The sequence below is a fragment of the Rousettus aegyptiacus genome, unplaced genomic scaffold (genome assembly GCF_014176215.1).
Source record: "Rousettus aegyptiacus isolate mRouAeg1 unplaced genomic scaffold, mRouAeg1.p scaffold_m13_p_8, whole genome shotgun sequence".
Lineage (NCBI taxonomy): Eukaryota > Metazoa > Chordata > Mammalia > Chiroptera > Pteropodidae > Rousettus > Rousettus aegyptiacus.
The window spans coordinates 28777776-28838144 of record NW_023416311.1 but is presented as its reverse complement, the minus strand read 5'-3'; the positions used below and the strand labels follow the sequence as shown (position 1 = coordinate 28838144).

Here is a 60369-nt window from a genome sequence, read left to right as displayed (position 1 = left end):
GATCAGATTACCATACCCTGGTTAACAGAATCAGAAGTAAATCCTTAATGCTGGCTAACTGGAAACAAAAGGTCACCCACTTAGGTAGAGGCCAAACCAGACTCCTGGTATACTAACCCTAAACTAATATGCAGCCCAGACTTAACTACATTTCTAAAGGTTAGGTATTGTTATAGGTGGACAATTTTCCAGTAAGACAGCATTAAGTATTTGCTTCTGATTCTGTTAACCAGGGTGTGGTAATCTGATCAAGGATATGCTAACGGCCAACTGTTAACCAGGGTGTGGTGATCTGCTCAGGGATGTGCTGGTAGCTATATAAACTGTCTCTTCTGGGAGCTCGGGGCTGATCTCTTCTAACCCTGCATGGTAGAGAGTCAGTCGCTGGCCAGCTAATAAAGGCTCACAATTCATCTCAATTGGCTCCGTGGGTCTTGGATTTGATTGCACCACAACAGTATGACTACTGTGCTTAAAATACCTGAAATTTCATATCTTCTCTCCTCCAATCAACAGGTTCCTCTCTCCAATCCACATAAACCAACACTGAATGTAATGTCCATTTATTTATTCGGCAAACATTAGTGTCATCTTCCATGGGCCCATTTTATTCCACGTCTGCTCTCAATTTAGCTGGCCATAAAAACAAGACACTTTTATTCTGGAGAATATCTAACAAACACAAAAATAGAGAGAACAGTACAGTATAAGGAGGCCCCATTAGTCTATCATCAGCTTCAACACTTATCCATTCATAACTAATGTTGTTCTATACCACAAGCTACTTCTCACCTCTCCTAATAATTTGAAACAAAATTTTTAAACAAATTTTAGACATCATATTATTTCACTAGTATTTCAGTAAGTCATTTAAATATCATTATTAAATTGATATAAACATAACTGTACCTTTCTCCCAGTTCAACTGTTGAAGCTGTAACCCCTAATATGACTGTATTTGGAGATAGGGCCTTTAGGAAGGTAATTAAAGTTAAATGAGTTTATAAGGTGGGACCCAAATCCAATAGGATTAGTGTCCTTATAGGAGGAGAGACACAAGATATCTCTTTCTCTCCATACACAGAGGAAAGAGACTTTGTGTGAGGAGGCAGAGAGAAGGCTGCTGTCTACAAGCCAGGACAATTCTCACCAGAAACTGTTGGCACTTTGATCATGGACTTCTGGCCTTTAGAAATGGGATTTTGTCAGCCCGAGCAGACTAAAACACATACGTAAAATAACCTTTTTCTCTATCTCTGTCTCTGTCTCTGTCTCCTCTTCCCCTCACCGCTGCTTCCCTCCATCTCTCTCTCTCTCTCTCTCTCTCTCTCTCTCTCTCTCTCTCTCTCTCTCTCTCTCTCTCTCTCTCTCCTCACTTGCTGTAGGTCAAGCCAGCTGCCTTGTCTTGAGAAACTCAGATAGCCCTGTGGAGAGACCCACCTGACAAAGAACTGAGGCCTCAATCCAACCATAAGGAATGGAGGACTGTCAACAACCACATCAGTAAACTTGGAAGTAGATCTTTTAACCCCATTGGAGCCTTCAGATACTGCAGTCCTAGTCAACAGCTTGACTGCAATCTAATAATCATAGGCCAGAATCTCCTAGCTAAGCCTCTCAGAAACTATGTCTTAATAAATGTTTGTTGTTGTAAGCAGATAGATTTTGGGGTAATTTGCAATACATGAAGTAATAGATAACTGATATACTTCATACGTATTTTAGGTTTCTTTTAATCTATAGGTTTCCCTTCCATCTCTCTCTTTTGCAACTTATTTGTTGAAAAGAGTGAATGTTTGTCCTGTAAATGTTCCACCATCTGTCTTCTGCTGATTACACCTCCATGATATTGTTTACCATATTCCTCTCTCCTCTGTCCTGTAGGTATAGATCTATCCTCCTTGTCCCATATGGTAGCCATTAGCTATGTATAGCTATTGGTCACCTGAAATGTGGTGGTACAACTGAGGAACTGAGCTTTTTATCTCATTTAGTTTGAATTACAGTAATTTAAATTTCAAAATGAATAATTGACCAGTTATCGGAAAACTTTTAAGTAAGTTCAGAACAACTTTTTAAATTATAAATCTATTTTTTCACTTGTGAATTTTATAAACTCCAAATACAGATCAAGCATTTCCAATGGATGTTTAGTGTCTAAACTGAAATGTATTTTACCAGATTTCAAAGATTTATAGAAAGAAAGCCTGTAATATATCTACTTACTATGTATATATTGATTACATATTGAAATAATATTTTGGACACATTGGGCTAAATAAACATTAAAATTAATTCCACCTTATTTTTTTTACCTCTTAAAAGTGGTTACTACTAGACAAGTTTAAATTATAATGTGGCTCACGTTAAATTTCTTGTTACGGGTCAGGTTGCCCTTTTTAAAAAAGATTATTTCATAGGTGATGTTGCATTCTTCCATCAAAGGCTCAAATCTGGTTGTCTTGTTGAAATCTTATCAGATATTGATGCTCAAGACTTAAAACTAATCAGTTACCAGAATTTGCAAAATGTTGATATTCTTATTCTGTAATTCAGCGTTGTTTTTTTTTTTGTTTTTCACTAGCCAGAATAAAAGGAACCCTGTTCTCCTCTACTAAGATTACCCCGAGGCATAGTTTGTGAAGGAAAGATAAGATAAATACCTAAAAAATTTCCTGTTATTTGTTAATTTTCAAAATAGTGAGTTGGTTCCTCAGCATCGTTCAATGGAGATCAATTATTATTTTTAGAGCCATTAGGAAATCATGGATTTTAAACCTGTTTAATGTGGTACAATTTAATGTAATTTCTATCTTTATGAATACTCAGGTTATTCAGCTTTTGGGGTAAATTGATGTTTTTAAATGACATGGAAGGATCACGATAGATCTTTAGGAAGAGCAATGGGGATGCAGAAAAAAGGATGCCCTGAACCAACCTGGCAGGTGGGCAGGTGAAGAAAGGTGTCTTAGACTGAGATTTAAAAATTCCCCTCCAGATGATAAAGAAAAGCAGAATCTTTCCAGTGAGAGGAGACAGCCTGAGCAAAGCCCAGAGTTGAGCACAAGCAAGAACAAGCAATTCTGGGTTGCATCCATCCTTTAGGCAGGGGCTGGCCAGGGGCGGGTTTTAACCAGAAGAGATTTGCCTTGTGAGTGGAGATCGCTCTCTGGTGGCCACATGGAGGATGGCAAGGAGGGAAGAAACCCAGGGAAGAGGGGACAAGCTGAGCTCATAAAGCTTCTTTAGTTTATTACATATACATAAGTTAGACTCTTCCAGATCAAGAGCAGAAATCACAGTGTTGGGGATTATTATGGAGCTATTTGGGAAGAGAAATGCTAGAGGGAAGCTCCTTAATGGCTCTTTACTCTGAGGCCTAGGCCTCTTGAAAATAAAATGGACCTTTCAGGACAGTGCAGTAATCCATCTTACCTCTGTGCACCTGGCATGTGCACTTTTCCAAAGTGAAGATCCCATGGTAAATGCTTGCCACTACCCAACATGGAACATTCCTTGTCTAATTTGCACAAAAACCACCTCTTGGTAGCTGTAGCCCCCAGGCATAAGCAGATAGTACTTTTGTGTGAATTTTTTAAAAAACACCTGTTGTAGGTTGAATTGCGTCCCCCCAAAAGATATGTTGAAGTCCTAACCCCTAGTACCTGTGAAAGTGACCTTATTTCAAAATAAGTTCTTTGCAGATGTAATCAAGTTGAGATTAGGTCAGACTGAATAAGAGTGGGCCCTAATCAAATATGACAGGTATCCTATATGAAAAGGAAAATTTGGACACAGGTACAGAGGGAGAACAAAAGCAGAGATTGGGATGATGCAGCTGCAAGTCAGGGATTGATGGAAGGAAGGATTTTTCTCCTACAGATTTCGGCAGGAACATATCTCTGCCAACACCTTGATTTTGACCTTCAGAATTGTGATACAATAAATTTTTGTTGTTTTAAATCTCCACGTGAGTGGTACTTCATTATGGCAGCTTTAGGAAACTAATTTAGCATCTTTTCTTACCATGATGGGTGCAGCCCCATTTCCAGCTTTGCAATGAAAACCCCTATTTACTCCCACTCCCACCTGGGCATTTGCTGCAGGTCATGAACTACAAACTATGTGGCTGATTTCCCCTTGGATTTGCTTCATTTGTTCAGCACTCACCATGTACCAGGTATCATGACAAAATGCAAAAATGAACAAGACATACTCCCCACCCTTAACATTGGCATTTAATAATATGGGAAAGATGATAATAAACAAGCCATATGTTGGTGTAGCAAAACAATGGTTTGCATAACTTGATGTTCACAAGATGTCATCTTGTGATGTGGTTGTGGTTAGGAAAAGATTTTGTGGGGAAAAGATGAGCAACATAATAGAGACAATAGTTAACATTTATTGAGCATCCTATCAGACACTGTGTTAAGCACTGTACATACACATCTCATTTAAAGCTCATAATGGTGACTTTGGTGTAAGTGACTAAGGCTTAGAGAAGTCATGTGAGTCCACCAAGGTCTATATCTATTAAGTGCTAGATACTGGAGCTGAGCTACAACTCGATGGTAGGGGTTCCAAGGATGGTGGGAAGAACTCCAATTAAGAAGAAAAGCAAGTTAAAGATGGATGAGAAACTGAGCTAGGCTCTGGTTGTGGGCTTCCTCAAATGCTGTGCTGAGGAGTTCACACCTTCTAACAATGAGGATCCAGTGAGTAGGGAAAATGAAATGATGAAAACAGTTTTAAGGAAGAGCATTTTGACAGCATGAGAAGACATTTGATGGAAGATGAGAGGCAGGACCTCTGATCACTGAGAAGTGGTCCCAGAGGGACGCCATGGGAGGAATGAGGATATGGAGTAAGGGAAGAAGCTAACAAACACTTAGAAGGAAAATAGAAGAGGCCAGGGAGTCTGACTGGGGTTCTGGAAGGTGGGCAGAGAGGAAGGAAGCAAAGGTGATTCTGGCATCTCCAGTGTGCAACTGGGCAATAACATCTGGTGGAAGCGGGCAGTTCAGGATATAAACAGAGCTCACTGGATACACAGATGCCATGTTCTGCCTGTAAGTAGGTTGACTTTTCAGAGCCAGAGGGATGAGCAGGTGGAGAGGACCCACAGGGGTAGAGCTCAGGAGGAAGGCCCAACAGAAGGATTAGAGAGGAGCCTACCTCTGAGAGGTGACAGCAGTGGTCCCAAAGCACATTAGGGTCCACATAGGTGGCAGATGAATGGGATGGTACAGAGCTCAAGTCTGACCCTAACAGGATTCTCGCTACCTGGTCTAGAGCTTCCAAAAACAGTTGCAACAATGCCTAACTTGCCCTAACCTCCTCTGACTTATTGGGCAGTATCTTCTGCTAGTTCTGAGGGCTCCTCCCTGCCCCGGCCTTCTGCAATGATGGCTTTTCTCCTATTTTCCCCCAAAAAGTCTTCTGAATGTTTCCTCTAGGCTGCATTGTTGGCGAGTGAGCACTCACACAGGAGAAAAATTCAAAAGTAGAGTGGCGGGAAGCCAGTGGATGACAATTTTCTTAAACCTAAACACACAGACATCTGTGCCGCTGGCCCATGAGGTTGTGTGCATCTCATTCAGTTCTCAAAATAACCCTATGTATGTTCAGTTCGTGAAAATTTGAGCTGTATCTTGTGATTTGTGCACTTTTCTGTATTGTATTTCAATAAAAAGTTAGAAAAAAAATCCCACAACTCTGAAGTAGGTAGCCCCATGTTACCAGGAGGAAACTGAGGCCCGGAAAGGTTAAGCAACTTGTCAAGGTTGGCGTTGGTAGCTGAGATTCAAAGCCAGGTCTGTGGGACTCAGAGATGGGTGCCCTTTCCCCTGTGAAAACTCAGTGGAGCCTTTTCCCTTCTGCTTCCCCACAGGGCTAAGATGGCCATAGACCATTTTGGGTCCTCAAACCTAGGTTTTGTGTCAAGCTTTCCCTCGAAATATATGCCTTCTAACTCTGTCCTATTTCTGTTCCAAAAAAGTGGCCATTATTATAGCACCAGGACATCCGTGTGGCACATTTCTAGGTCTTAGGACCTAGGTCCTAAGGGCTGGGACTGGAAGGGACAGTCCCCTATCTCTGGGGCCTGAGGCCAAGCTCATTCTGTCTAGAGTCTTGATTCATACTAAGGGCTCCAGCATTGATCAGGGGCTGAGCCTGATCCCCATCAGCCCAATGGCCAAGCTGACAGTTGAATTTGGGGGATTTAGTTCAAGTATGGGATTTAGTTCAAATATGGGATTTAGTTGGAATCTGTATGACAGCAGCTGCCGGGAAATAGTTGACTGATGTGCAAAAGGCCATTTCGAGTTTCTCTTCTGGTATCTCAGTCTAGTAGGCTGTACCCCTTGTCTGGACATTGTGGTCTTGGGTCTGCACAGATTGGTGGGAAGTATGTGACATGGACCTAGCAACTAGACTCTCCACTCTTCTCCATACAAGGCTCCAGACTCTTAGACCAAGTTCCATCCAAGACTATGCTTGATGAGGGAGGGCTAGAAAGCCAGATGATGAGGAAAATGGGGACCAGAGGACCTTTGCCTCAGTGAGGCTAGGATCAGAGCATGACAGCAGAGGCTCAGAAAAGAGTAGGAGTCATGGCAGGGACCCCTGAACCCTATGGCTTCCTCCTAGTCTTGGCTGGCTTCCTGGAGAAGACTGCACACTTGGGAGAAGGTGGGTGGCGGTGAAGGGAAACTCTCTATGGCCTGTCACAGTGGACAGGAAGGATGTCAAGCTGGCATGATGAACAGGGAAGTAGCACTCATCTCACTCAAGTAGGTCCTGGAGGGACAATACCCGCCATTGTCCAAGGGTGTCATCTATCTCCCTCTGCCCAGTACAGTCTTCCCATGATCCTCAGCAGTAACAACACATTCTAATTGCCACACCCCATCCCAGACACTCACACATAGATGCCAAGTCTCTCCTTCTAGAGATGGAAGCCTGATCTTGACCTTCCTGTACCTTTCTGGCTTGTGCTGTGGCCTCCCCTCAGTCCAGATGTTTCCACCTGGAGGATAATGTTCCCTTTTGATTCCTCCTCTCTCCAAAGTCAGACCTGACACCTTTTCTGAAAACCTTGCCCTACTGACTTTGCAGGTACTCAGAGCATTTTGTCCTTTTGATTGTATCTCTGCCTCTTGGGCCAACCATATTTCTTAACTGAATTTCTGGCTGCTCCTATTTCTCTCCAGCCTCAGGCTGATCTGCTCCCAACCATCATCCTCTCCATGACAACGGTCTTGGATTTCAGACAGGGGCATTATGGGAATAAAGTCCCCTCCTCCCTGTCCCCAAGTCCCACATAAAGGTCTCATTCTTCACATACAACCCAGCTCAACCCCATGTCCCTAGAGAGAGGCAAACACCACTCACAGGGAAGCAGAGGAGCAGGGAGATTCTTGGAGGAAGACCCTAAGTGGTATAATCTCTATAACCCCAGCTCTTGGCAGCCACTTGGTGCATTTGTCCCTCAGGAAAAGAACACAGAGAAAAATGTACATGATACTAACACTGAAGTTTGGGCTGAGGTATGAAGATATAATAAATAGGTCTTCCACTCCAAAAGTGGCCAGACCAAACCACACACCACATTTTCCAAGCAAATGGTTAAAAAGTGACTCTTGAGCCTCTCACTCATGACAATGATCAGAGTTTGGAGATGAAGGAGCGGGGGTTGGGGAGGACTTTTAACGTGCTAGAAGCCCTACTCCCAGAAGGCAAGCTTTACTTGACAAGATTAGTGACAAAAGATTTTAAGACACAAAGAGCTTGGCATGTCCCAGCATTTGGTGGATGTGATCACCAGAGGAATCCAGTGGCCAGATTGTGGCTGACTGGACATTCTACTTAAGATAGAAGGAAGGACAAGTGGCTGCATCGAGGACAGCCTTCACTCCAAGGGTATCTGGACCAAGGATGCTCAGAGCTGGAGCTGTTTTTTTCCATCCCTCTCCTTAACTCCCAAACTAGAAGAGTAAAGGGACTCCTACAGAGCAACCTTTGTTGAGCGCATGGGCGGAAAACCAGGGACAGATGATAAGGCAGAGAAAAGTACAGAAGCAACCAAAGGGAACTTAAAGGGAAAACTGAAGGATCCATGACTATACCCAGGAGGAAAAGGTTTTGAAGATCTGGAGGCCCAGAGAACACATTGTATCTTAATGGCAGTGTAGTAAAGATTGTTTGGGCTGCTTTCCCTCTCCTCTGTCCCACACTTCAACCCCAAAAAGATCAGTATCAACAGCTAGCATGGGAGGAGGAGGAGGAAAAAGGTCATCCCCACCCCTTCCCACTTCACCTTCCACAGCTGCTGCTTCTGGGTAAGCAGGCAGCATCTCACCCTTGCTGGAGAGGGGAAAGTTCCTACCCCTGGATGAAGATCTAAGTGTTGATTATCACACAAACTAAACATTTCTATATACTGACATAAAATGGATGTAGAACTCATTACTTGAGAATGGCCCAGATAAGTCATGGGATTGCTCGGAATTTCATCCAGAAATGAGAGAAAATTCTTCCACTGAATAAATTTTATAGGAAAGTGGAAGACAAATATAGTTGCATTCCAATTACATTTCAACAAATAATTCTTGTTTAAGTCCTGGATACAGACACAAAGTCAGTCAGCAAATAGGATCGACAAAATCAGATGATGCTATGACCAGATAAAGACCCTTACACTGTTTAATCTGACCCTCTTGTTTGACCAATGCCATGCCTGTAACAATGATGATGATGATGATGATGATGATAGCAAACTCTCATTGGCTCATATTTTGTCAATCTCTGTTCTAAGCCCCTAAGTCTTAATTCTTTAATCTTTACAATAGTCCTGTGCTTATTGAGCAAGTGAGTCATTAATGCTGGGTTTGCAGTAGGACTTGATGTTGGTAAAACAAATCTTTGGTTCATCTGATCTCCCAGACCCAAGGAAACTTAAAGGATGGGGATGGGGTGCAAAGGAAAGCTATGCACTTAACTGTCTTTTCTACCACTGGGGATCATTCCATTCTCTATATTGTCAGGTACCCTTGATCACGCTCAGCCTTTGCTCATTGTATTCCACCATCCACCTTATCCTCCCCAACCACCTAAATCCTTCTCACCCTTCTAAGCCTAGCTCTCCTTGCAGCTACCCTTCCCCAACTCAGTCAGAATACTGTACAGCTCTTAGCTAAGCAGATGCCTTCATTTACAGAGGGAGAAAGCGCCCAGCAAAGGAAAGAGATTCATGCAGCAGAATTAAGTTTTACTGGAAGGAGAATTCAGGAGATACCCAATCTAATGCAGCAACTCGATAGTGTATTAAGATGGGAAAGATTATGCCCCAGCATGCTCGTGCACAAAGGGAGAGTATGAGTGTTGCAGGCATCCAATTCCACAAAGTGGGAAAGTAGGAGAGAACTAGATTTTATTGGAAGACTAGAACACAAAAGTAGGTAGGAGTGTCAGTGCACTGGGATAAGGGGCTCCAGGGCTGGGGAGCAGGGGCAAGGCCAGGGCTGCATGAAGGTGAGGTGAGCGGAAGCAGGGACACAACAGCTTTCCATGTGCTCCTCAAACAGCTGCTCCAGAGCCTTCATGTAGAGCATGTGGTAGTGGTCTACACTACCACATGTGGAGACACTGAGGCACCAGGCTGGAGCAGCCCACTGTAGGGAGAGGGGTGACAAGTGAGGTGAGAGGCCTCTGCTACATAGCTGGTGGTAGCTTTCTTCCCAGGAGATGAGAACTCACCTACAGTGGTGATGGGAACAGGGAAGGGCAGCAGGCCCCAGAAGTTAGCCAAGAATAGACCGTGACCCCAGAAGACGCAAGGAGCAAAGTCTGTGAGTTTCTTGCAGGTGGTTTGGTACAGATGCTGCCAGGATCCTTTGACAAAAACCTTAAGTCTGAAGATATCATTCTCCTCAAAGGAGTATACAGGCTCAATGGAGGCCCTAGGAGGGGGAAGCAATAGAGAAGAGTGTGGTCAGACCAGTGGCTCTTGAAGTACCCCAAAATAGAAGACCCAGAGAGCAGAAAATCCCTCCCCACACCTCATGATTCTACTTCTCAAGGCCTTTAAAGCAAACAGTGATGGCTATAAAGAAAGATCTGGAAGAAAGGGTACTTACTGAGAAATGACTATGTACTAGGCATTTATATATACATTTCCTCACTCAGTCTTTACAACTATATCATTGCAAGGAAAGTATTAACTACTTCACAGGTTAAGAAACATGTCCAAGGTCTTGCCTTTGAGACAGTGTCAGAGAGGAATTTGAACTCCACACTTCTGAACCAAAGGGTCCTGCTATTTGCATTATGAACTTGCTTCTCTTGGAGTGGGAGGAAACCTGAAAAGTTATCACAGTGCTTGGCACAGAGTAAGCAGTGCTCTCTAGGTTTAGGGCACAGTGGGCTCTGGGAATACACAGTCCCACCTATAGGAACTTGGATATGTAGAGATGGAGAGTGTACACGCTCCGGCACATTGTGAAGTTTGACCATTAAGAGCATCCCTGGAGTGGGCACCTGCACCTCACTCACCCATACCTTAGTGCCAGGTATACAAAGCCTTTGTGCTTCTGGAGAATGAGATTATGTTCCCCTGGGATTGCATACAGGGACTCACGGGCACCCCCAACCACAATGACCACAATCTGCCCCAGCCGGGGCTGTGACAGAATAAAGTCCAAGCCCTGGTGGTTAATGGAACATACTCCTGCAAGTATGAGGAGGTGAGGAGCAGTCAGCACCCCCTCCTCAGCTCCCTAGCCTCACACTCCACCCTTTAGTACCTGAAGGGTGAGCCCCACATCCCATTCCTTCTAAACCCCCCTACGCACCATGTCTATGTCTGTGTGCCCTATGGTGCTTGTCCCAGCAAGGACACTAGAGAACACTTGCTCCAAAGCTATTCACTGATGTCCACTGGGAGCCTGGCCAGTATTAGGGCCAGGTCTCCGAGCTGGGAGTCACCTTGGCCAGAGGGCACCTTCTCCCACTCAGCTAGAAACTCACCACAGGACATGATGTAGTCTCGATAGATTGGGATGTGGTAGAGTTTGGCTGACTGGAGTGGGCTGAAGACCAAGGAACTGCTGAGAGAAGCCACTGTTCTCGGTGGAAAAATTACAGAAGGTTCCAATGCACATGATTTCATATGTGTGAAAATCAAACATATAGTTCCTGTCTGGGGACAGCTCTACTGTTTTCACCAGTTTTGGAGTGATGGGCAGGATGAGGGGAAAAGGCACAGAAGGCAGGACACCAGCTGAAAATGTGTTGCCCTCCACCCCAATAGACTTCAGAATTCAAGTCCTAGGATGGGGTCAAAGGTACAGGGGGCCTACTCTTGAACACCTGCCCCACTACCTGAGCTTAGGCTGCCAGAGCTCAGGCTCCAACACAAGAAGGGGTGAATAGGTAAGGGAGGTGGGGGAGTGGGAAGGGGCTGAGAATCTTCGGGTAACCTGCTACCTTGATAGGATGATAATCCCTTAGGTGTTCCTAAATGGTCCAATTCCTAATCCACTCACACTACCTTCCATCTCAGGGCAGAGATATATGGGTGGAATCCCTGGAGGCACCCAGCTGCCATCTCTCACTACCTGGGCCCCTGTCCACTATTCACCTCGGTTGGCTGTATCCCAGTCCAGGAAGGGCCACACCAGGTAGAGAACAGAATGACCAAAGAGGCATGAAGAGGAGGGATAAGACAAGAAGGGATAAGAAAGAGCCCGGGTGAAAGTTGAGAAAGAAAAATGAATTAGCTTTTGAAACTCCAGTCATTCCATCCATGGTTCCTCTCCTCCGCCTGAGGATTGTATCCTCCCGCCAGCTCCCAGCTCCACATCTGGCCCTTTCCCCTTCCCTTTGCACTTTGGCATCCTGGCAAGTGGAGCTGCAGCCTTTCTTTCCAAAATGTCTCCTCCCCTTTCAGACCCCAGGCACCCATGCCTCTCCCACTTCGTCCATCCGTGAAGAGGAAAGTGAGTATATATTGGTAAGTGCCCAAGGCTTCTAGCCACTGCTTCTGCAGGGTTTTCATGGCACAGGAGAGCAACAGGAACATGGAGATTCCTATCCCAGCAGTATCCCTACGCCAGCAGAGTTCCAGAACCTAGACGACAAATGAAGAAGTTTTCGGTAGCTGTCCAGAAGGCTTCCTAGCCCAAGGGACCAAGCCTTTGGGACCTCCCAGGATTGGAATTGCATGGAGCTGAGGGGTGTGAACGGGGAAATCTCCAGATCCTGACTTCTCCAGGCTGTTTTCAGACTGCTCTTTGAACTTCCTGAGTCAGTGGGTCTGAACTGGTCATGGGACCCATGTGGTAGGGGCGGAGGGCGTGTGCGAAGGAGGTGTAGAAACGGATGAACAGAGGTTGGAGAGCCCGCTCTCTGAGCCCCAGCCTCTTGGCGGGGTCCAGAAGCCCAAATGACACTGTCCGATCTCAAGTAAGACCCAGTAGGCCCCTGATGCGTGCCGGGAATCTGTTTGCAGGTCTCCTGGAGTGTCAAGGCCAGAGGCGGGATGGGAAGGGGGTGGTGCTGTGGGGCAAGTGGACCTCCCCACACAAACAGACAAACACCTCAGGTCTGTTTCTGCCTTTAATTCCACTCCCCCAACTTCAGTCACCTGGGGGCTGGGGAGGGGCTCAGAGGCGCAAGCGTGCCTTCTTGGAACAGTCCCGTTAGCCTTTCCATGTAGAGGGGGTTGCAGTGCCTCCACCAGTGCCCAGCTGCACCCGGATTGGGGCCCCCACTGTGGGCAGAACAGGAGGCAAGAGGATGGTCACTGGGATACCCCCCCACACACCCAACTAGACTCCCTGTGGGGACAGCTCACTGTGATTATTGGGGGCAGAGGTCAGAGCCCTGAAGGTTGTCAAAGGCCAGCCAGAGGTGCACTGCAGGCAGCCAGGATTTCCGGCCCCAACCAGCAACCATCACCACCTGGCCTGGGGAGCCTGAGAGGGCCTGAGCTCCGGAGGTGTGGGTGGAGGGCAAGCTAAAGCTCACTGATGGTGTAGATGGGCATGGGAAGGTCAAGAGGAGGCCCAGGCGGCCTTGGAATAGCATCCGGCCAAACTCAGCAGAAGCTGCAGGGCTTCCTGTGCCCTCCACACTCAGGAGCCCAGTGGATTCAGGAACTATTGGAAGAGCTTGTTCTCCCCAAAAGAGAAGACAGGGCATCAGGGAGGCCCTATGGGAGCAGAGGTGTGCCTGATTCTGACCTCCAGGGGCACAGGGCAGCCTAGGAGTTCCCCTCTGGCCACTAGCCGCTTTTCACCTGTGTTTCAGTGCCAGCTTGATAAATCCGTTCTGATTCTGGATCTGCAAGCTCAGGGCTCCAGGATTTGCCTCCAGAGCCTCCAGGGGCCCTCCCACAATGAGGACTGCCACCTAGCCGCCCCAAGCCAGGAACAATAGATAGGTGGTGCTGGCCTTGTTAGAGGACACCAACCGTGGGAGGGAGGGCAAGGCAGGAGCTGGGGGACCTGGGGCCTGGGTCTTGAGAATAGAGAGGGAGGAGGGCATCAGTTAGATAGAGCTGGGACCAGAAACCCTCAGATGGGAGTGAGAGGTGACAGCAAAAACTGGAGGTCTTGTGGCGGGGCTCCCCCTTCCTCACCACTACACATGATGTAGTCCCAGAAGAGAGGGAAGTGAAACCGACAGGGCAGCATGAGCAAGTGGGGTCGGAGGCCAGGGAAGAGGCTGGAGAAGCCAGTGGCCTCTGTGCAGAAGTTGCCAAAGGCTCCAGCAACCAGGATGCCATGAGGGTGGAAGCCAAAGAGGTAGTTGTGGGAAGGATCCAACTCTGTGGTTTTAACCAGCTGAGGGACAGAGGGTACACACTCAACCCTGGCAGTGAGTTTAGACATTTGGGGAGGATCCTTGGAAGAGTCTATTCTGAAGCCATGTGCCCAATTCAGCACACTGTTCCTGGGGATGCTCCCCAAGATGAAGTAGTCTAAGAAATGTCTCCAGATGAACCAGTTGCAGATCCCGGTAGATTGGCAGCCTCCTGCCTGTGGTGTGCCCTTATCTCCATAGAGCCAGACCAGGTAGAGGACTGCTAGGATCCAGGCTTGGCCTAGAAATGCAAGGAGCATCATGGCCAGGCACACCTGGGCTGAAGAATGGAAGATGAAGAAGGGGTATCTCAGGACCCAGGGATCTCCTCATTGTCCCCCTCTTCCCTGTCCCACCTAATTACTTTTCCTTCATGGACCCTGGAGATCCCTGCCCCACCTCCCTTCCTTGTGGTAATGGAGAAGCAGAACTCTAGGTGCATGGGTGGGGTCAGGTCCAGGGCTTCAGGGACTCACCCAGCCCCAAGAAGACCCATTGCAGGATAACAAACACTTGGAGACATTGGCAGAGGTGGCTGGAAGAGGTTGGCATTCTGTAGAGGGAAGTCACATAGGGGGCCACCATAGGCTCTTAAGCACACCCCTTTTTGGGCCAACCCACTGGCCCTGACCCTTGGCTCTGGTTCCATCCAGTTTCTGGCCCCTTTGCTGACTTGCACATTAGACTTTGATGAGCCCCAGCAAGAAAGAACAACTAACTGAGCTCATAGAAGTGAGCAGAGGTGTGGCCAGACAGCTTGGAGGTGAGTAAAATATTTGGCCTTTGTGGAGGTCAGAACCTCCAGCCTGTGTGAAAAACCCACTGGCAGAGGTCTGGGAAAGTGGGGGTTTGCCAGAGTGGTGTGTACCATGAATGGCAGGGGTCCCAGACATGAGTGAGAACAGTTTGAATACACCTCAGTCACCAGGCCTGGAGCAGCCTAGGACTCTTGGGGAGCTGTTCTAGAGGGAAGGGCTTTGTGGGGAAAGCTAGGGATTGGTGAGCCCCTCAAGAGAAGGCCCAGTGTGCTGTGGGCATATCTTCCAAGTGGGTTAGGGCCAGTCCTTACTGTCACCATGGCCCTCCCAACAGTGATCAGAGGCTTGTGGGAGCTGGCACCTTCTCCAGCCAGGTCAGAGAATGCCACCTCTTTAGGAAAGTCTGACAGACATCCCATTGGGTGCCTTTGTCACATAGTTTTCCAGCATAAAATACTTTCTCTCTATCATGGTAAATTTTCTTTTTAGCTTAAAAAACAAAAATCTATTTCTTAGAGATTACAGTAGTTTTCTGATTAAGGTCTCCACTAAGCTGTAAGCAACAAGAAGTCAGGTAATGTGCTTATCACTGCAGCCCTAGTGATGGGTGCCTGGCAAATGGGAGATGTTTCATAAATAACAGACGGGAGATGCTTTGTAAATGAATGGACCCACTGTGGAAGACAGGATAACCAAGCTTCCATGCCCAAGACCTACTGCTCAGGCTGGTACACCCTTCATGTCCCACTTGCATGCAGGCTTCCTCACGCAGGGACTTTACAAGGAGATATTTTCTTCTGTCCCTGCTCAGCCCAGTTCCATCCATAGGGCATGTGATGAGGGCAGTGGAGACCAGGGTGAGATGGACTTAAGAGTCTGGCCAGAGTGTTGCTCAGTCCACATAGGTGATCTACCCTATTCCCCACGGAGGAAGATTTCATGCATGAAGTTTTCCTAGGAGTCTGAGCAGGAGACAGGAATAAGGTGTGGATGGTGAATGAGGTGTTGGAGGCAGAAAATGTCCTGGAACAGATTAACAGGTCTGTTTGGATTTTAAAAGGCTTTCATAAGGGAACAGTTGGAAGATAAATTCAGGAAGGCGGGCTGGTGCAAGGCTGGGAGAGCTCAAACTGGAGGGGCTATCCTCGGGGCTCCTCAAGGGATCTCAGCAAGGGTTGATGGGCCCTGAGATGTTGGAAGCAAGACCTGCTCTCAGCAGGTCTCTTTCCTCTTTTCCAATCTTGCTTCACATTCTTCTTCCAGGAAGCTTTCTTAGAATGACTCACTAGGGCGTCCCCTTTCCTGATACCAACCAACTAAAAGCTTAGGTCCCAGAAGCCACAGTAAGGCCTCAGCTGCCTTCCCTCATAGGACACATGCCTCCAGGAAGCCTTCCTTCCCTGACCACAGTCTCTGAAGCCCAGCTCAGGGCTTTGCCACCTTAATGTAAAGGAGAAGATGCTATGAAGTGATGAATCAGGGAGAAGAGTGTGGGGGCTGGCTTTCATCGGAACCTGATAGTAAAGTCCATTTGGTTTGGCCCTTCTCAAGCACTTCCCCAGCTCTGGCAATAAAGAGCATCGAGAAATAGGATCCAGGGAAACTTCCAGGTTTCCATACTGTTCTAACATTTTGCTTCTGCCTTTTCTTCTCTGTTCTTTTTCTTTGGAGTAACTCCAGTTCTCCCTCTGCTCTGGGTGGCAGGAGAGGTACGGGGTCATTAAGTAGATGAAAGACAATAAATGGACTCAAGAGTTACAAATCCTCCTTTACTGGGAGGGAGGCTGAGAAACAATAAGTTATCACACAGGGAACCCTACAGAAGCCCCTCCCTGCAAACCCGTGGGAGCTGAGGGGAGGAACAAGGGGGCTCCGGGAGCTTCCTGAGAGAGCTGTGTGTATATGGGGGAGGGAGGAGGTGACACATTCAGTCCCAGACACACCAAACTACACTTAGGAAGCGAGGAGCCAGACACACCCCCTCCAAGGAGGGGGACACAAGAAGGCACAATGGCAGGAGAGGTTTGACAGAGTGGTTGAGTGTCAGGGGTCGACGAAGGACACCATAATGTAGCGAGTACCCCTGGTGGTGGGTAGCCCTTCGTGGTAGTGGGTGAGACGGCCAGGGTGCAGGAGCCCCCAGCCCTTCCGCGGGGCTGAGACCACGCAGTCATAGCGTAGGAAGCGGCAGCCACCTCCCTGGGAAGTAAAGAAGGGGACAGAAGGAGAGAGTGAGCAGACATGGGGTTTGGGGACAGGCAGATACAAGGGTGTGAGAGGCAGACCAGAGGGATAACACCCTGTCTGCCTGGGGTGTTGGTAGATAGGGAGACATAGGAGGAAGGGGGAGGCAGCCAGCCTGGAAGCAATTGGGTAAAGTATACCAGCAAAGTAACTGGGAAATGTGCAGAGGGCAGGCCAGGGGCAGGGAGGCCGACTGAGGGCTTTATGCAGGGCTGTAAGGGGGGAAGGGATGCAGGGTTCCAGGGAAAGTGTGGCAGCACACTGAAGTGGGAGGGCACTAGGGGCTCACCTCATAATCCAGGCCCTTGTGGTTGAGGGCAACATTGAGAGTGAAGGTAGATGAGTCATGATGTGGCCGCAGAGAAGGCTGTTCATCAGGCCGGTAGCGGACCACAAAGTTCATCACTGCCCGGGTCTATGCGGACATAATGAAAGAGGCTGAAGGGATGGCCCTCAGGTGCAGGGGGCCTTCTAAGGAGGTGACAGCCCCTGTCCGGTGAGGGGGAGTGGCTGCAGGGGTCAAGCAGGCACCCCCCCAGGGCTGCCCTCCTGTAGTATCTCTTTCCATAGGGCCCCAAATGTTACAGAGATTAAAAGGGCACTGTGTGGAGACTTCCAGTTGGGACTGGGGTGTAAGATGATGGAGGGGGCAGGGGTGGCAAGAGCAGTGGCCCACCTTGGTGTGATAGCCTGGGAACAGACTCTCGGTCATGGGTCCCACATATGTCCTCAGCAGCTGCAGCCAATGGTCCTCATAGCCAACCTGCTTCATGTGGATGTCCACGGTGGGCACGTTCTCATAGCCTCCCGCCAGCCTTGAGTCCTGTAGGCAGTGGGCACTGAGACCCTGACAGGGCAACACCAGCCTCTTTCCTCCTCTTGCTCCCAGGCCTCAAAGCCTGTGTTCCCTCATCTAGAACAGTCTCTCCCACTTCTTAGCTTGACTCTTATTGGCTCTTTAAGTCTCAGCTGACATGTCATCTCTTTTGTAAAGCTCTTTGGTCCCTCTATGTCTGGGCCAACAGCCACTCCTGTGGCTCTCATAGCACTCAGGTTGCTGCTGTTACTGCCAGCCACAAGTGAGAGGGCAGAGTTTAGCCTACACAATCCATCAATGCACCTGTATCACCTAGGTCAATGGCTGGCATCTAAGACCTGCTCAGTAAGGATTTCTTAAATGAATGAGTGAATAAATGAATGTAGTTGTGCCCCTTGTGAGCCCCATCCTCCTTGGGGACTCCTCTCTGTTCTCACTCTCCTGGTACCATTTTCCTTCCGTCAGACCCAGCACCATCCTTCTCCTGGAGGCCCTCCCTCCTCCCCTGTCCCAGTCCCTCTTACTTCATGTCGGCCTCCTGACCACTGGCCATAGTGCTCCATTTCCTCCACTAGCTCATCACACATTTGGTCTGACAGCAGAGGGAACCAGTACACATCTGGGCATGGCTAAGGACAGGGCAGGGAAGAACAACAGGGGTGGGTGGCACTCAGGAAGGGACTGGCAACCAACGGAGGTGAGAAAAAGCCAGGAGCAGAAATGGAAGCCAGGAGATGAGGGAAGCTGGGGTAATGAGGATCTGAGTGTGGGGATGGGCCACAGCAAGGCCTGGGCCACAGAGAGTGGCTGAGAACATAGCACAAATGGCAGGAGGATCCTGGAGCCCCAGGTTCTGGGACAATGTTTTCGAACTTCTTTATAAAAATGCCATTTTGCCTATAACACCAATATATCTAATAGACAAAAGAGGCTCACCGACTAATTTGGGATGCGTGCTGAAGGCCTCTCTTATCAGCCTTTGCCTTCATCTTGCCCAAGCAGAAAACCCTAAAGCACCTGGAGGAAGTCAGTTTGGAAACCACTTATCCAGGCAGTGGACCCAAGCAGTAATGGCCATCAGGGTGGTCAGGGATCCTGAGCAGGGCTCACCTGTTCCACAAGTCCCTTTCTTTCAAGTGCCAGGCTGTAGTTCTCATGAATGTATTGCTCTTTCCAATCCTGGAGAGGAATAGGGAAGTGCACCTTGATGTGTGTCCTCTTCACTTTATCTGGTCCCACCCAGGAAGCCCCAGGCCCTGGACCACCCACTCTCTGGGCAGTAGCACATCCTGCAGGTGTGTGCTTGCCCTTGTTTGTCTTCCTATAGTGCAGTGCATTAGTGTTCTCTGAGTGAGGGGTCCCCCGCTCACCAGGGGGTTGTCAAAGATCTGCCAGAGATCTGGATGCAGGTGGTCTGTGTCATACCGGGAAGTGGCCAGGAGGCGGCCAAATTCATGCTGATTGCTGAGGTGGAGGAAAATGCCCTGGAGTGGGGGTAGAGTGTGAGGAGGAGATAAGAGGTGGCTGCCTCCCAGCACCCCTCCCAGCAATCGGTCCAACTGCCCTACTCACCTTGTCCCGCCATGTCTTACAGAAGGCCATGTCTGGGTCAGTATCGCTGCCTGAGAATACCTCCCTCTGGGGCAGCTCTGTCCTTAGGGTCTCCCCCTGGATCACATATGCCTGGGAAATGTAAGGCACATTCCACACGCCCCTGGAGGTACCCACACTAGGATCAGCTATGTGGGTGGCCCTGGCAATTCTGCCCAGTTCATCCCGGTAGCCCCTCCCTCAGGGCACCCTACTCTCTGAGCCAAGAGGCCCTCTCACTTCCCATGTTAAGCACCGCTGCTCATAACCCTCTCATGTCCTGCTCCACAGTCAACTACTACCCCACAGATGCACCAGACCCCTGAGACTGGGGCTTTGGAAGAGGGTGGGAGAAAGCGGTGGCTGCAGCCCCAGCAGGACTCACACTCGCTTCCGCTGCACCAGCTCCACGTAGTCCTCAGAGCGTGCATAGTACTCATCGGGGCTCAGGGCTCCCCAGAAGTTGGACCACAGCTTCCCGTGGCGGGACAGCATGGGTGCTATGACCTTCCTGTGAACAAGTGGAGATGAAGACTGCACAGAAGTGACCCCTATGCCCATGGAAGGAGCTGGAGGTTCCTGGGGAGCTACTTGGGGGCCCTCTGGCTGAGCCAGGCAAGTGACCTGTTCTCTTCAATGAGAATGCGCAGGGTCTTGGGGTTGGTGATGACAGCATCAGCGTCCAGGCTGAAGTAGAATTCACAGTCAGGGTCCTGACGACAACTGTCCCTGAAGGTGAAAGACCAACAGACAAAGCAGCTGAAGCTGCAGCGGGTAGGTGGAGGAGGGGACTGCAGAGGGAGTGGAATTCCCCCTCACTTTGGGACCCCCAGGTTCTCCAGTTTGTGTAAGAGGGGCAGCCAACACATGTGATGGCTGAGGCCAGCACGCTGGAGGCCCCGGAAAAGCGTGATGGTAGATGGCAGCCTCACTACCTCCTAGCCCCTTCACCCCAACCTGTCCTTCCCACCCAGGAGAGGCTGAGGCAGAGGAGTTTAGGGCTCACTCACATGGCCATGTCCCTGGCCTCTCCTGGGGTCAGGGCCTCCTCTGGGCCCACCAGCTTCACAGCTGAGAAGTGGTTCTGGAGCTGGGGCCACGAGTCTGCAATGTGGGGCTCATGGTACACCTCCTGGGGATGGGGGGAAATATGAGGGGTGCTGAGAGGGCAGAAAAGATGATGCCTGAGGAACGGGAGAGGGAAGGTGGTAAGTGAACAGGGTGTAAGAAGCCGTCTGGGTGAGGAGGCAGGAGTTCTGATCAGGGCAGGGGCAGGGTCTCTTGGGAGGGCCCACGGTGGGAGGCTGCCAGGGCATCTCACATTGTTATGCAGAAAAAGGGTGATTCTGTCGGGGGGATAGTCCAGAAGCATCAGCCGCTGAAGGAAGCGGGGCAGGAATGGGGTAGGCTGTTCCACAAACACGGCCAGAAGCACCCGGGGGGGAGGCTGGAAGATACGTGACAGGGCTCTGAGGAAAGCCCAGACCCCTACCTGGTCTGTCTTCTACAACCCTGCCAGGTTTAGGGGGCCTCAGGAGCTTTGCCCCACACTGCTGCCCAGCATGCTCTCCTTGTAACCCCTGCTTCAGTGTGCTCTCCTGCCCCACCCTGGCACTCCTCCTCACCTTCCCCCCCGGGAGTGTCCTCCGGTCCAGGTCACAGAACCCACAGCCTCCCTCAGGAGTCCAGCCATTGGGGACATAGTTTCCCAGGTAATTCAGCTGGAGCTGTTGGGAGACATGGGGAGAGGCTGAGGCAGAGGAGTTTAGGGCCGGAAGTGAGGGAGGTCAGGTAGACAGACAGGGAAAGGGCAAGAGGAGGAGCAGTGGATACTTAGAACCTCTTCTAGCACCTCTACTGCTGGGGTTGGAGAGGACTGACTGCTCAGAAGGGCTGGAGGTACCCAGGGGATTGGCTAGGTCTGGGGCAGGGACAAGTGCTGGGATCAGGACTGGCTGGGTCAGGGAGTGTAGGGTCAGGTCTGGGACAAGAGTAAGGGGTTGGAGCTGGAGCCAGGTATGGGACAGGGGTTGGGGCCAGGCCTGAGGCTAGGACAGATTGGGGTAGGGGCTGGAGTACCTTAGTGGGACCATTCCCATGGACCACAACAGGAAGCGTGTCATAGGCCACATTCCGGATACGCACACGATTCCGATCAAACTTTAAAACCACCTCATCTGGGAAAGAAATGCCAGGCTTTAGACTCCACTCCTCTCAAAGCTGCCAAGCAGCAGGTGCTTCTAAATATGGAGGAATCCAGCTTCTCTGCTGCCACACTGGAGAGGTCCTCCACTTACTACCCGTGTGAACTGGGCAAGTCACCAGCCCCTCAGAGAGGTAGTTTTCTAATCTGTAACAGGAGGATAACCATAGATGCCCCCACTTTGTAGGATTGTTGCATTAAATGAAATTACAGAAGTAAAGCCCCTGGCCCAGAGCCTTGGCACACAGTATGTTCCATAGATGTTAGGTATGACTGCCACTGCTTTTACTACTACTGTTAGCACAGTGCAACCTTATCCATCATCTATTTAGATGTCTGATGAAGTTAACACAAAGGTGAGTTGAAGATCACCCCAGTTTCACTAGAAGCCCCTCTCTACTTCAGTACCCCCAGCAGCCTCTGTCATTGCTCTTTCTGGTTGCCTTTCTTCTCACCTAAAGCTCCATTAAGATTCTGAAAGATCCGAGATTTATGATCCAGATTAAGGCTGAGTTTCTCCTGGATGGGATGAGAGGAGGAAGTTAATTGAAGAGGGAGTGAGAGATCATTTCTCACTCTTTTCTCTTTACATCTTCCCCCGAATCCCCTTTACCCCTTCTCTCCTATTCAGCCTGAGGCCTGACACCCCAATGGAGTTGTAGGTGGCCCCGCCCCCATCCCTCCCTACTCTCAGTCCGGGGTCCAGGTACAGTCGAGTGTAAAACAGCTGATCATCATCATCATCCTTGTACTTCCACTGGTGGACAATTTGGTGGATGGTGGGCGCAAAGCCAATGAATCCTGCGGGGGAAGTGGAAATGTTGATTTCAAGACCGCAGGGGTCCCACAGACCTGTCCCCTCTCCCTCTCTGGCCCTGGGGCACCTGGAACACTCCACACCCCACACCTCTTGGTCCCTCTGCCTTCGGCTCTCTGCCACTCACCACCAGAGTTGAGGAAGCGCTTCCCCGTGCCCACCTCAGGGTATTGCTCTGCCAGCCCCCACTCAGGCCAGCAGAAGCCCTCTGCAGAAAAGAGCAGGCGGCTGCCACTCTGCATGAACTTCTTCAGCAGCTCTGAGGGGCTGCCAGCCAGAATCACATCATAGCTGGCAAGGAACGTAAAGGTGAATAAGATAGCCACTAACTAGGAATCTAAGTATCCTCACCTCCTCCTCCTGTTCACCCCTCCCATTTTTCCCTTTTACCTGTCCACAAACATGATGACCATATCATCCTGGTCTGCATATTTTTCCATTTCCTTCTTTAGCCACCTGACCTTCTGTCCTCCACCAACTGTTCGGGCCACATCACCCCCTCGCCACTTTTCTCCTAGGCCCAGGGTCTGTCGGGGAGATCACCATGCCAGGGAAGAAATTCAGGTGGCCAGGCTCACCGTGGGGCCCCAGGCATCCAGCTCTCAGCCCACTCCTTCTGGAAATGCCCACTCAGCTATAGCAGCCTTGAGGGCATTCCTTTCCTCACCCGCACTGTGTAGTTGAAGTACTCAGCCGATCGCAGGAAACGCCGGTATCCCTCCGTCCGGGCTGTAGCCACGGTGATCACCAGCAGCTTCTCTGTCACCAGTCGGGAATTGGCACTGGGGACCCACTCACCCAGCTCACTGCCCCACGAGCTCCACTCACCGCAGGCCCCCTTTCCCTCCCTCAAACTCTGCTACCGTGACTTGTTTTTTTCCTCACTCCCTCTTAAACCCTTCCCCCGGGGAAACTTCGACTCCAATGAGAGCTGGGTAGGAGTGACACCCAGGAATTCCACGTCGATTCGCACGAAAAGGCTGGATACCTTAGTTCAGGGTGGGGAGTGAGCAGTTCGTACCCTAGGACTGCGCTGGGCGTGGAAGAGGTCGGCGGTCCCCCCCTCGAAGACCCGACCAGCACGTTACCCCAGAGCCTACTCGGCCCTCCCGGGGGTCTTACCTGGGTTAACAGGGTTGCCGCCCCGGGGACGGTCAGAGGCGGAGGCCGCAGAAGGCGGTGGCAGCAGAAGCAGCAGCAACAGCAGCAGCAGGAGCAGGAGCAGGAGCTGGAGCTGGAGTCTTAGGCCCCAGGAGGCCATGGCGGGAAGCGGGCGGAGACAGCACACGGGCCCGCACCCGGCTCCAGCTGTGCGCCTGGATCACAGATACCGAGCAGGCTCTGGGAAGGGGACGGGGTCCGCTATACGGCCCACTGCGAGAAGAAGCAGGGCTGGGGCACCGCCCTGGAAAAAGTGCGTAGCCGGAGGCTACAGAAAACTCGATGCCGGCGCCTCAGACAAGGCGAGAATTGTCCCGGGGCGTGAGGGCTGCGCGGAGGGGACGCCGGGTCGGGAGGCGGGAGAGGGGCGGGGGCTCCGGCCGGCGATCGCGAGCTGAGAATTTTGGTCAGAGCCAGGCCGGCCTACTGCCCGCCTGACACATGAGGAAACTGAAACCCGCGGGGAGAGGGAGGGGAAGTGACCCCTTGCGGGTCCGACGGGACTTGGAGGCGGGTCTTTGCTACAGCCCTGCCAGGGCAGCGGGGAGGAAGATTGGAGAGCTAGGCGTTCGGGGCGCGCGGAGCAGGGACAAGTGGACGAGCAGGGGTTAGGGAGAGAAAAGGTCGAGGAGACTGACAACCTGAGGTAGATGGAGTTGAAGTTTCGGCAGAGGGTCACCAGGGACCTCTCGGATTGCCTACTCAAGCCTGCCCACTTTCTTTGGAAGTCCAGACCATTATCTCTACTGCCCGGGGGAGAAGCTCCAGGGGCTGCCTTTGTGATGATGGCATCTATAGAAAGACCAAAGGAAAACGACATTTCTCAAAAGACCACCTCTGTAAAATGACCCATTTCAGAGATCCCACAAAATATACAACTACACTGAGGCCGGAAGTATTTTTGCCCCTATAAAATATGGCGGAAAGCTTTCTGGTCTCCAAGGGAACATCACGTAATGAGTTAAGGCATTGGAATTATTCTGCGCACGCGTAGAAGCGCACACCGCCGGAAGTGATGGTGCCCTCATTAAAATAAGTGGTTTAGCACGCGTGCGCAATATGATCTTCCGTCCGCTGTGTTGTGGAAATGGTGGAGAAGAAAACTTCAGGTAAGTGAGCCCCCGGGTGTTGGCCCCCTTCCTCCTCTCAAACCTGAACCTGGCCTAGGATTTCCTCACTCATTTATTTGTCTGAATCCTCTTTTCAGCCCTCGGGTCCTGGCGTTGAGGGACTCCCCCATACCATCTGTTCACGTTTTATTGACGTCTACTCCAAGCCGGGCGCTGGGGATAGAGAAAGGAAAAAAGATCTTTCTCTTCCTAAACTGGCTTTCTGGGAGGGGGACAGACATGCAGACCTACCATTGCGTTTCAGAATGACACGTACTATGGCAGAAGGATGCACAGCGCCTGGGCGCAGGAAGGAGTGGCATCCAACCCAGCTTCTGGGAAGGAGGGAACCGTGAAAACTTGGAAGGGAGGAGAATGCTTGGATTGAGGCTTGAAAGTCGAGTTAGGTTTCACTTAGTGCAGGTGCGCGGGGACTCATTTCTGGCAGCAGGAACCGCACGTGCAAGGGCAGGAAATCAAGAAAAAGCAAGTCGTTTAGGAAGCCAAGTTCACAGTTCCGGACTTGGGGAGGAATAGTAAAAGAGGCTGGAGGACTGGAGAAAGGCATACTTGAACGATATTAAATACACTGCCGGAGTTTGAACTCTGAGGGTAGTGGAGAGCCATTAAGGGCTTTTAAGGTAGGGGAGTGACCGAAACAAATTTATCTTTTAGAAGAGCAGTTCTGGCTTCAGTGCAGAGGATGGATTGCAGCGCTGTCCAGTGTAACTGTGGGATGATGGAAATGTTCTTAATCAGCACTGTTCAGTATGGTAGCCATTAGCCAGAAGTGGCTGTTGGGCATTTGATATGTGGCTAGTGCAACAAGGAACATTTATAATTTTATTTCATTTATTTTAAATGAAATAACATTTTTTTGTTCTAATTTATCTACGTCTAAATTTAAATAAGCACATGCAACTAGTGGCTACTTTATTGGATAGTACAGGTCTAGAACCTGGAAAGCCAGTTAGGAAGCTATTTAGTAGTCCAGATAAAAAGAGGTGAGGGTTGGAACACTTCCAGATTGACTTGTAATATAAATCCAGTCATGTCACTTTCTTAAAACCCCTCACTGGATTTTCCATCACCTTCACCATAAAATCTCCAAATCTAAATTCCTTTAGATACTTAAAGATTCTTAATGGTCTGACTGACTTCATATCCCACCCCCACTCCCACACTAAGATACTCTATATAGCAGCCGTACAGAACTTCATTTAATTTAATGAAGGCACCACGGTCTCCCATTCGGACCTTCTCTCATACTAGTACCAAGGCCTGAGACACCTTTCCCTCTCCCCCAACCAAGTTAACTTCCATTCATCAGTCAGACCTCAACCTGGACTTATTTTCCTCTGGAAAATCTTTCTGACTCCCTAAGGCTGGGCTAGGCGTTTCTGTGATGTGCTTTGTGGTACTCTGTACTTGCCTATACTACTAGCATATACTATACTCTACCATGCTTGTTTATTTGATCATTTGTATTCCCTGCTATATGGTAGGCCCTGGTTGTATTCCCAGAGCCTAGGGTACCACCTGGTTCTTGGAAAAGCGATCAAGAGCAGGTTTTTTGATGCTGGGAAGTTCGCAGTTTGAATTCTGATCCAGCCATGTACTAGCTATGTGTACTTCAGTAATCTGAGGATGATAATAATACCTGTCTCATAGGGTTATTTATTGTACGGGTTAAAGGAGTCTATTTACACAAATTGCTTTGTATAGTGCCTGGCTCCTAGTTCATGCCCAGTAAGTGTTAACCACTGGCACTGAGGTTATTAGTATGGTTATAGGCACTCAACAAGTATTTTTTAATGAATAGAGAGACATTTTGTGTAGAATTGCCATAACCTGGTGAACAGCTGATATGGTAACAGAGGTTTAAAATAACTCCTAGATTTTTGGTTTGGATGTCTATGTAAATGGTTCCAGCCAGTTAAAGAAAGTCTCCAGGAGGAAAAGCAGACTTGGGTGGGAAGGTTTTTAATTTTGAGTTGCAGTGTCAATGGAGTCAGCAGGTAGTTTCCTGCAGCCAGTAGAATAGTCAATTTTGGAGCTCAGGAGAAGGTTCTGGATTGAGAGGATCACTTTTGGAATTATTTGCTTGTGGGTAAGAGAGCGCTGTGTTTGAATTTGAAATCTCAGGAAGAGTTTATAAACCAAGAAAGAAAACAGGGACAGCTATTTTCTTAGAGGCAGAGAGAAAAGGCAAGGTGGGAGGCAGAAGCATAGCTAGAGATAGGGAAGGAAAACCTGGAGTTATGTCGAGGAAGCAGATGAAGGAACTCTTGCAATCCAAGGGATATAGTCAGCACATTCTCAGAGGGTAGAAAACTCAAGTAAAATGCACACTGGACTTGGCCCTAGTAGGGTACCAGTGTCCTGAGTGTGAGTAGTTCCCATCGAATGGTACCCAGTTTGCTGAGGGTCAAGGAATGGATGGAGGTGAGGAAATGAAACATCATCATGGACCACACTGTCAAAGAAGAATATCTGAAGTTGGGTGGACACAAGAGAATTTAGCAGGTTTTTCCACGAAGGGAAAGTACCAGTTGAGGAAGAGATATTAAAGATGCAAAAAGGAGAGGATTCAGCTTGAAGGTGAAGAGTTGGGTTTAGCAGTGGAACTTGGTGTGTGTGTGGCGGGGGCAGGGGAGGGCCAGGGAGGTGCATCCACTTTGAATGGAGGGAGGGTGGGCGCCTGTGCAATTACGATTGAAGGTGGACTGAAAGATGAGCATCTGCACATGTCAGTGGCCAATTTCCTTTAAGGTAGGAAATAAGATGGCTGAGCATGAAAGCAAGATGCGTTAAGGTCCCAATGTAGCCTGGAAGCCCTGAGTGTACAGTGATTTCCATTAGCATGGTTATGTGCTTCTGCCAGCAGTGAGAGGTCTCCAGGAGGCATTTCATTGGTTGGGTCTGGGATTGTGAGAAAAGGCTGGGGCCAAAGGGATGGAAAACAGATATGAGTGACCAAAATAGCAGTCTTAGTTAGCTGTGAAGGAAGCAAACCAGAGGAGCTGATATATAGCAGACCCCTCTAATCTGCACGGGGTAAGTTCCAAGGCCCCCAGTGGAGCCTGAAATCGCACATAGCACCGAACCATATACATACTATTTTTTCTATACATACATATATTTTACAGCTTCTTTTTGTTATACCTGAATTGCCAGCATCACTGCTCTTGCACTTCGGGGCCATTATTGAGTAAAACAGAGTTACTTGAACACAAGCACTATGATACCACAACAGTAGATCTGAGAACTGAGATGGTTACTAAATGGTTAACAGGCGGGTAGTGTACACTGCCTTGATACTTGGACAAAGGGATGATTCAAGTCCCTGGGAGGATGGAGCAGGCTGGCATGCGATTTCATCATTCTACTCTGAACAGTGCACAATTTAAATCTTATGAATTTTTTATGTCTGGAATTTTCCATTTAATATTTTTAGGTGATGGTTGACCACAGGCCACTGAAACTGTGGAAAGCAAAATGCCAGATAAGGAGGAAAATGCTGTATTGGTAGAAGATATAGGGGCCAAGGGCTTGGTGACTAGGATGAGATCAGAGAACCGTGGCTCCACACCCAATGGACATCATCCATACACTGCCCAGAGCTGAGGTCACCCCAGCTTCTCTCTTCTCTGTGCCCCTCTTAACTCTTCTGGCCCTGCCCCACCTAGTTCGCTCCCAGGATCCTGGACAGCGGCGGGTGCTGGACAGGGCGGCCCGACAGCGCCGCATCAACAGGCAGCTTGAGGCCTTGGAGAATGACAACTTCCAGGATGACCCCCACGCAGGACTTCCCCAGCTTGGCAAGAGACTGCCTCAATTTGATGATGATGCAGACACTGGTGAGGCGGGTAGAGGAGGCAGGGAGTGGGGCCAGAGAGACAAGGCTGAAGGAAGGGGAAAGAGTCTGCCTTGGTCAGGGTTTGGAAGGACATCAGGCTGAGGGCAGATGACCCAGGAACTTCTGGCTCTGCCAGGGACTGTTTCCTGTGACTTTGAGCCAGCTGCTCTCCCCTTTCTGTGCCTTAGTTTCCTCTCATGTATGTAGAATAAAGAAGATGGAGCTGATGAGCTCTGAGATCCCTTCCAGCTCTCGTGTAAAGCCTTAGAGTAGGAAGTGTGGAGAAGAAGGAAAACTGGGATTGGAGAAGGGAAAAGGGTGGGAGACAGATGGCAGCTTAGAGCTCAGATGAGTATGTGGTCAGAGAATAGACACAAGGGTATGGGGAATGATGGGGGAGGGAAAGATGGTGTCTTTCTTGGCACATGCCAAGTAACTCATTTCTTTTCTCTAGGAAAGAAAAAGAAGAAAACCCGAGGTGATCATTTTAAACTTCGCTTCCGAAAAAATTTCCAGGCCTTGCTGGAGGAACAGGTGAGAGAGGAGCTGATGAGAGAAAACCCCACAGGGAAGGGATAAGCCAGCAGAGTTGCTTGTCCCCGGAGGAGTGTTTGCTACGTGGGCAGAGGAGTCCTGGAGCCTGCCCCCTTGTCTTTGCAGAACCTGAGTGTGGCTGAGGGCCCCAACTACCTGACAGCATGTGCGGGACCCCCATCTCGACCCCAGCGCCCCTTCTGTGCTGTCTGCGGCTTCCCCTCCCCATACACCTGTGTCAGCTGTGGTGCCCGGTACTGCACCGTGCGCTGTCTCGGCACCCACCAGGAGACCAGGTTAGCTTGGAACGTCCCCCAGGTTCACACCCTCTTCCTCCCACACCCCATAACTTCCCAGGCTCTCTCCTCATACTGGGCTTCCTGTGTCTTCAGATGCCTAAAGTGGACTGTGTGAGCCTGGGGTCTCTGGAGAGGAAGGCCCTCTGTGCATCGCCGTGGCCTTGGAGAGGACATCACCAAAAAGAGAAGTGCTCCCCTGGACCAAGGGAGGAACTGTTCACTGGCCTAAGAAAGCTCAGTGTTACCCGCAGGGATGTAGGCCAGCCCTCAGGGTGCTGTCGTGAGGAGGCAACTGCCCGTTTGGTCACATGGTGTTTTGGGGTGAGGGCGATGGGTCACTCGTGTCTCCTGCTCACTGCTCTTTGTCTTCTTAGTTGTCATTCACCCTTTCCACTCTCTGCCCGTCTGGGTCCTTGACCACAAAAGATTTTGTCCCATTCTCCTGCCACCCTCACATCCCTACATTTCTTGGCTGCTTTATATCACCTTTTTGGTTATCAATTTAGTTTATTTGTTTTTGCTTTTTGTTTTTCTAGTTCCTCTGAGTATCTTTTGAGTACAGCTAGGTCTCAGGACTGGTGACAGAGAAGTAGAGTGAGGGTTGGGGACAGGGGTACAGACTGATACTGTGAAAGGAGCCAGCCCTATTTTCATCCTCTAGTACTCAACCAAATTAGATTGATTGGGTTCTTATCCTTGGTATGACCAGTCTGAGGGAACAGTTGTCCTGAGGAAGCTTTTTTTATTATTAGGGTCTGTGGTATGTGAAATTATTAGCAGAGAAAACTCAGGAGTTTCTAGGAAGCATGGGGGAATTCATGGTATAGAGGCTTCTGTTCTTGGTGGCCCTGCATGCTATAACTCTTGTGTGATACTAGGTCTTAACACCCACACCTTTTCTAAGTGGGTTGTGAGCTGTAAGCACACAAGGTCATTGGAGTTGCTGTCCTACTTGCTGAGTACCCTGTTAGAACATAGCCAAGCAGGTGCTTAGGAAGTATTTGTTGATCAGACGATTTCAGTAGGATATTAATGATATCCAGCAAAGTCAGTATCAGGCACCTTCTTAGGCTCTTCTTCCCACTTTGGGTGACTTTCTTAGGGCTGGCTCAAATGTCCTCCTTCTGGAGGAACTGCTTGCCCTTTCTTGGGAGACTTGCAGTTGGGCAAGTGGTGTTGGTGACAGCTTTGTGTTGAATGGTGATGAGGACAGTGTTAGAGACAATCCTAGTGTGGTGGTTTTAAAAGATGGCTGTAATGTTTTTGACTATTCTTCCATCGAAGGTGGTCTTTGCCTCCTTCCTCTGGGATCTAGGCAGGCTTATAACTACTTTGATCAGTAGAGAGTGGCAGAAGTGAGACCATGTGACATTCAAGGCTAGGTGGTAAAAGGGAGTGCAGCTTCTGCCTCGTCCCTAGGACACTTGCTTTTGGAGCCCACAGAAATCCAACTGTCCCGAAGCTTCCATGCTGTGAGGAAGCCCAGGCTGCTTGGAGAGGCTACATGCAGGTGACAGGTCCAGCTGACCAAGTCTTCAAGCCATTCCAGCCCAGGCTTCCATCATAGGAGTAAAGATACTCCTGATGATTCCAGCCCGCAGGCACCAAGTCATCCTCAGCCATTTGAGTCTTCCTAGCTGTGTCTTCAACGTCATGGAGCAGACACAAATTATCTCTGCTGTACCCTGTCTAAATTCCTGACCTTCAGAATCTATGTGTATAATAAAAAGGTTAATGCCAGTGAGTCTTGGGATCATTTGTTATGCAGCAATAGTAACTGGAACATCAGGAATCCAGCTTGCTGGATGCTAACTCCTGGCCTAGGTTTATTGTCTCTCAGGGAGGGAAACTTTCCTGGGTCCTAAGCTTTCTATTTTCCTCTCCACCAAGAAGTACACTTATGAAAAAGACTAGAAGAAAATATGATTTTCATGCAGAGAAACACCATCTGTGCTTCACTGTGATCTACCTGCACTGGAGTTCCTGTCAGATTTCCACTTCCTAAGCTCACTGACTTGATTTCATATTTTGTTGTTATAAAAAGAATCATGTAGATTATGCTCAATGTAAGATTTGTCTACTCAATGACATAATGATGTACTCAGCCTTCCCTAACTGACCTTGATTGGACAGAGTCAGACCCCAGGGGTCTCCCTTTGCTCTGATGCTGACAATCTCCACAAGTTATTCATTGACATCTTCTAGGAAAGATCCCTATTTAAAACCATAATTCCTCAAGGAAACCCTTAACCTATTTTTTTTTTTTTTGCCAGCCTTCTGTGTACTAGTGGAGACTTGGTCCCTACCTTGGGGGACACCCAGGAAATCTACACTATGCCAAAAGCTTCTAGAGGCCAAAAGCTTCTAGAGGCCAGAGTCATGATATGGCACCACAGCTCCTTCCTGGGCACACAGGAACAGAAGTGGTTAATGCTGGAGTCTGAAAGGCTAGAGATGGGGGCTCACACCTAAAGACATCAGTGAGCACTGATTTTAATTGATGTGAGTTTGGAGAGCCAGGAATTCTGGGAAGCAGGCCAATTGTGTCTTTAGTCTTGGACAAATCTTGGTCCCACTACTTGCCAGTTTTATAGCTTGGATGGGTTATTACCTCTCTGACTTTGTATAGCCACCTCCCAGATATTGTGAGGATTAAATGAGGCAATGCACCTAGCCCAGTGCTTGGCATCTGGGAAGTACTCAGTGAATGATAGCTGTTGACCTTATTGCCCAAGACCTAAAGCAGTATGTTGTGGAGCTTTTTCACAGTGAGTACTCTCAAAAGCAGGAGGATTCCTCAGAGTAGCCCTAGCATCTTGCTCATTATATGGTAACTAGCTGTTTACATCTCTTTGCTCCTAGCTTGGGTATTTGTGAGGGCAGGGGCCATGTCTTGGTGCTCTTAACTTCTAGAAAATAAGAAAATACGTGTTAAAAAGGCTACATGTGTCAATAGCCCTTTAGAGCCATGTGACCATGGCTGATGGACAAAGAAATTGAAACTTAACCAAGTGATAGTGTTAAGGCACATATTTAAATGCTCTGTGAGACCTGGCTCAGGTTAGTTCCCCTGAAAGGAGGAGGAGATGAGGCAGTGTGGAGTTTGGGAAAGGAGGTAGAAGCCGTGATGTGGGGCATAGGGAGAATTTGGTTTGGAGGTGCCTGGGTGGCATCAGGAGTTGTAGTTGATTTTTGTTCTTTTCTGTGGAGGACGCAGTCATCCCTGTGGTGCTTTCATGGCCTTTCAGGATTGTAAGACCCATTTTAAGGTATGTCTCATTCTGAGAGAGAAACCTATTGGTTTGCTAAGAGAGCAAGTCACATGTCTCAGTACTTGCCTTGGTAGATTGTTATACCAAGTGCCCCCATGACTGAGTATTCTGCCCTGTGTATCCCCCTTCCACATGGACTTTGGACTTGGCCAGGGGACTGGCTTGGCCATGGGGCATCTACAAACTACCCAACAGTAGAGTATGAAGGGGGTAGGATAGGCATATTTTTGCAGACTTCTTGACTATGGAACTCTTTATGTAGAGAACAGCTCGAAAAACACCAGTGTTTCTGTGTGGAGCCCAGTGAGAAGCCCTGATTTGAATGTGTTTCCAGTGCCAGTGAGCAGTCCAGCTTGCTGAGAGAGCACAGTGGTACAAAGGAATAGTACGAAGTGGGGCTAGAAAGGTGGGCTAAGGCCGGGCAGTGTGTCAAGATCTTAATTGTCCCTGGTTGTCTTTTTTTTTTTTTTCCCCTCAGCCAACAGGGAGCTGCCAGGGCAGGACAATAAATAATGTCCCAGTAGAAGAATATGGACACAAAGCTCAGGGGAATCCTGTGACAAGTCTGGGCAAGGGAGGACGAGGGCATGACCCAGGAGCAGGCAGTGAAGAGAGAGAAGCAGGTGGATGTGAAAACACTGTGGAGGGAGAACCAATGGGATTTGGCAGCTGAAGGGAGACAGGGTAGAGGGCAAGCGAAGGGAGAAGCCAGATGATTGAAGCTGTCAGTCTATGTGCCTGAGAAATTAGTGATGCTGGTAATAGGAATGACAGAAACAGTGGCTTTGGGAAAAAGTAATAAGTTTGCCCAGCCTGTTGAAAACACACAGAGAATGTAGTGAAGCTCAGGAGAGAGAGCCCAGTTAGAATGTAGATATGAGTATCTTTACACCCCAGGAGAGAGTGCAGATGAGAAGATGGGAAGAAAAAGAAAGGAAAAGGGGCCAAGGTCAGAACCCAGGCTACCCCCAACTGATTGGTCACCATAATTAGTGCTGCTGGGGAAGGTATAGGGCCCTATCACCTTTTATTGGATGCCAGGCTTTTTTTGTGGCCTCCTTTTCCTGTTGTAAGTGGGTACTAGCTCTGCTCAGTATCCACTGGGCCTTGCCAAGCCTGCCATGACCTAGTATTGTGTCTGAGCAGGACACCATTGAGTCACATGCCACTGATATGCAAGCCTCTGAATAGATATTCAGACCCTTTTCTGGAAGTTGCTGAACCTTCCCCAGAAAAATGTACCTGTGCAAGAGCCTTGATTTAACACAATTTCAAAGGGCTTGTCAGTTTCTGATACTTACTGTCAGGCCGAGGTAAAGGAACTCTGCTCTAGACTACCTGCCTCCTTGTACAGCTGTGAAAGGTTGAGAGTAAAACAAGTGACTTGTTATCTCAGGCTGGTCAGGGGGTATATCTTCTGTTTTCAGTCTCCTAAAGCTGGGTCTTTCTGGATCTGTTTCTTGATTACTCTTTATCAGTGATTATGAGTGCTACACTATTGAAATCACTTGGAACCCTGCCTCCACTTTTCTGGATGAGACAGTTCAAAGGCAGTGGAGAGGAAGACAAGTGACAGTCTGTCAGAGAACTGAGATGAGCCTGGGTATTGCCCCAGCCACCCCTTGCTTGGCCAGCTGCTTCATGACACTCTCAGGCCCTGAACAGTTCACAATACAAATTTATTTATGCATGTATTTATATAGAATGCAAACACTTGGGGACACCTCCACCCCTCTAACAGCCGAGAGCCCAGACTCAAGATAAAGAGGAGTGGGTCCAACCTCAGGAGGCTGAAATGAGTTCTTAGAAGGCAGGTTCTAGGCCAGATGAAGGGGGCGTGGCTGGGGTGGAGTCAGGCTGGAGAGGCGGGGCCTGGCCACACACCGCTTCTAGGCCCAGGGTAGAAAGTCCTGTGTGGCTTGCCGGTGGGGCGTGGCTTGCCCCTAAGGTTGTAACACCTAGGGCCTGCCCCTGCAGCTCCGGAGTTCTGAGAACCCCTCTACGCTGAGGGACAGTAGGAAAGGGATGGGGTCCACAGGCCAGGCCTCCTACACGTAAGCGTTTTTCCCGTATTTGCCAAAGCTGCTGTCGTCTTCATTCGAGGCCACGGGGTGCCGGCGGGCAGAGAGGTGGGTGGACTGTACTGTGGAGGCCTTGTAGGGTAGCCGGCTGCTGGAGAAGGAGCGGGCCTGGGTCAGCCTGGATCAAAGGAAAGTGAGGCCCTCGCCCCCAACTTCTCGCCCCCCTCCCTGATACTCATCCTCCCTTACCCAGGGGCGGGGTCCTGGGCAGCAGGACAGCAACAGTTGGAGCCGAGGCAGATACCGCCCAGGATGGCCAACAGGGAGGCGCTCCAGCCCAGGTAGAGCGCAGGGCCCAGCTCGTACCTGAGGAGGACAATGCAGGGCGGTGCTAGCTCAAAGACAGGGTCAAGTCCCACCTACTGCCCCCGTGGGTGGGGCTCCCACACTCACTTTGTTCCGACATACAAAGGGTTAAAGAAGTCCCTGGTGATGTTGACTGCATACCAGGTGATGGCCACCATCCCACAGCAACCTAGGGGAGGGAGAGAACTGCATTAGTACCCTAGACCCCTAAGGAGCTAGGGAAAGAGCCAGGCAGGGACAGCACAGAGAGTAGGATATGGGCATCAAGTCCAAGAGCAAGTTTCATTCTCTTTCTCTCCCCCTGCTCATGATTCTTTTGTTTCTTAGGGTCATCTATAAGCTTCTGGATCCAGCACCCAGGATCCAAACCCCACCCACCTCTCTTGTTTAGTCTTCCACACTCTGCTCCTCAGCCTGCCCTCGTCACCCCTCTGTACCCCTGACCTGCCTTGTTCATCCCTGCCCTCCAGCTGCTTGATCATTTAGTTTCCTCACTTGAATTGTACCCTATCCATCCTCAAAGGCCAGCTGCCCCAAGCAGTCTTCCCCAGTCAGCCCTGCCTGTCCTGACACCCCTGTCCTTTGGCCTCCCAAAGCCCTCAGAGCCTGTGACATGCCTTTACCACTCAGTGCAGTGAAGGCCTGAAGCCAGCAAGACCCCAGTCTATCAGACCAGCCTTACCACTGGCTGAGGGCTTGTTTTCCAGTAAGTTTCCCTATCTAGAGAATAGTATGAAACTCCCTACCTCACAGGCTTGTGAGGTGATGTGTGAGGTGTTTTACAACCAACAAAGGATGACCAGTTGTATGGTATTGTTTTTATGCGCAGTGTGTGTGTATGTGTGCCCTGACTCTGGTCTTCCCAGCAGGCTGTATGCTCTGGAGAGCAGACTCTCACCCTCACCTTTGGCGTCCCTCCCATACCTTGCTTATGCCTGGCTCCTATAAGGGGCTCAAGAAACATTGCTGATGGACTGATTAGTAGCCAAGGGATTTGGTGAGCATGGGTGGAGCTGGGGTGAACAGGGAGAGAAGGAAGAGCTGAGCCTAAGCAGGCAGGTATCAATGCAAAGGGAAAAGTGAGGCAAGCGCCAGAAGTGAGAGCTAGAGATGACAGAGAACCCCGGAGTCTGTTGCTGAGGGCCATCCCTTACCCCTCCCCACAGCGTAGGGCCCACCCATCACCTTCCCTCAATTACCAGCCAGTATGTGTAGGGCCCCTGCAGTGGCCGCCAGCTTGGCTTTCCTGGAGAGATCTACGCCCCCAATGGTTGTGCAGCGCAGCCCCACTATGCCCAGGAAGACACCCAGGAAGCCCAGGAGGATGGCGGTGATCATGAGTGCCCGACAGGCCTGGATGTATCCTGGGGAAATGGAGTGCAAGTCATAGGTCCCTGAGCTAGCCCCTTCCCCCTCCATCTCCTCTCCCCATTATGACAGCCATCCTTACAGGCCCTGCTCAGGCCTCAGTCTAGAAGTCTTCAGATCCTCCTTCCCCTTCTGGCCCATCGAGCCTACAGGACCTTACTTTAGTCCCTAGGAGTCTCAGCCCCTCCTGTTCTGCCATCTGCACCCGTACACTTCACCTATACCTGCATTACAGGGCCTCTCCTTGGCACTACTAACATGTTAGCCAGATAATGCTTTGTTCTGGGTGGGGGAGGAGGGCAGCAGCATCCCCATGCATTGTAGGATGTTTAGCAGCATCCTTGGCCTCTGCCACTAGATGTCAGTAGTAATCCCCTCAAGCGGGGAAAATCAAAATGTGTAGACTGTCAAATGATCCCTGGGGGGCAAAATAGCCTGGTTGAGAACCACTGCTCTGTTTGTTAGAGCACCACCATGTTCTACCATGTATTACAGAAACTGCACCTGGCATGTACCGCTAGCCCCTTCTCCACAACCGCTTCTCTCCAAGTCCCACCTAGTGTCTAGCTCAGTGCCGGACATCCTGAACTGAGCTTCTTTCTGAAGAGACCGGTAGGGAGCAGCAGTAGCCTATGAGTCATTGAGTCAAGGGCAGTTTCTGGTCTGAAAGTGGGATACCTGGGCCCAAGACCAATCCAAGTCGGTCTTGCACATATGCTTTCAGTGCCTCAGTTTCCCTTTTCTCAAAGCTGAAGGAAATGGCTGGATCCCTTCCTAGCCCTTTCCCCTTTCTCTGTCTTTGATAGTTTCCAAGCATTCCAAGGACCTTGCACCCCTTTCTCGGGTGGGGCAGTGCCATCGGTACTGAAAGGGAAAGGCTGGGTCTCTGCCAAGAGGATGTGAAGTGGCCTGGAGTTGGAGGGTAGGGAGGAGGGACAAAGTTCTCTGGGAGCACATTCCCACTCCCGGCCACTCCCTCTGGAGTTCCCACCTTCTCCCCCTACTCCATATCCTTTCCCCATCCACCCATTTCTACCTGGGGCAGACTAACTCTGGTAGACAAAGGGTAATTAGCACCGAGTGGATGGGGGGAGCGTGGGGATGCACAGCTGGGAAGTGACTAAATGTCAGTCGGGACCCTACTCAGGGCTGGAACTGGCCTTAGAAGTCAACCAGCTCTGGACTCAGAAACACACTAGTCAGGATTCCAACTCCTCTACTACCTGTATGATTCTGGCCAGGTTAATGCTTATCCCTGCAGTTTTCCAGCTTCTGTAAAATGAGGTTATTAGTGCCCACAAGAGCAGGGCTATTGTGAACAGCTCTGAAGTGGTGCCCTTCAATGCCAGGTAGCTGCAGTCTGCCCTTCTCCCAAGCCTGCTCTTGCCCCTCTGTCTTTCATGTGCATTCATGTCCTCTCAGGCCAAGAGCAGTAATTCCAAGTGGGGCCCCTCTCAAGTAGACAGGCTCACAGCAAAGACCCTTTCTTGAACCACAGTGTGGTTGAGGGGTCAGTGAGGTAGGGATGGCCAAGGATGTTGAGCTGGCTGCCTCCAATGTCTTCTGGTCACCCAGCATTCTGGACTACTGTCCCAGTTTGTACTCAGCTTTTATAGGGTTTGGGGGTGGGGAGCACTTGCCTTATAAGTCCCAGAGAGAGGGATGAAAGTATGAAGCCCCTGCTGCTGCCTCAGGAGATTCTTGGAATAGTGGGAGCACAAGAGACCCATTGGGCCCACCTAACTGCTTAGAGCATATTTGACATTGCTGAGGGATTTCATGCAGCCCTGCTCTAAACCCATTGTTGGCGTTAGTTCCTTCCCCTACCCCTGGCACCTGCAGAAGGGGACTTAGAAGAGCAAGGTGCCTCTGAGAGGGCCCAGTGAAGGCAAGGGCACAGGAGTAGCACTACAGGGGATTCCTAGTCATCCTCTCTTAGTCTCTAGCATGAAGTTAATTGAAGGGAGTACCCCCGGGGAATGGCTGAGGTGGGGTGGTGCTACTCATAGGGTGAGCAGAAAGCAGGAAGGTACTACAGCCACCAGAGAGAACCTTTCTGGGCCAAAATAGCTGCAGGCTCTAGCTCACCAAGAACCGCAAAAATGCACTGCCCAGAGAATCCTGAACACACAGGCACATCCTCATCTGCTTATAGTGGAAACTTAGACTCTCCTAAAACAGCTCTTTAGAATTCTCCATGGCAGTGGTACCCCACTGGAAGCCTCGTGGGACTGTCTCAACCTCCAAGAATCTAAGGTGGGGCCTCCTCTTTACCCCACAAACCCCAGCATTCCCGCCCCACAACTAAAATGCTAAAATCGTTTGAGTGCTTATAGATGCTAATATATTAACATTTTGCACCTTTTATTTCACATAATCCTTATGACCACCCTGTAAATGGGTGCTACTATACCACTAATTTTATAGATGGGTCACATGAAGCTCATTTTACCACCTGCCCAAGGCACAGAGCTAGGAAACAGCAGGCACTGGGCCTGACAGTCTGACGCAGATGCCTGTACTCATAACCATTGAGAATGTCACATTAGGGCAGGGGGCCACGTGTGCCCAGGTTGCTACTAGAGTTCCAGAAAGGGAGCTTTCTCCAGCACTCCCGGCTGCAGGAGTCCAGATCCTAGAGCTTGATCAGGCCTCCCTTATCTGTATGGTGCCCAAGGTCAGACCGCAGGCAGCTCCCGCATTTCCCAGGGCTCTCTCCAACCTTCAGCCTCCCTCTGCTCCCTTCACCCTCCACCCTGTACCGGAGAGAGCCAGCATGGATGGAAACTCCCAGCAGTTCTGGACTCCCAGGGAGTCGGTCGCGCAGCTGTGCCAGAGGTTCTCGAAGATGGTGTTGGTGGTGATGACGTTCCCGTGCACAGTGGACACTCGCCAGTAGCTGTTTGGCAGGGTCACCCCCAGCATCAGCAGCCCCAGGGCTGCCATGAAGAAGCCAAAGTTCTCCACAGCCTCTGACATGGTGGGATGCAGGCTCTGAGGGGCACCTGAGGCCCCAGAGGGGGAGGGGCTGAGCCCCAGGGGACCTCGAGGGACTTTGGCTAAGAAGAGGTGTTAAGGCAGGGTGGAGAGAGTGGAAGACCAGCTGCAGCCTCAGCTTCTTGTCTATACCCTGGTTTCTGCCTCCTTACCCCTCTCTCTGGGTCTCTGCTTCCCCAAAGGTCCGGTCCGACGGTCGGTCAGACGAATGAGCCAAGAGCCTGAGGCAGATGTTGACAAGGAGATGGAGGGAATGAACGAAACAGGCCAAAAGTCCACTGCCTCCAGGCTGCCCTGGTCTCCCCGCCCCACGAGGGTGGGGTGGGGGGACTTACTGGGGAGTGACTAACGGATGCAGCCAAGGAGGGGCCCCCATGGGAGGCACTGGGAGCCAAGGGGAAGTGTCTGTCTCCGACTCAGCTTTCATTGGGGAGTTAGAGAATGGAATAAAAGGGACAATAAGAGACAGAGACAGAGAATGACCGTAGACAGGCTACCATAGCCTTCCATGGGGAAGGAACAAGGGATCAGAGCCACTGCCTTTTGTTGGTAAGAACTGTTCAAGAAACTCAGAGACCTGGGAGTTGGGGCATTGAGTCTCCCAGTAAGATTAAGGTTGAAGAAAGGAACGAAGTCTATGGGGGAAAACCATGGGTCTGGAATCCAACCAACCTAGATTCAAAGCAGACCACATCATTTACCAAAGTGACATAGGCATGAAGTTTGAGCCCCAAGAGCTCATTTCTTCTGAGAATTAGAACTACTACTACTCATCTCATAGGCAGTAATAAGAATTGTGACTTCAGATCGAAGCTCCCCACATGTACAAACTGCTCAGTACCTGGTGACTTTCCTGGGTCTTGGTGCCACAAGCCCAGGATGAGGCCATCAGGCATTGCTTTCCTCCAAACTTCAACTTCCTGAACTTGAATTTCCCCCTTGGTGAGCGGATCTTTGACCCTCAGACACCAGCTTGATCTTGCTGCCAAGGGTCCAAGGGGGAATAAAACACAGGCCCAGGTGACCCCATGGCTAATCTAAGCAGCTCAGAGTTATCAGAACTGTCACCAGTTCTATTAATTATGATGTATTAGAAACCTCTGCATCTCCACCCAAGCCAAGACTGAGCACCTGTCCTGGCATAGATGGTCTCACTTCCTGCCACAGTGGGACAGCCCTGGTTCTCTTCTGGCAAATGCAGCTGGGGCTTGGTCTCCAAGGAGCCAATTCAACACCTAGGCAATCACATGGGACATTACTGAACTGGAGTATAAGCCCTCATTTCCCTCCTTTCCGTGTCAGGCTCCTCCATGCTCCCCTCAGGGGCCTCCTCAATCCCCCAGCTGGGCTGGCTTGGCTGTGGAATGAGAGGTATGCAGTGAAGCAAGACAGGCCCACGCTGAGCCTGGCACAAGGTGGGTGTGGGGCACAGAGGGCTGAGTGCAGACCATGTCCTCACCTTCCACCTCAGAGGCTACAACTGGGGTGTCCTGGGTTTCTAACTTCTCCAAAGACCCCTGCTAACTCCATGCCAAATACCCATTTCCTTCCTTTCACTAGTGGGGTCCCCTCCCTTAAGGATAGAGTAGAAGGAAGGGTAAGAGGCAGGAAGACAAAGGGAGGGGAAGGGCGGAGGTTTTAGAGGAAACTGAGTATGTGTGGGGGGCCATGATGTGGAAAACTCCACGCGCTGAAAGGCAGCTGAGCACGTCAGAGGAGACGGGAGACATAAATCGCAGCTTGTCCCCTCAGTTTTGCCCTTCCCACCCCCGGTAGCTGCTTTCTCCCAGGATTCTAGGGCTGTGCAAAGAAAGGTCACGTGACTTTGGGTGAGGAAGGAAGGGTGTGGGGTCTGGGCAGCTCGGCAGACAAAGGAAAACCCCACATCTGTATGGAGTGGTAGGAGTGGGAGAACACAGCAGGAAAAGACCATGCGTTACCCCCACCAATTCTGGGCCCAAGGGAACCCAACCCACCCCTTCCTCAACATAGACACAGAGGTTCCCAAGTCAAAGACCAATTTTATTTACACTCATCTCAAAGCACATGATTTGAGGCTAAAGGAAAAGTCTCAGGGAAGAGGAGGTTGAGGCCATAGTGGACAGTGATGGGGTATAGGAAAAGAAAGGGACAGTAAGAATGGATGGGCCCCTCTCCAAGTGTCCTGCAGGGGCTCCCATGTATCCCTGGGCAGAGGAAGAGGTACAGTCTCATTCAGGATTTGGACTTGGATACAGCAAATCCGATGAGTCCAGCTAATCCTGCCACGCCCAGGGCCATGCCTCCAACAATGGCCATACCCACCAGTCCATCTGGAGAAAAGAAAAGAAAGACTGTCAGGAGTCCAGCCCCAGCCTGGCGGGACTCTACCACCTTCTCCCTGCCCACTTCTCAATAGATGTGCCTCTCCGCATGTAGTCACAGGGTCAGGGACTCCAAAGGTTGGACATAGAAGGCTTCCGGGGGTTTGAGGAGAAACTGATGGAGGGGATCATTTAAAGTGATACCAGAGGGCCCAGGCATGGGTGTGGGGGTGTGGTGGGAAGAGAACTAAACTAAGAGTTGAGAGGAACCTAGGGATGATAGGGATCAGGGAGATAGGACTGGGAATGGAGAAAGACAAAAAAGAAGGCATTCACCTTTCTTCATGGCCTTGTCAATGAGCCGTTCCAGTTCCTTGGCCTGGTTGTTCTGGGGCTCTGTCTGCAGCAACCCTCGCACATACTTTAGGGCCTTTTCATATTCCTACACTCAGGGAAAACAGCGTCCCCCCCTAAGTATTCCAGCATTCTTCTGCCCATCAGAGGCCTTCCCTTCCTTGCACTGGGGGTTCCTCCCTCTATCTCCACCCTCTCCCTCACTCTAGCCCCACCCAATGGAGTAGAGTCCACGAACAACCCCAACTGTGTGGGGGTGATAAGCTAGGGGAGATAACAACCTAAGACTTGAAGCTGCACCCCAATCCTGACGTCACCTTTCCCCCACACCCTCGGCACCAGATCCTCTCTCTCTCTCTCACTTTCCCTCAGCATCTTGACCTGCTATCATCTTGTACCCCTGTACCCAACACCATCCCCTGCCTACTGCCTTCTTCAGGCTCTACTCTGGAGGAAAGAAAGGAGAGGGTGATGTGGCCCACTCAGCAGGGTTGAGTGGGAACGAGGGAGTTCTCTGCCTTACCTTGAGCCGGTAGTTCCCCACGGCCAGGTAGAAGACATAATCCCGCTGCTCCTCTTTGCTCCCTATGGGCAGCAGCTCTGGGGTGGGGAGGGAAGGAGAAAGGGTGAAAACCACTTCTCTTTTCCTAGTACTTGAATCCCAGAGACCCCTTCCACTCTGTGAATCCCTATATGATTTTAGGAGAAAGTCACTGTCTTTAGCCTGTGTTTCAGCTCGTCACATTCAGCTTCCCAGTCAGCGTCTTTGGGGCAGCATGAACCCAGGCTGTCCACACACCCTGGCAATCCAATACTATAGTCAACCCTGGTTCATCCAAATGAACTGAAAAGAAATCAAGGCACTGGAGAAGCCAAAAGGTCTCTCTGTACTCAGTTTGGACATCTGTTGTTTTGATTACAGTTGCTTATTGCCCAAATAATGTTAAAAATAATTTTTTAGTCACCCCCCCTTTTAAAAAATCAGCTCAAAACTCACCTTCGATTAGCATTCCCTGAATGACCTCACCTGACTCTTAATTCAGTGACTTCCCATACACTTATGTGTTCAGTCATACTCTATGCACTAGTTTTGCAGGTGTTTATAAATCTTCCCAAGTGTCTATACTGTCTCCCCAACTAAACTGGCAACCCTTGGAGACTACTTCTACTGCTGTGTCTTGCTGTAGAGAACATCTGGAAACTCAGAATTGGCAAATCAGACAAATGTAGGATCAGATGCATATTAAGATTCTTATTTTTATAGATTTATAATAGGCATCCTTTGCTAGTACACTCACTATTTGCTTACACGTGATTACTTGACCAAGAGAAAGGGGTACAGAGAAATTTAAAGGTCAAATTTTATGGCTTCTCACAAATAGTGAGCCATCTCAAAACAACAGGAAATAGGGGTCTCATCAGTAAGGCACCAACTGTTCACAGGCTTTTGGCACTGTCTTCTGCACTTCTTTGAAGCCACCCTCACAAAAGGTTTTCAGCAGCTGTGAATACACAACATCGTGGGAGGCAAAGAGCACAGGACAGGGACACACAAGACAATAGCCTCAATTCAATTATCAATTAGTTAGCTGTGGGACCTCAGACAAGTCACTTTCTTTATCGTTAGACAACAATATCACTAAAGTCCTGTGGAAATCGACATGCTCTGACTCTGGCAAAACAATGATGAGCTGGTAATTACCCAGACGTATACTGGAAGAAGCCAGGCTAATGTACAGCCCTTTGCTACAGTGAGTTTATTGAAAAATAACTATGAATTGACTGTACTGTAGGGCCCCATGTTGAAAAAGGATCCCAGCACTTGAGATGTGGAGGGAGAGAACGACCAATTGCTGCACAGAAGAGCAGACCCTGACCGCAGATGGGAAGGGGTGAGTCCGGTAACCTAGCACCTCACCCTCCAGCAGTGCAATGCCTTTACGGATGTCATCGTTGTACTTGCTTCGCACCAAGCACCAGGCATACTCAAACTGCGTGCTCTTGGACACCGAGCCTGCTGCTTTCTCAGACTTAAACTTCTTTTCAAACTTCTGCCATAGGAGAGGAGAGGAATCATTTAGAAATGAAGGAGGCGAACAATTCTCTATCAGGACCTGGGTGTCCATTTCCCACTTACAATTCATCTCCCCCAGTCTCCGCCACATTTCCCTTATGGGTCTTGTTACCTGGCACCACAGGTTCTACTATCTCCATTTCTGGAACCCAGGCTTTTTGCTTCTTGTCGGCAGGCTGCCTCCTTAGGCAGTCCTTCTCCATTCCCTTCTACTTCCCTCCCCCTAGTGGTATGGCGAGGAGATGCCACCTGGTGGCGGCTCCAGGCACCGCTCCCGGAGCAGCTGACCCCGAGTGGCTGAACAGTAAACACGCTGTTCAACAACAGTCAGAAATGCTCGACAGCCCACGCAGTCCCTCGTTGGAGACTGCTTCCCCGACTCCGCCTCACCCTGTCGGGTCTGGACATTTTCCTATCTGCAAAACGGTAATAAGAATAGTGCCTACCTCCCAGAGCTCGAAGATTGAGATATCGCCTGCATTTAGGTTAGCACTGTGCCGTAGACAGTGAGCAATATATGAAACTTTATGGTGGTTGCTAGTTCCCCGCTACTGAAGGAGCGCTCAAAAACAAGTCCGCACCCTGACCTGCTACTGTTGCACGCACCCAGAACCCGTCAGTCTTTACATGCCAGACTCCAGGCCCTGGGTCTGAGGCGTGGTAGCGCAGGAAACTACAACTCCCATTAGTCCCGCTGCCAAGTGGAACCTCTCGGCAAGAGCCGGACGCTGCAAAGGCTGCCGGGAGCCGAAGTTCGGCTTCTTAGCAAAGTTGATGATGGGATGAGTTTGGCCCCTGAGTCTCCTCAGGACCCGCCCACCCGAATTTTTCCTTTCCTTCCCTCGGGGACAGGCCTCACCAGCAGGTCGTCCGCAGACACCAGCTCGTTTAGCACTGCCTCCATGGCCGCCGCCCCGGCAATTCTCACCCCTCAGACGTTACTGTGCCACCGTCTCCATGGCCCACTGACAGGGGCGGAGAAACATTTCCGGCGTCCAGCGGAAGCGGGCCGCGTCCCCTACGCAGAGCCAATTGCCTCACGTAGGCGACGCCGAGCCCGCCCCCCCCGCCGACGGAGAGCCGCCCCGCCCTTTCCACTCTGTAATGAGAACGCTGGGAGCGGTACTCCCACTGCGCTTGTGCCGCGTACGGTGCTGCTCTGTCTCCACTTTTGTCTTTCCGGGTGTTCTGCGTATGCCTTTCTCTACGGAGGCTGCCTCAAGAAAATCTGAGACAATGTCTCGGTGGTTAGCCAGCCCCCTGGACTGAAAATAGCGGAAAGAAGGAGGTAGAGCCTCAGGAATGGATCACAGAATTTTAGGGACGAGTCTAACCCTATTTACCCGCTCTCCTCCCTATAAGACCATCTCTAGGACGCTGCCAGAAATATGGGACCCTGGAAGCTACATGACTTTTCAATGCCTGCAAAAAAATCATAAGTACTAGGGTTTCCAGAGCCTGTTACTCTTAAAATGCAAGAAGATAGAAAACTGGATCTGTTAACCATACACCTAGAGACTGCAGTAGATGATAACGGGATACCATTAATGGGAATTAAAAGGAAAGCTGTTGCCATTACTTGCAGAGAGGGCCCAATCTTTTAAGTATTATTTAGATAAAGCATCTCGTGGGTGCCCCTGAGAGGTAAGGCCTGCTGTGTGGGCTCAAGGGCAATGAGGACTTTGGCAGCGAGGGGAAATGCTACAGGCTCCTATGGCATCTGTTTTTGCTGTGATGGAACTGGGTAGGTAGTGACTTTCAAATTCTTTTTACCTTGTTAAAGAGAAAACCACAGGCTCCAAATAGCATCACTCAGTGCTAAAAGCACATGATACCAAACCTAAATTTAATACTTGACCTAATGTGGTTTCAACTTCTCCCAGAGAAGTAATCTGAACCAATCAGTCTGGAATTTTCTGGTCAAGCACCAATAAGGTAAATCTTTCAGAAGGCCCCCTCCATTTCCCCTCTCTCCTCAACAGAAAAGAGACAATCTGCATTGTAAAAACCCAAGCCATTCCCTTTCCTCTAAAAGAAGATGTGCTGGTCTAAAAGTAATACTTTCTTTTCTTTTGTTAACAGCAACCTTCTAGTTGCTAGGTGGGATGCTGCCCAATAAATCACTTAACAAAGTCAATTAGATCTTCAAATTTACTCAGTTAAATTTTATTTTATTTTAACAACCTTGACCCACAGTGCTCCAGTATGCATAAGAATGTAAGTTCAATGAAGGCAGGGACTTTATCTTCTTTATTCTTGCATCTCCAGCTCCTAGAATAAGGTCAGTGTTCAATAAATATTTATTAAATAAAAAATAAAGCCAACAATAGTACAGTTATGCACTGCTTAATGATGGGGATATGTTCTGAAAAATGTGTTATTAGGTGATTTCCTTGTGCAAACATCATAGAGTATATCATAGAGTATACTTACACAAACCTAGATGGTATAGCCTATTGCTCTGTAGGGGAGGGAAAATATTTTTCCCTTTACACTTCTTGGTTCTTGACTGAGACATACCTGTAATAAAAGACAGATTAGGAGGATAAAAACAAGAGTTTAACAACATGTATACTTCCAGTATACTTGGGAGAGACCCAAGAAAACTGAGTAACTCACCAAAATGGCTGAAATCATCCTGAAGGGAAAACATGTTGGGGGTGGAGGGAGTCAGGTATGGGAGGTTACCAGAAAAGCACAGTAAAAAAGTTTAAGGTTGTTATGCAGATTTAAATCTTGGCCTTCTGCTTTGATAAGAGTTTCTAGACAGTCATCCCCTCTTCCAGGCACAGCGGATTTGTACCCTTACAAATACATATTACAAAAGGTGACTTCTACTTAGTTTTCAGTTTCTCCTAAGTCTGCTGTTTCTTAAAATTAACCAGTCTAAGATGATCCTTATCCCGAGTAGATATATTTTAGGGTGATAAATTCTGCCTCCCTACAGTATAGGCTACAAACCTATAGAACATGTTAGTGCACTAAATACTGTAGGTAACTGTAACACAATGGTAATGCACTGTGCTATGACACTAGGCCTTAGAAATTTTCCATTTCCATGATAACCTTATGGGATCACCTTCATATATGCAGTTTATCCTTGTGGAGCATGACTGGAAAGAGGACAATACAAATGCAGGGATTATCATCCAAACACCTTCCATGTTTGCAAATCCCTTTGATTTTTTTATTTTATTATTATTTTTTAATTCTCATAATATTCTTGTGAGTTAGGTAGGCAAGTCATTCTTCTCTATTTGGGTTGGGCAGATCACATGATTTTGAAATGAGCTCAGTAAATTTTGACAGAAAACTCAGTTTGGGAACTGGCTCCATTATGACCACGAGCATAATAATCAAGGAGAAAAATTCATTCATTCCAAGATGCATTGAGGACCTAATTTTGGCTAGGCCTTGGGGTAAGCAGAGGGGATAAAAAGATGTATATAATATGAAGCAGACCAGGACCGGAGACAGAGGGTAAGTACTGGCAAGGGATCCAGGAGGCCAAAAGGATATTATTTTTCTTAGGATGTTACTTTTGTGGAGTGGCCTACTGTACTTGAATCATCTTTGTATCTGCTGTAGCTCTTGGCACAGGCCTGGTGTATGGCAAAAGCTGCATCAGAGTTTGTTGAATGTACATAATATAAGGAAAAAAGAATGCCTTATTCAGTTGGCTCAATTCTGTGCCAAAAAAGAGATCCTAAGTCTGATTTTATGTCTTTTCAGGTCTTGTTAGCATAGTCATCCACTTTGTTTCATGGGGATAAGAAACAGTCTCTGTTAATGTTATATCCACATTATGTTTCTCCATCTACAACCAGCATCCAAATGCAAACCATTGTCATCTCTGCCTGGATGACTTCAACAGCTACCTCACTGGTCCCACACACATCCATTCTTGGCAAGTTACCATCGATTTACCACCCAGTAGTCAGAAGGGTCTTAGAAAAACACAATTCTCAATTTATTGCCCTTTGAACAAAGGCCAAAATCTTGTAATACAACCTACAATGTCCTCTATAGTCTGGTCCATGCTTAACTCTGCCTCATCTCTTCATTACTACTGTTAAAAAGTAAAATTCGATTGAGTAATATTGAGGGTCTAACTGACTTTATTAAGAAATTCATAAATTGGGCTGCATCCTCTCTAGCAACTAGAAGGACTCTCCAAGGGGTTGTACAAAATGGAATGTTTTTTATAGGAAAAAAGATGGGGCAAGGGAGCCATTAACAAAAGATTATATTTAAACCAGGGTATCTTCTTTTGCGGGGAAGGTAATGGCAAGGGTTTTTATCATGCAGATTGCTTCTTTTTATGAAAGATGGAGAGGAGCCAAGTGACAGATTATTTTACTTGTGCATGATCATAAAATTCCAGACTGGTGATCAAGACAACATTTCTGAGAGAGGCTGAAACTACAGTTAGGTCAGGAATTAAATCCAGGTTTGAAATCATTGGCCTTAGCACAAGTGACACCATTTTGGGCCTGTGGTTTTTCTTTTTAATGCTACCTCTCCCTGTCTGTACTCCATCCCCACAGGCTGCCTTTTAGTTCTGAAAATCCCTAGTGGCCACAAGGCCCTCTGTATAGGCCTTCTATCTGGAACATCCATCCCCTCCTTTTTCTTATTTGGCTCATTCATTCATTCAACAAATACTATTGAGCACCTACTATGTGCTTGCACTGACACTAAATAAGTTCCTGTTCTCACCGAACTTGCATTTTAGTGGGGAAAACAAAAAATAATTGAACAAGTAAATAACTAAAAACAATAATGTCAGGAGTTGAAAGTGCTATGAAAACAAAGCATGGTAAAGGAATTGTGAGAGAACAGGATACTATTGGAGGATACTAGTGTCCAAAGAAGCCCACTCTGGAGAGGTGACACCTGGACAGAACACTGAAGTGAGTGAATGAGCAGGTAAATGAGGAAGAACATTCCAGGCAGACAGAGCAGCAAGTGAAACACATTCAGGAGGGAACGTACAAGGGTTGTCTGAGGCCCAGCCAGCAAGCCAAAGTGAGTTGAGTGGAGTGGGCAAAGGAAGAAGTGACAGAAAATGAAGGCAGAGAAGTAGCCAGGGGAAGATTATGTAGGGCCTTGTAAACTATAGTAAGGAAGCTGGATTTAATTTTATGTGTGATAGAAAAACATAGGAGGCTTTCGAGCAACAGAGTAAAATGATCCATTGTGAAAAGATCCCTCTGGTTGCTGCTGGGGAGAAGGCTGTAGGGACAAGAATGAAAACAGGAGGCCAGTTAGGAGGCTACTGTGGTTGCCCAGGCAAGAGACTGGCGACCTGGTCTACAGAGCGGTCAGAAGGAACAATCTGCAGGTTTTGTTGATAGGTTGGATATGTGAGAGAGGAGAGTAAGATGACAGGTTGTGCCCTGATTGACCTGAGCTTTAGCTCTAAGACTCTTCCTTAGGGAAGACCTTCTTTGTCATCCAGACTAGGTGAGGTCTCCTGTAGATAGGGAGAATGTTACCTTTCCTACATTTTCAGAATATAAAACTGTAACCTGCACATTTCTATCTTTGTTAACATTGTGTTTTTGAGAGTCACACATGTATTGGTTTGAGTACCAGTAATTAATTCTACCAGAAGCCAAAGACTCTTCTGCTCTTGTCTGTTTTTTTCCTACATATGGCAAAAAATCACACCAGAAAGGTGCTATTATTGGCTATATTTGACCCATGAGGAAACTGAGGCCCAAAAAGGTTAAGTTATCTGCCCAAGGTCATAAAGCTAGAAGTGGAGGAGCGGGGATTCAAATCAGCTAAGAGACAGCTGTCCACTCAGAGGAGAGGAGAAATCAGTTAAAGGATAAATAGGAGAGAAGAGGATGAATTCATAAGTACAGTCTACTTCTTCATCTTTTAAAAATTTAGGCATAAATTTGTAATTTTTCATTGGTTTACAATAAAGGATTTTCCATAAGCAGCAGGTGAACCACGAAGAAACTATTCAGCTTTATTAAAAACCAAAACAAGCAAAGCAATCCTGAGAAACCTTTATTTCGCTAATACAGTAGTAAAATTAAAAATAAAGTCCCCAAACCACCACCAGTGATGCTGAAATTTTTGTAAAACTGGTTTCTGCCTCTTGGCTAATGGCCAGTATTGACACTATCTTTGGTTTGTGTGATGATGTGATTAATTCCACCCTGACTGGAAGCTACATAAAGGCAGGGCCTATGTCTATTTTGCTCATATTATGCCCCTAGAGCCCAGCTCAGTACCTAGCACCACTAGATAATCAATTTGTAATTGTTGCATAAATGGATGTTGCTGTTGCCATTATTTACTTTTTGGAAAGCAATCAGACAATATATAGTAAGACCTGTAAATGTAATATTATTTGACTAGAATCTCTTGTAGGAAAATATTCAACAAAAGACAAAAAAGGAAGGCATTAAGATATTCATTCCTACATTATCTGTGAAGATAAACAACTAGTCATATGGATTCTATGCATGTGGATGGTAATTTCAAAACAAAACAAAAAAGGTAAGTACTTCTCAAATTTAGTCATGTAAATGGGCAGAAGGGAAACTGACATATTATGTTAGGAGTGCTAACACTAGAACTGGTACTTGTTAGCACATTCTGGGCTCTGAGCCCCTCCTTTGACCACACTATAAGTTGGAGTCTGTTCTGGACTTCTGTACTACAACATCTTGTCAGTGGTCAGCCCAGAAAAAGTGCTCAGCAATAACCTGAGCAGGATTTCACTATTAGTGTTCTTCCTCTTCAGGGATCGGTCTCCTCTACTTCCCACTTTCATCTACTATCCAATCAGTTGGGAAATCCCATCAAGGGTAAAGCTAACACATTCATCCAATCAACAAACATTTGTTCAGGGCCTACTGGGTGCCAGGTACTCTTCCAAATGCTGGGTAAGAGAAGTGAACTAAACAGACACAGTCCTTCTCTCATGGAAGTTACATCTTAGTAGAAGAGACGAAACTCCATTCAGTCGCCATACTCCAACAGCCTTCAGATTTTTCCTCTTCCAACCCAGCCTGGCTGCCCGTTATATTTTAAAATGCAAATCAAGCGTCCATATGTTTGCATATCCTAATTAAAATACCGTCTAGGCTACTCAGGATCAAATCTACTTACCTCTGCAGCTTTATCTTCAGGCACCCACGCGCCCTGCACAGAGACGTTTTCATGACAGCCACCTAACACCCGGAATGCTCTCCAATCACCAAACTTCTGAGTTCCTACAGGGCAGGCAACTGCCAGGTTCCGGGCCGTTACCCCTCCATGAGAGCTTTCTTCTATTCGGCTGCGCGCCTCCAGCTTCTAGGAGGTACAGCATTTATCACCCAAACCTACAATCATTTATGTGGACAGGGACTGTGCCTCGTTCATCTCTCTGCCAAAGGGAAAGCATCCAAAAATCGTTTGTGGGGTGTTGAAAGAGAAACGATAGTCGCTCTAAAACGCACGCTAAGTAGCTCTGGAACGTCTGCACTTCCAGGTGATGGTTCGTTAGGCAGCCGGGGAAAAGAGAAGTGGGTGCCTCCTCGGGGGTGAGGGAGCTGCTCTAGGAGAAGGGCTCGGTGGTCCGGAGGACCCACAGATACGCGTGGGGAGATCTCGGCGTTAGCGCCTGCGCAGTACCCGCCCCCAGCGAGGAGGAGGGGCCGAACGGATCCCGAGGCGGGACGCGGTAGGGAGTGATCCCTCTGGCCAATTAACGCGCGCAGCTCCGCAGGAGGGGCGGGGCTCGGCGCCACGGGGAGGTGGAGGAGGCTTGTGGAAGCCTGGGAATACCCAACCTTACACCCCGCCGGGTTGTTGTCCCGCCCCTGTGTCCCAGGCGTAACCGAAGTCTTCCTTGCTAACGCTTGCCTCAGAGACGCTCTCTGTAAATTGAAATTTATCTCTATCCTCCTTTAGAGTCTGTCTTGGTCCAAAAGTGTGTGATGAGTACACACAAAAACGTACACACTAATCACCTGGGATCTTCTTAAAAATGCAGAGTCTGATTCAGTAGGTCTAGGGTGATTCCCCAGCTGCTGCATCTCTGACAAACTCCCAGGGGATGCCAATGCTGAGGATTCTCTAACAAAAGTGTCAAACAGCGGTTCTCAAAGTGCATTCCGGGACAAGCAGCATGGGCATCACCTGGGAATTGTTAAAAATGCAAGCTATCGGGGCCCACTCCACACCTGATGAATCAGAAAGTTTGGGAGTGTGGCCCAGCAGTTGGTGTTTCCGGGAGCCCTGTAGGTGACTCTGATGCACGCTAGAGTTTGAAAAGCCCTGTACAGCTGGAAATTCAAACTGAACCTCATCCCTCCAGCAGACTTGTGGCTGTGGCTGACTTGAAGGTATATAAATTTGTCAACTGTGGAGAGTCATCAATTTGTTCTATGCATAAGAAGCAGACAGAGCCAGTCTACATATATAAGGAGAAGAATGGAGACAAGAGAACCTGTGGAGCCAACGAGACAGATCCCGAGGGCAGAGCTACCTTGGGTGGCTGGTGTCTTTTCAGATCCTGGTTACTTCCTCCTGAAGGAGATTTCAATCCTCTAGTTAGATTCTGTGGAAAAGTTTGTACTCCCCCTGACCTCTTTAAGCTAACTCAAGTTGGTTTCTATTATTTGCTATAAATGTGTAATGTAGGGAATTTGTGGAGTTTCTAATTCTCACAGTTAAATATTGCAAAAAAGCATAGCACAGAGCCTGCCAGGGAACTTGGAATGCTCTCAGACCCTGGATGCCGACCTCCTGAGGATTGGTCATAGGTTTTACATTTTCAGGCAATTCCCAGGGCAATCAAATAACTGAAATCATGGGTTATAATTATATCACTTAAAGTTTAAAAACCTTTTTATTTTTGTTACCAGAACAAAAAGGGTCTGTCTGCCTGTGCGCATCTGAGTCAAAGAAAAGATAAATACAGATTTTACAGCAAAGAAACTAAGGATTTTTCTTGTTGTAGCCACCAGCCCCTAATAAACACACAGACCACCAGAAATCAGTGAGTTATATGAAACATACTCTTTATTCAGCTAGCTGGGTCTGCCAGGGGTACACAGACCCCAAATTAAGCAGCCCCAAAATGCAGAGGTACAGGGTTTTAAAGCTCTAAACCCCATTCTTCATTCTGTTTGAACACACAAGTCTATTTTTCTTCTTTTTACTAACTGTCAATCCACATGTTGGTTGTGCAAGCGGGGGGTACAGAAGCAGAAACCTTATTGTTAGAATGTTATGTTCCCATGGGCGATAGCCAAGCAGTAATTTTCCAGCCAGCACAATCTTAGGGAGTTGCAAGTCCCAGAGACATAGGCAAGCTACTGCTCTCAACAACCTACCCCGCACCTCCCCCCTCCCCGGGTGTCTTGAGAGTACAGATCATACAGGGAAAAATCAGTCATCATAGAAACTAAGGGAGATAGGGTGGGTGCTACTGACTGGATGATTAGATGGGGCTAGGGTAATTGATCATTGTGCAGGTTCTATATCAGCCATGGCACCACCCATCTAGTCCTGTGGCCTGGTCCTGTGGCCTGGTCCCGTGGCCAATGGAGTTGTTGTTCTGTCTCCATGGACCTGTGTTGTGGCGTGTTCAAATCTAAGACCCACAGAGCCAAATGAGATTAATTATGAGCCTTTATTAGCCGACCGGCGACTGATTCTCCCCACTAGAGAATCAGCCCCGAGCCTCCAGAGGAGGCAGCTTATACAGCCTAAAACTATGTCTTGGTGGGCTTTGATTACGCAAGCAAGCAGATTACAGAAGCAGATGTTGGCGGTTAGCATCTAACACAAAGATATATGGTTTCTGGTGGACAGCTTTGTTATCTATACTCCGGCAGCAATGTTGTTTTATTTTTCTTCTTGGGAGTCTTGGGAGCTATTTTCTCTTAGGCAACTGGCGCCTGGAGATATCACTCTCTGTCCTGTTCTTGGGACTAACTTACTGAGGAATTGATACTAATAACTCATAACAATATATTTTCCAAAGTGGTCATGGCCAGAATAAAGAGGGGAGATGTGAACAAGGAAGATGTTATTGAAATGCACTTTTACACTATTACATTCCCCACTGGTTTTCTAAGGGAACTCAAATCATTGAATCTTTAACCTTGAGAGGCTGGTAGTTTGTTTTGAGGACCATGAGTTTTACTGCCTATACCTGTTTTTTGACATAGGCAGTTATCCAATTAATTATACAGGATCTAAACAGAAGGCCTAGAAAGACTAGGATAAAAGGGCCTGTAATGGATGTCAGGAGAGTTGTTAACTAAGAGGTGTTATTAAAAAGTCCTTCATACCAAAATTCTCTATGCTTAAGTCTTTCTTCCCTGTCTTTAACCCTCTGTCTTATTAGCGCTAGGCTGTCTCGTATAATTCCAGAATGGTTAGCATAAAAACAGCAAGTCTTACCTAAAGCTATACAATTAAAGCAAGATATATGCTTTATGAACGCATTAGTCTTAAATGTATGAATTAATATACAAGATTCTTATTTCATTTTACAGATTTGACACGGTTGATGCAGTAAATGAATATATCAAAACAAACAAAAGATCTTTCAAACATGATTTCATAAGGCGTGATCTCTTTACAGTAGGGAGTGTACCGTGTCCTTAACAGAGGGGAGGGAAGGAGGCTCACCCAGTTTTCACCAGTTTCTAATTTGAACTTGGTTAAAGTTTCTTTTAATGTCCTGTTCATCCTTTCTTCTTGGCCTGAACTCTGAGGTCTATACATACAGTGTAGTTTCCAATCAATACCTAACATTTTGGCCACGGCTTGACTTGTTGTGGCGATGAATGCCAGGCCATTGTCAGACCCCAGTGTTAATGGTAAATCAAATAGAGGTACTATTTCTGATACTAATTTCTTAGATACTACCTGAGCAGTTACTCTCTTAGTCAGAAAGGCTTCAGTCCATCCTGAGTAGGTGTCAATGAACACAAGTAAATACTTAAATCCAAAAGTTCCAGGGCTTATTTCTATAAAATCTAATTCCCGTGTTCTCCTGGGGTTTGGCCTTTGAGTCTTGATCTAATTTGTACTTCAAGAGGAGGCCCATGGTTAACTTGGGCGCAGATATGACCTCTTGTTCTTACCTCTTTGGCAGTTTTGTGTAGCCCTAGGATATAATAGTTTCTTTTTAAAAGTTCAGTTAACTTTGTACCTCCTAGGTGGGTGCTCTGATGGATGAGTGAGACTAGTTCCCGACCTAAGGCACTGGGTACCAGGGTGTGATTATCCGGGAGGTGGATCCATCCAGCGGGTCCTTTTACCCCACTCAGCTTACTGCTTAGTTCAAGCTCCCCAGGGGTATAGACGGGTAAGTCTGAGAGCGTTCTGGGGGTCAGCGTTCAGGCGGCTTCCTTTGTGGTCCAGTCGGCAAAGAAATTGCCCCAAGCCACCTCAGACTCAGTTCTTTGGAGACCTGGACAGTGTATGATGGCTACTTTCTTAGGCAACCAGATGGCTTCAAGGAGAGCTAGGATCTCTTCTCTGTTCCTGATTTCCTTCCCCCCTGAGGTGAGTAAGCCTCTCTCTTTATATAGTGCCCCATGAATGTGCAGTAGAAAAAGCATACCTGCTATCTGTATAGATGTTAGTTATCTTCTCCTTACCCCATCGGAACGCTTGGGTCACAGCGATGAGTTCGGCTCGCTGAGCTGATGTTCCGTGGCTCAGGGCCTGAGCCCAGATGACAGTCCTTCCGGGAACTACTGCTGCCCCAGCATACCTGACTCCCTCTGAGACGAAGCTGCTCCCATCGGTATACAGTGTGACATCCGGTTGTGGTCACAGGATGTGAGTCAGGTCTGGTCTGAGGCAGGTGATGCTGTCCAAAAACTCGAGACAATCATGTAATAGCTGTTGAGGGTCATCATCGGTCAAAAGGGTGGCTGGGTTAAGAGCAGAAATTTTCAAGAACTGAATGTGGGGCTTATTGTTGTAAGTAGGACTTTAGTCATTTTCTTAGTCTGGGTGATATTAACTTCATCCCGGTTGTTGAAGATGTGCAGGGCTACCTTAACTAGCTCAGTCAAATTCTTGTCCTTAAACCTTCCTATCCTTTGGTACTTCTTTTGCCTCATATCTGGGGCTGACTGACTGACAAAAGCAAGGGTTTATTATTTGGGTCTTCTGGGTCAATAGGGGTGTATAACCAGTAAGACTCTATGAGTTGTTCTAGAAACTCCGCCGGTGATTCATCCTTGGCCTGGATGACCTCGCTTACCTTAGAAAGATCAGTAGGTTTTTAGTGGCAGACCGGAGGCCCTGGAGCAGAAGCCGGTGATACCGGTCGAAAGCCTCCTTACCTCATTCGGTGTTGGGGTCCTAAGGCGGACGGGTGTACGGGGGACATGGTGGACGTGGGTGGGATTAGTGGTGGGCTGCCCATTTGGGTCATGCACAGTCTTGGCAGCCTCTCGGAGAATCCGTTCTCATTCTTCCAAAGCAAAAAGGACCTGAAGAAGCTGTCGACAGTTATCCCAGGTGGGCTGATGGGTAAAGAAAAAAGTCTCTAAAGGAAAGATTAGTCTCGGTGGTTTCTCTGAGAAAGAAGGATTTTGATGTTTCCAGTTATACAGATCTTTTCTGCTATCTGAAATCCAATTTCAATATTAAGACCATGTATTCACTCAAATTATAGCTATCTAATTATTGTAATAGTTTTACTGTCATGGCCTAAATCTGAGCCATGCCCTTTGCTTCTTTATAAGCCCTTTGTTTCTGAATAGTCAGGTCTATTCTTGATATTTATGACATACGATAATTTATAATAACTGAAATTATGAATGATACCATTATACAAGGGCGTATGAATAGTAAAGATATTGAGGAATTTCTAGGAACTTTATACAATTTCCAAAACATTTGTATTAGTAACATGTATTAATAAAAATGTAACTTAAAGAAGGTTAAGGGTCATTTATTACTTGACAATGCTTCCCATATAATTTAATATATTAAATAGACTGAATTAGCTTAACATTTCTCTTTTACAAAGTAATAAAACTAAACCTTTGAGATTTTCCAGGTGCCCTCTGGGAAGTCTTAAAGTTATTTTGAGATAAAATAAAAGATCCTATTTAGATTTTATGTTGGGAAATTTATCATGTCACAAGGTTTGATCACTTGATTAAATAGGATCACAGGTCACTATGAAACAATACTTAGTTATCTATTTAACTAAAGTGATAATAAAAGATTTCAAAGGTAAATATGACTATATAAAAACCTTAGCACTCTTAATGTTAAGAAGACTCGAGTTTTTTAAGCAATCAAAAGATATAATAAAGACTATAAAGTACAATAAATTATTTTGATAAGATATAGAATCTTTGTTTCCTAAGTGTATTGCTCACAGGTAAAGAAAAATATTTTATAATCTCTTATTAGGAACAGACTAATAATCCAGACTCTAGTTCTTGTGTCGATACGCTGTGATATTAAAGTTTATTTTAAAACTTTATGATAAATACATTTAATTTTAGCCAACTTAACTATATAAAACAAGATTTCCTTTTTCTCTTTACCTTTGTTTTCCACTTGTGTGCCTCAAATGACCTTTAAATAACCTGAAACTATTTTAGGATAAAATTACTCTCCTTTTATTAAAAAACACATTCTTCATATCTCAAAACACATATTATTTTCCTTGCATACTTTGCATACAAAATTTTTCCTTCATTTGTGTTATTCCTATAAATTTATTTACTATACTAGAATTTATAACTTTTAGTAGCTTTAATTTATAGAGAAAACAATGAAGTAGGCAATCGTAAACTGTTTTATATATCAGCATTCGATAGGTTAGTAAATTTATGAATATACCAATTTTATAATTTTTAAAGGCATATTTTTTTATAGTACAATTTTAGGAAGACTTAATTTATCTATAAGCGCTTATTTCTTTCTAAACCAACCAAAGCAGAGTTCTTTTACAAATCCACCTTCCCATAAAAATAAACTCCAACCCAAACTGAAGAACCAGTTGGAAAGGAGACTCTACCATCTAGAATTCTGCCCCACAGACACTCTGTGAACTTTCTAATCAAATTTACATTCAGTTACTCTCTAGACTCAAACCTCCAATGACATCCCTGCTTCCAATCTCCACTTACACAACCATTTTCTTACTGCTCTTCCTTGCTCTAATCTAAAATATAAAGAAGGATTAGCCTAACAGGCTCCTATTAGCTTTTTTTAACTCTTGTATTTTCAATATTAAAAACAAGCTCACTTCCATCACTGGGTAAATTATTTAAACTTTCTGCACCTCAGTTTCTTCATCTGAAAGACTGTTTGCAGGTCAAGTGACCCCTCTGATAGCCACCCTGTTCCAAATGTGGGCCAATCTAACTGGCAGAACCTCTGGAGATAGAGGGGAGTGACGCGGGACCCATAACCTTGGGCCGCCGCCTGAAGTCTTTGAAATTATTGAGGAGACACTGCAGAGGAGTAGGTCTGGAGGAAGCTTGACCCATGGCAGTTGTAACAGCAGAGAAAGAAAATATAACACCTGTAAAAGTTAAAAAAGTTAGAGCAAGAGTCACTCATTCCCCTGGGGACCAGTCCGGTGGGGCAGCGGCAGCTAAGCCAAGGGAGAAAAGAAGAATCAATAGACCTATAAGGAAAAGAAGAAGGATAAAAACATGACATTCAGGGAGACCACAATTTCAAAAGCAGACACCAAAGAGACAGAGATGATGGACCAACACAAGACAGGCGCCGGCGCATACAAGGCAAAACCAACCAACCAGGGTCAGGGATCTAACGTCTCAGTCCTGACCAGACTAGAGAAGTTATGCCGCATCCAGCCTTCCATGAGTTCCCAGGGCCCAACCAACCAGACACCCAAAAACCTGAATACCTGTAGTGTAGTCTGACTCACCGGTGAAGCTACTCCAGATGGCTCGTGCCCAATTGTTATAGAATTGAAACTTTTGTCCACCTGCCCTCCTGGGCGAGTCCGTCTGGCGTCTGGGGCTGAGGCTCAGCTCTCAGTGGCTGTCCCCTGGACAGGTCCTCACCCAAGGTGTCCAGGGGCGTGGGTTTTAGGAGATCTCCACCCCCTGGAGAGATCTCGCTGGGGCCTCCAAATGTTGTGGCGTGTTCAAATCTAAGACCCACAGAGCCAAATGAGATTAATTATGAGCCTTTATTAGCCGACCGGCGACTGATTCTCCCCACTAGAGAATCAGCCCCGAGCTTCCAGAGGAGGCAGCTTATATAGCCTAAAACTATGTCTTGATGGGCTTTGATTATGCAAGCAAGCAGATTACAGAAACAGATGTTGGTTGTTAGCATCTAACACAAAGATATATGGTTTCTGGTGGACAGCTTTGTTATCTATACTCCGGCAGCAATGTTGTTTTATTTTTCTTCTTGGGAGTCTTGGGAGCTATTTTCTCTTAGGCAACTGGCGCCTGGAGATATCACTCTCTGTCCTGTTCTTGGGACTAACTTACTGAGGAATTGATACTAATAACTCATAACAATATATTTTCCAAAGTGGTCATGGCCAGAATAAAGAGGGGAGATGTGAACAAGGAAGATGTTATTGAAATGCACTTTTACACTGTTACACCTGGAGCTGAAATACATCTAGGGCTAAGATGTTATCCCAGTGTAACCGAAACTTATTGTCCTGATGATTATATACCCGAAACTTGATAAATTTTATGTCCTAGGGCTTAATGATTAAAAGAGAAGGCATACAGGGAGAGGGTGGAAAAAGCAAGTAAGTCACAATGTCATTATCTGGGCAAAATCAGCTTATATCAGAAAAAAACTATATTAAAGAAATAAAATGAAGTTTGTGTGTGGTTACAATTAAAAGTATATCACAGTTTTTTAAAAAAAGTACACAAACAAAAATACGCAGCTCAGTGATTTTCACAGAATGACCCACCACATAACCACTTCCTCAAGAAACAGAACACTGCTGTTACTGAATTAAAGTGCATGTGCCTGACGTGTCAAAAAACCAAAACTCAAAATGTCAGAGTTTGTAGTAAGGTGAGGTTTATTGATTGAGAAGATGCCAGCTGAGAAGATGGGAGACCTGATTGCTGGACTAGGTTAAGAAGTTTTAAGGGGCTAGGGGACACTGGTATGCAGAAGTGCTGAGGGGTGGCAGGTTTTAACTGGAGGACCTTGGAACTTGGCCATTTATGGTAAAGGGGCGTCAACAGTGTATCTTCCTGGACAACAGACCTTAGGCTTCTGAAAGGGTTGCAGTGTTCAATATCCAGTTATGTCTTGGTCTTTTGGTTCCGTGGAGGTGGGTGGGTGAGACTTTGGTTCCAAGTGCAACAGAAGGCCAAAGTTCTCTCTTCTG

The 60369-nt window shown here is 47.8% G+C and overlaps 6 protein-coding genes and 1 long non-coding RNA gene across 10 annotated transcripts; 1 reads left to right on the top strand and 6 right to left on the bottom strand.

Annotated features, from left to right (window-relative positions):
• Window positions 1-9419: 9419 nt before the first annotated feature.
• On the bottom strand, window positions 9420-12061 carry LOC107511755 (2-acylglycerol O-acyltransferase 3). Its single transcript, XM_016146474.2, is given in 10 exon segments — window positions 9420-9645; window positions 9647-9677; window positions 9763-9965; window positions 10558-10732; window positions 11032-11078; window positions 11080-11235; window positions 11495-11561; window positions 11645-11694; window positions 11696-11753; window positions 11992-12061. Coding segments are annotated over 10 exon segments (1029 nt in total). The 3' UTR covers window positions 9420-9473.
• A 555-nt stretch (window positions 12062-12616) lies between these two features.
• LOC107511778 (2-acylglycerol O-acyltransferase 1-like) lies at window positions 12617-16263 on the bottom strand. Its single transcript, XM_036225606.1, has 2 exons — window positions 14346-16263; window positions 12617-14110 (listed from the first exon to the last, which is right to left on the bottom strand). Exons 1-2 carry the CDS (start codon window positions 14452-14454, stop codon window positions 13581-13583), a joined length of 639 nt encoding a protein of 212 aa, XP_036081499.1. The 5' UTR covers window positions 14455-16263; the 3' UTR covers window positions 12617-13580.
• Window positions 16264-16382: 119 nt separating this feature from the next.
• PLOD3 (procollagen-lysine,2-oxoglutarate 5-dioxygenase 3) lies at window positions 16383-23906 on the bottom strand. 2 transcript variants are annotated; one of them, XM_016146495.2, is made up of 19 exons: window positions 23421-23902; window positions 22966-23057; window positions 22689-22825; window positions 22426-22589; window positions 22170-22282; window positions 21937-22000; window positions 21358-21455; window positions 20904-21005; window positions 20600-20725; window positions 20289-20410; window positions 19903-20007; window positions 19664-19789; window positions 19261-19402; window positions 19059-19172; window positions 18799-18867; window positions 18213-18317; window positions 17548-17694; window positions 17161-17286; window positions 16383-16826 (listed from the first exon to the last, which is right to left on the bottom strand). In XM_016146495.2, the coding sequence occupies exons 1-19, from the start codon at window positions 23557-23559 to the stop codon at window positions 16671-16673; spliced, it is 2247 nt and encodes a 748-aa protein (XP_016001981.2). In that variant the 5' UTR covers window positions 23560-23902; the 3' UTR covers window positions 16383-16670. The 2 variants fall into 2 exon arrangements, with proteins under 2 accessions (XP_016001981.2, XP_016001980.2); XM_016146494.2 differs by having other exon boundaries at window positions 20289-20725; window positions 23421-23906.
• Window positions 23907-24436: 530 nt separating this feature from the next.
• Window positions 24437-31004, top strand: ZNHIT1 (zinc finger HIT-type containing 1). 2 transcript variants are annotated; one of them, XM_016146501.2, is made up of 5 exons: window positions 24437-24568; window positions 28258-28428; window positions 28882-28961; window positions 29088-29257; window positions 29354-31004. In XM_016146501.2, exons 1-5 carry the CDS (start codon window positions 24547-24549, stop codon window positions 29373-29375), a joined length of 465 nt encoding a protein of 154 aa, XP_016001987.1. In that variant the 5' UTR covers window positions 24437-24546; the 3' UTR covers window positions 29376-31004. The 2 variants fall into 2 exon arrangements, with proteins under 2 accessions (XP_016001987.1, XP_016001986.1); XM_016146500.2 differs by having other exon boundaries at window positions 24476-24568; window positions 28026-28428.
• Window positions 31005-34192: 3188 nt separating this feature from the next.
• On the bottom strand, window positions 34193-41175 carry CLDN15 (claudin 15). Of its 2 annotated transcripts, none has more exons than XM_016146498.2 (5): window positions 39050-41175; window positions 36119-36283; window positions 35007-35088; window positions 34803-34919; window positions 34193-34704 (listed from the first exon to the last, which is right to left on the bottom strand). In XM_016146498.2, the coding sequence occupies exons 1-5, from the start codon at window positions 39264-39266 to the stop codon at window positions 34581-34583; spliced, it is 705 nt and encodes a 234-aa protein (XP_016001984.1). In that variant the 5' UTR covers window positions 39267-41175; the 3' UTR covers window positions 34193-34580. The 2 variants fall into 2 exon arrangements, with proteins under 2 accessions (XP_016001984.1, XP_016001985.1); XM_016146499.2 differs by having other exon boundaries at window positions 34193-34701.
• A 110-nt stretch (window positions 41176-41285) lies between these two features.
• FIS1 (fission, mitochondrial 1) lies at window positions 41286-45024 on the bottom strand. Its single transcript, XM_016146503.2, has 5 exons — window positions 44875-45024; window positions 43860-43992; window positions 42465-42541; window positions 41924-42029; window positions 41286-41596 (listed from the first exon to the last, which is right to left on the bottom strand). Exons 1-5 carry the CDS (start codon window positions 44917-44919, stop codon window positions 41499-41501), a joined length of 459 nt encoding a protein of 152 aa, XP_016001989.1. The 5' UTR covers window positions 44920-45024; the 3' UTR covers window positions 41286-41498.
• A 1128-nt stretch (window positions 45025-46152) lies between these two features.
• LOC107511779 lies at window positions 46153-51644 on the bottom strand. Its single transcript, XR_001597137.2, has 3 exons — window positions 51150-51644; window positions 46449-46535; window positions 46153-46286 (listed from the first exon to the last, which is right to left on the bottom strand). It is a non-coding gene; the product is annotated as an uncharacterized LOC107511779 (long non-coding RNA).
• Window positions 51645-60369: the final 8725 nt, after the last annotated feature.

Coding starts and splice junctions, on each gene's coding strand:
- LOC107511778 (XM_036225606.1), bottom strand. CDS start 14,454: ATGGTGGCCCCCTATGTGACTTCCCTCTACAGAATGCCAACCTCTTCC. Junction 14,111..14,345: donor ATGGGTCTTCTTGGGGCTGG/GTGAGTCCCTGA, acceptor TTGCATTTCTAG/GCCAAGCCTGGATCCTAGCA.
- PLOD3 (XM_016146494.2), bottom strand. CDS start 23,559: ATGGCCTCCTGGGGCCTAAGACTCCAGCTCCAGCTCCTGCTCCTGCTC. Junction 22,590..22,688: donor GTCATCATGTTTGTGGACAG/GTAAAAGGGAAA, acceptor GTTCCTTGCCAG/CTATGATGTGATTCTGGCTG. Junction 22,001..22,169: donor ACCTGGACCCCGGACTGAGA/GTAGGGAGGGAT, acceptor CATCCCATCCAG/GAGAAACTCAGCCTTAATCT.
- ZNHIT1 (XM_016146500.2), top strand. CDS start 28,164: ATGGACATCATCCATACACTGCCCAGAGCTGAGGTCACCCCAGCTTCT. Junction 28,429..28,881: donor TGATGATGATGCAGACACTG/GTGAGGCGGGTA, acceptor TCTTTTCTCTAG/GAAAGAAAAAGAAGAAAACC. Junction 28,962..29,087: donor AGGCCTTGCTGGAGGAACAG/GTGAGAGAGGAG, acceptor TTGTCTTTGCAG/AACCTGAGTGTGGCTGAGGG.
- CLDN15 (XM_016146498.2), bottom strand. CDS start 39,266: ATGTCAGAGGCTGTGGAGAACTTTGGCTTCTTCATGGCAGCCCTGGGG. Junction 34,920..35,006: donor CCTTTGTATGTCGGAACAAA/GTGAGTGTGGGA, acceptor TGTCCTCCTCAG/GTACGAGCTGGGCCCTGCGC. Junction 34,705..34,802: donor GCCCAGGACCCCGCCCCTGG/GTAAGGGAGGAT, acceptor CTCCTTCTCCAG/CAGCCGGCTACCCTACAAGG.
- FIS1 (XM_016146503.2), bottom strand. CDS start 44,919: ATGGAGGCAGTGCTAAACGAGCTGGTGTCTGCGGACGACCTGCTG. Junction 42,030..42,464: donor TGGGGAACTACCGGCTCAAG/GTAAGGCAGAGA, acceptor CCCTGAGTGTAG/GAATATGAAAAGGCCCTAAA. Junction 41,597..41,923: donor TGACAAGGCCATGAAGAAAG/GTGAATGCCTTC, acceptor TCTTTTCTCCAG/ATGGACTGGTGGGTATGGCC.